General features: G+C 36.3%; 2 protein-coding genes across 2 annotated transcripts; both read right to left on the bottom strand.

The window, feature by feature from the left end:
• Positions 1-2,463: 2,463 nt before the first annotated feature.
• LOC145221708 (putative adhesion G protein-coupled receptor E4P) lies at positions 2,464-7,404 on the bottom strand. The gene is made up of 5 exons (XM_080088051.1): positions 7,350-7,404; positions 4,071-4,792; positions 3,782-4,007; positions 3,177-3,647; positions 2,464-3,080 (listed from the first exon to the last, which is right to left on the bottom strand). Exons 1-5 carry the CDS (start codon positions 7,402-7,404, stop codon positions 2,866-2,868), a joined length of 1,689 nt encoding a protein of 562 aa, XP_079944177.1. The 3' UTR covers positions 2,464-2,865.
• Positions 7,405-22,266: 14,862 nt separating this feature from the next.
• Positions 22,267-24,766, bottom strand: LOC145221548 (adhesion G-protein coupled receptor G6-like). Its single transcript, XM_080088038.1, is given in 7 exon segments — positions 22,267-22,297; positions 22,558-22,651; positions 22,654-22,815; positions 22,894-23,364; positions 23,502-23,727; positions 23,786-24,510; positions 24,634-24,766. Coding segments are annotated over 7 exon segments (1,842 nt in total).
• Positions 24,767-63,025: the final 38,259 nt, after the last annotated feature.

Here is a 63,025-nt window from a genome sequence, read left to right as displayed (position 1 = left end):
AACAACACAATAACTTAGAGGATTTGTTACATGTGACATCATAACCTGCCATCTAGCAACAAAACTATTATTTTGATTTCAATTAGCAGTATTTAAAGCACTATTTATTGGCAACAAGACAGTTCACATCAAAACATCAAAACACAGACCTCTTTACATTACTTTTTTTTCACGGGGTTCGAACCCAGGAACCTCCCGGGGACGAATCCCGATCAGTTTTTTTATCTCTGTATATGGGGCAGGACCTCTTTACATTACGCCGGAATATCGTACTTCGTTGACCGCGTGCGTCACCTGGTGTCAGATTATATGTTGTAATGTTTACCACAATTGAAGCTGTGAGGTAATGTTCGTTAACATTTGTCCTTGTCACTATGTGGTATCGTTATGTTGGTAATCACATAGTTATTTGTTTATTTTAACAAATTTCGATGTATTTCAAAATGCTAACTACGTCTTTTATCGCGAAATCAACTAGCAAATATACGATTTGCAAAAGGGGTTTATAATATCATGTGTTTCATGGTTTATGTGTTTGTCTTCTTAAATTGTAAACAGCGCTTACTGCATACGCCTAAATTAATACAATTTGTCCGCAGCCTAATGCTAAAATAAAATAAAAACTAGTTACGTTCACATTTTTTACAGAAGTGTCCCCAAAACGTGTTCGTTACATATTGCAGTTATTCTATAAACCCGTATGGAAGTACTGTTACCATTTTTCGCAAAAATATAGTTTACCACAAAAAAAGTTTTAGATTGACAACTATCACTTTAAAGTTCCTTGATCCTGTCTAATTAAACTGTACAAAGATGAAATCAATACAGTCACATGTTTATTAGTACATTACATAAACCCTATAGTACATTACATAAACCCTATGATTGTTGTGATATAATGGAACAAGCGTTGGTGGTTGCAAAATATATCTTAACATTTGTTGTAGTATCAGCGTAACGCAGTAACACAATATAATAAGCACAAACGTGCAAATAATGCATGTATGGATACGACGAAAAATCGTAACAAAATACGATGAAACAGCTCACGTGGCAGAAAAACACAAGCATAAGCTTCGCAATAAATTAATATAGTGATATACCAATATCAATAAATTTATAATTATTTTGGTAATTAGGTGTGGGGAAATGTTGCTAAATTTCACTAGTACTGTGAAAATTCCGTAAAGGTAAAATATCACCTGTGAAGGAAGACAACACCTGAGTGCCGCCAAGCATTAGGAACTGTAAGATAAACGACTTCGCGGCTTTCAACCTTCTTCTCTGTTCCGCATCCTTTTCAAATTCAACACCAATTTTGTCAAATTTTGAAGATGAAGTTGACGAGATTCAAAGATTTTTTTTAAATTATTCGTGTTTGTCACTAAGCGTCACGTTTGTAATATCTAACATAGTATAGTTTTCCGTGCGGTGGTATTGGGGCGTGGCTGTCGTGTAGTGGTATTTTTACAATTTTGTCTTAAACTCTGTGCAGAGCTAAATGCACGTCCTATTCGTTCCGTAAGTTGTTAACCATGTGTCTGATATCGTTGGATTTTGATTTGGATTTTTGTGGGATTATTATGTGTACTCGTGTTCTGGCTTTGTTTTTTTGTTTCTTATTGTGATGAATTGTTCAGTTTATCTGAGAAAATGATGACAAACCTAATGTTACTGGTTGCGTCTTTAACCTTTCTGAGGGGCACTTCAAATGCAACTACAGATTGCAGTCTTTCTTCTAAACCAAACTAGTTGGGTTGTGCGACAGGAAGAGCTGTGGTTGGCACGGAACAATGATAAGTTCAGTCAATATTTGCACTCCTAGTTGCAGGGAAGATACACCTATAGTCACACACGTTTAATGCAATATGTAACGTAAAACAATGCAGTATGCCAGTTACTAGCAGCTAGTACAGCTGTTAGCAGATCACAAGAGTTGAAAGACATTTGTCACGATATTAATGTAATGTTTATAGGTAGCCTATCGACACGACACAAACAGCGCATGCAAGGATGATTCCTGTGCTATTGCAAACGAATTCCAAAATTTTTTACGTATACTGAAGCCGTTCAACAGGTGGACAAGAGGAACTAGAAATGTTTTGTCTTTACCTGCGAATCAACTCGTTAACAATTACCATGAAATAGCAGCTCAAAATACATGCAACTGTACACGCCAGAGATAATAGCAAAATAAGAAAATAAAACACAACCGTGGTAAAATGGTGGCATTGTTTGGAAAATTCTATATTTATCCTTTCAAAGATGGAAATAATTTACCCATTTGCTTGTTTATAGCATCACCAGTGGTTAAATACATAATGCTTTAGTAAAAAGAAATGAGTACTGCATAAAGAAGTGAAAGAGTCAACAGAACCACTGCCATCACATGCATATTTTTTCACTCAAGCAAAATATCGCGAGTATTGCGTGTCTGGCCCGTGTATCAAAGTTTCGAGCAGCTTAATGTTATCAAATTGCGACTGGTTTTATCATCTAGCGACATAATTTGCTTGGTTAATGAAAAGTTATGCATGATATGGCAGTGGTGCTGTGGATTTTTTAAGTTCTTTATGAACAGAAAACAATACTTTGCTTTGATTGTTAATATTTGCTCTTGCAAGTATCAAACAAAGATTTTGATTTGTGACCCAAACGAGATAAGCCAACAACTGTGTTACATCATTCTTATGTACTACTCTTATGTTTTAGGAGCTTTTGTCGAACTAAGTGCGAATAGTCTAGAAACAACACTAATGTCAAAATAGTTTAACAAGAAGCATCATTGTTTAAAAAAGTAAAGACAGATTTTTACAAATACAGGAAAATTAAGAATAACCAGAACAATCAAAACATTCAAGAAAACTAGTTATTCAAACTTTCAACCCCTTCTCCGTTTTGTGGATTTGCAGTAACCTGCTGCTCTGACCCGATACCAGCACTGCACATGCGCAAGAGGAATTCCTGTCTGATGTCGTCATCCATGACGCAATACAGCAGAAACACCACGATTCCCTGCGACCCGTTCACCAAGCTGTGGATGTGCATGAACACCTCGTTCGAAATATCGTTCCCGATTCCTGAAAAAAGGCGATATGGGTTTGTTGAATCCAACCACGTGTTTAAAAACTAATCAATCTAACTCCAAAACAGCATTTGTTTAAATACGAACTTACCTGTGAAGAAAGCCAAAGCCCAAGTTCCACCGAGCATCAGAAAAAGTAGAAGAAAGGACTTCGCTGCTCTCAACGCATCTCCTGTGCCTGGATCTTCTCCTCTGTTCCGCATCTTTTTTGAGTTTAGCATCACATGTGTTGTTTTCAAGACTATCACGAAGTTGATGAGAAGGACGAGAGCAAGAGGAGCGACCACAGTTGTGTAGAAGATTGAAGTACCAGGTGCCAACCAGCATCTGTCGTACTTGAGAATCGGAATAAACTCGTTACATTGCTCATACATTGGTTGGTTGTTCATGTAGATATCAAGGGATAATCCCGCAGCCAGAGATAATCCCACTATAAAAGCGGGAACGATCCAACCAATCAGCAAAAAGATTTTTAGACGTTTCGATGATTCCTGAGTTCGGAACTCGACTGGAAACGAAGTCGCCATGAAGAGTCGAATTCCTTCCACCAGGAACCACATTCCTAAAACAAACATTGCGTTGAATACCAAACGGTTATCACAAAATAGCTGCTTCGTCGAGTATGTTCAGTCGACATTTACGCATAGTGCCATTGACAAATTTTTAATGCCTAAAATGACCTAGTTTTCTACTCACCTGAAGACAGCAACAGATATTGATTGACAGCTGTCACCATCACACAAGCAACCTCATTTAAGACAGCAAAATCATGTGATATGTTGATAACATGGAAAAGCAGAAGAGCCAGTGACAAGCTTATTTGAACCGGAACCCGATCTCCGCTGCGTTTCGATTTGTAGAGGATTATTATGGCGGCGACCAGAAACATGATAGATGCTGATTCCGTGGTGTAAGATGTAATCTGAAAACAAATATTTATGGCTTGTGATAGCATGTTTGTTAAACTAGTCGGCTGAATGTTTACCTTGATGCTATTTGGTATTTTGGTGGATTGGACCGCCAGTAGAACGGTGAAAAGAGTGAGATGGCTGCACTTGCAAGTGACGTTGCCTGTTACGTCATCGGTGATTGTGACACAACCACGATTCGAGTACTTCTTTTCAACTCTGTCGAAGAAGAGACAGATTGGTTCCAGTTTGTTGATCATCAGGTTTGGCTCGTGTTTCTTTTGGGCTATGATTTCCGTGCAGAAAACCTTTGGCGACGTTGGGAGTCCAATGAAAGTTACATTTCCGGGAAGTTGATCAGTTACTTGATCGGTAGATGATCGTTTGCGGCGTGAGCTCAGGAAGCTATCTGCGTTCCAACCAACTATAGCGATATAGGTAGTGTTTAAGGTAGCTATGTACTGTGTTGTGGTGAGAGAACCGGATTCGGTGGTTTGAGTCTGTGCAGTTACTGTTGTGTTGATCTTGAAGACAAACACTGCAACCACGAGTCGTCTAACCCCGTTTGTTTGTAACGTGAAGTCGATTTGAGTTGACTCAAGTTGTAGGTTTGAATTGTATTCTGTTTTGTTTTGGTTTACTAGTTCTATGCATAATTGAGAGTTGCCATGATTTTCCTCGGTTTTATTTCCAGGTATAATTTTTCTTGCTCTGTTCAGCAGTAAACTTTCAATCGATTCCAAGTCTTTTGCACTTCCAGGATTCAAGTTTGCTGCTTGTTCGTTTAACTTAGGAATATCTTTAAAATATTGATCTTTGAATGTTGGTTAAAAAGCAAAATGCATAAAGTTGTTTTCAGTTTTACCACTTCCATTATCAGTTATTCAAATTTTTAGCAAGAAGATACAAGCCAAAATCTAAGTGTAAAACGTTACAGAGTTTTAACGGTATCTATTGCTATCGTGAGCAGTGGCGGCTCGTGCCTAAAATTTGTGGGGGTGCTGCCCCCACAAATTTTAGCCTTTACTGAACATATATAAGTTGGCAATATATTGAAAAGCTACATTTCTAGTTTTTCCAGCCACTTGTTTTGTGTAGAAAAACAAGTAATACAACTCCTAACTGGCAACTCCATTGTGACGTAATTTTTGTTACGCAATAATGTACACGAGTGTAAACAGCAGACGGCATCATTTGTGTATTTTGTATACTTGCACAGCGACGGGCCAAACACAATAACGTTCAGTAATAATGTGAAAAACAAAAACAAACGTGGCACAGTTCGAAACGAAGCGGTTGTAAATACGACAAACACAACAGGAATATAGAAAAAATAGATATAAATGAGTCGAAAAAGGTCGACGTATTTCAGTTCGACAACAAAAATTGTCATGTTTCATTTAAGTAAATTTAGTCACAGTCAGCGTTTTCAACATATTCTATGACACTTCACAGATTATTGTCACACAAAAAACTAGCCAAACAGCTTTTTATTGGTATCATAACTAACAAATTTAACAACCACATTACATTGGTTTCAGAACTTGTTCATTTAAACATCTTTCTTAAATTTTTGTGTACAGACTATTAATTGTATTTTAGTTTCTTAACTGCTATAATTGCTGCTTGCTGGCAAATAGCTCATAATTCCTTTTGCAAAACGCCTTCAAGCTTTAAAATTTACAACACTCTCACTTAAATTTAAACCATATTTTTAAATCTTGTGCTTCCTTTTTCCAACCAAAATGAATGAAGTTATAGTTTGGCCATGATAATTGATAGCTTTTTCCTTAATCCCAAATGATAACTAAGAAACTGTTTTTCTATTTAGTACTAGCACTGCAAGTGCAAGTCTTTTGGAAATATTGGTGTTCCTCAGAAAAATTGGCATCTTTTTCAGTGTTAAAAAGAACTGTTTTGCCTTTGAAGGAATCATGGAAAGAGCAAAAAGGATTTTTCATCCTAGTAATTTAACTTGTCAAAACATCATCTCTAGATTAATTATTTTCAAAGTAATCACAAACATCAGATCTACAGAAACATTTTCATTTGAGTAACTAGCTTTTCTTTGTCAACAATAGGATGTGCTTGGTGTCACTACTATCTTGTCTGTAGAATGTTCATTCTTAAGAAACACTTCCTGTGAAGCAATTTAGCAGCTACTGTTTAGACAAACAGTACATGTCCATTATATCAATACACATGATTGCACTTGACTGCAAATACTGTCCACATGGTGTGTTAAGAAATCCACACTTTAAATTGCCTTCACTCTTTTTTTGTCTTCATTTCAAAATTCCTGTTGCTTGCAGTTGTTTGTTCAGCATTTGATATTGCCTGAATTTCAGTGAGGCATTTAACTTCACAGTCAGAAATTTAATTTTTCTTTGGTAGCATTATAGGAACTAAAACTGAGTATTTCTTGTTGTTGCTTATTCCTGCATGACATTGGAGTAGCAGATATTTTGTCCCATACTTTCACAAATCTTTTTAATTCAGTTATTTATTATAAAGCTTAATTGTGACTTTCAAAAGGTGTTAGATGACCATTTTTTTTTTCTTTTTCAAGGTGTTAGATACACTTTTTTAATTCAATGATAACTGTAAAAACTGAAACTCACTTACAGTCATCTTAAAAAGTCACGACTAACAGTCAAACAATAAATTTAATGATAGCAAAATAATTATTTAACTGCACTCACTGTCGAACTTAAAAACACAGTACACGGGTTTGGCTTTGGAGCTCACTGACGCGAAGCAGACCACACAACTAGCGCTACGTCACGGGAGGGGCTGCGCGAGCCACAGCCCCCTCTCGCCTATTTCGCCCGGCATGTAGCTTTTCCAAGTGCGCATGCGCACAACTGAAAACGTCATGAAACGTCACGAAACTGGAGCTGCAGCTCCGCCATAGATAACTTATCATTATTTTGATTTTTTTTTACATTTTTTTAAATAATACAAAATTTTTACTAATTTTATTTTAATAAAATGCCAATTAATGCCATAAAAGTTATTCTTAGTATACACTGATCAAACATAAAAACTATATATAAAGATTGTTTAGTACAACAACTTGGAATAGGAATGTCAAGTAAAAATACTGGGGGTGCTGCAGCTCCGCAGCCCCCTCGCACGAGCCGCCCCTGATCGTGAGGTAAATAGTAAAATCCCCAGCGGGAAAGCAACTTGATGCCTCACAACAAACAGATACAAGCAATTAGTCGGTGATGAAACGCTAGCTGATTGGAGGGAGACGAGTTGATTTACACTCAAATATAGGCTTGTACCGTTTTAGTGGAAATTCGTATCGTTGTATTACAATGTTCAACAGCGATTATTCTGACGATACATACATGCATTGGCATCAGCATTAGCATAGTGGAAACTTAATGCAGGAACGAAACACATAAGTAAGGTTTTGAAAATTTCACATATTTTTTCTCTAAAACCCTGATGAATGAAATGTACCATGCTTTTCGTGCAGTGGAGAATGTCATCTTGTGTCTAAACGAGAGAGTTTAGAGAAATCCGCCTTATTTATGTTTGTATCTGTTTTTTCCATCTCTGTCGTTTACTGGAGTTCGAACAAACAAAATTGTACATGTAGGAAATACGTGATGAACGCATGGATAGGGGGGGATTTTTCTCCATTGTTAATTAATGCAGATTTCAGGCAACAGAATTGAACAGAAAAAAAATGCTTTTAATGTTGATATCGTAGTTTTACCTGATTGAACAGTTGTTGTCACTAGATCTTCTGTCGATGTCTGTATTTCCATTGTTGTTGTTTTGTGTTGGTTATCTGTTGTATCTGCAAAAGTTATAAAATTGTGAAACATGGTTTGAAAAATCATTAAACAATGATGAAAACACATTAATAAAAAAATCCAAACTAAACTTACTGCAATAGTGGGAAAGGTTGAGACATTGTGTTGGATAAGAGTGTAGGTATGCTGCTGCTGGAAACGAAAAATCAGCAGGAATACCTTGGTACATTAATAGGATATTTTCAAGCTGGCAATATTACTCATATGTTTTACTTTCAAAAGAATGCAAACGATACGTAGTTAACTTTGATGGTCATTTTCACACCTACTTACATGCTTCATAGTGTTTGATGAGAATCTCGACTTTTTGTTGAACTGTGAAATATGTATTATATTATATAACTTATGTGTACTTTATGTTTTCAACAAAGATTATTCACAAATGTACATACAATTGTAATGAGCGCGTACGCACGTTGTTATTTTCTTTGTTTTATTCCTGCACCGGTAATAATTAATGTTTCATAAGTTTGTTACTTTATTTTCACAGTTGTTTTCCTAATGATTTTTTACACTCTTTGTTTTAATGTACCTTGTTTTCACAATGTTGTTAATATTTGTTTATAATTTGATAATATTTACCACGCACACTTTTCATATGTTTACCACTCACACTTTTATTTAACGTTATATTTGTTTGTATTTGCGTTTTCACGTTATGTATTCACACGTTTTAATGTACCGCTACATTCGCTTCCTTTATCAATTGTCTCGCACCAATGATTTGGACGTCGACGTGTCGCACCTGTGCGTTGTAATTGGACGCAGAGATCAGGTGACTTTGTGCCTGCCGTGCTTCGTTTTAGATTTGAGGCAGTTCTCGCTTGGGCCTCGTGTGGTACGCAGTGTTGTGACTTGTAAGTGCAGTGGAAAAACGTGGTAGCGCTGGATTTTGTATTGTATCGTATTGTGTTGAAACGTTGAAAGGCGCTCGTTATTTAGTGTTATCGCCTTTTATATATTTTATTAAACTTGTTTTAGTTGAGGCCCTGTTCGGTGTGACCATCTCAACTTTGGTTTTAGCGGTAAGCCGTTAGTGCAGGGTGACCTGGTTTTTACCAAGTTAGGGGCGGTGATCCCGCTATATTTGTGGTCAGGGTTGGGTAAGCTAGTTTTATTCAGTAAAAGATAACTTTCTCGCCTTTCCCCAAAATCTTAGGCCAAATTCGGGATCCGGTTACACAATTTTATACGATTTGTATAACATTGCTGCCAGCTGTTACACCACAGTTGATACGGTGAACCCCTTGTAGTGAAACACACTCGGTAACATTCGAATGTAGTAAGACAATAATTTAGGAGAGCTATTATTAAAACTACTTTAACGTTTAACATACCTGTTGTAGTCTGATAGATAAATTGCATTTTCACTTTCAGTTTTCCTGGAGAATCACTTGAAGAAGGTATTTCTGTCATGCAACACTTTACCCCGACACATCCGGATTCTACGACAAACAAGGTTTACTTTTGCCGGAGAAAATGCTTTGAAAAATACAACTACTAATTATTTTGTTATGTTGCTGTAAGTAAATTCAATGCCTACCTGATGTGTTGAGACGAGTGATACTGGCATCATTCCCTGCAAAACACACAATATGTCATCTACAATATTTTCTGTTTCGAATCACAATAAGCGCAGTATAACAAACATAGAATATTATTTATAGTACGAGAATAATTTTTTGTCAAGTGCTGTTTGCAACTAATACAACAAAATCTTTCGACTTGCAGAGCTACCACCCGCCAACAACATTTTGATTGCATCGAAACATACTTCCCAAATACATAGCGGACATGCACCACATGTAAATTAAGCAAATGCCTTAGGCACCTTTTCGATCAACGTTTTGTACTTACACGAGCCTCTAAACCCATCAAAGACCGGTAGTGTCTCTTGGTAGGGCGCAAACACTGGAAATAATACATTAACTTACGTTACGAAACCAATATTCAGTAATTCTAAAATTGGTTAGTTTTAGACGCTATAGTAGGAACTTTCTTATTTGGTTTCGGATATTTTCCTATATTTGGTAAAAGTGTCTGCTGCAAGTCTTCATGACATAATGTTTAAGACAATACTTTATTTCACAATAGATATTCTCAACACCACCTAATCAATTTCTTCCATTGAACCTCTTTAATACTACCAGCAAGCGAGTAAGACCACTAACCCATATTTAACAGCTTGAAAAGAGTATTGTTCGTGGTTTAAACACAATGTGATTAACAAAAAGAAAAAAAGCAAAGTTACAATGCAAAAGCTGGATTGAGATTTACAACAAGATTATCACTTTAAAACATTTGTATGTTGACAGGAACGGTATAAAAACTAAAATGATACAACAGAAACTACTATTTTTCATGACAAACTTACCGCATGTGCTGTTGTTTTTGGAATAATACTGACAACGAAACACCGTGCAGTTTCGCGGACCTAGATCTGAAAATGAGAACAACAAATTCGGAAATCACTACAGTCTGAATTGGGCGATTGTCACAATATGACAATTGACTTTATACTCCAATACAAACAATAAACAATGCCATCAACTCAGAAAATTTGGTTTCGAAAAAAGGTCCTATTTTAACAAAATGTTTGCTACTAATGCAAAATATTCGTTTGAATCTTGTAAAGGCGTGTGTTTTTACTGTATAACTTACTTAATTTAACTTTGATTATTTCCAATGCCCCTTAATTGTATCAAATAGTTTTACCACTAAAAGCCTATTGCACTTCTATCTGATAAAAACTTGACTTCCATCTAAACAAAATTAAAAACATTTCTGACTTTTCCAAATAACATTTGACTGACCGCAATATTCTTGTGGATATTGTTGATAAGTTTCACGAAGCAACATGCCGACGAACATCAGCAGTTCAACAAGATGAGCTTTTTTGTGAGTCAGCTCCATATTGAACAAAAACCGCATACGCTATACTAAACCCCTGTTACTTTAACTAAAACCTAAACCACACGCAAGTGGTTTCTTGCAACGAAAAACTTTTGGCAAAATCTGTTCTGATCGACTTGAAACAAATGTCAAATTACCATACGTTTATCTGTGTGCATTTCTTGCATGTCACCTTTGTAGATAGCCTTCATATGTTTACTGTTCCGTTTCGTCATGAATTACTGCAAGCTTAGTGACGTGTGGCTATTATGCCTTTTCTGCGTATTTAGCAGAACAAAATACAACCGATTTTTTTTTTGTCTTCGTAACTTGTTATAATTGTTATAATTGACACATCAATATTAAAACACCTTAACGTCAGAAATGCAGGTGCTACATTGTCTATTATCTATCGCAAAAGAATGTGGGTACAAAATGCCAACAAAAGAAACACTTGTTTTCAAAAGCAATGCACATGCGGTTTAATGCCGTGTTTTATGTTTTTGCTTTTTCTTTACGAGTACTAATTTTTTTCTCACCGATGTTATCCGTTTCTGGTGACAACTGACATTTCAATTGACTTTACAAAACCACATCATTCGTATCTTATCGAAAAAAATCTTTTGTTATGTTTTTAAATACTCAATATTTTTGTGACAAAATCGATCCACTGGTGTCCGATTTGCAGAAGGACTTGAGGGTGTCAAATTTGAGTTCTTGGTTTGTTTCTTTACAACACTTAGCCCTACTACTCGGCACGGGAAATTGTCAATTTTGGGACTTGCAATCAAACGAATATCGACCTTGCTTTTGTTATTATACTGTGCAAGCCATTTCTGGTAATTCGGTTTTAGCTAAGTATTGTGATTGAGATTCGGTGCTCGGCTTAGGCACGTTTATTCAAGTTTTATACCCTAGTTTAATGGGCGATGGCAGAAATTTATCCAGGGGGGTCACTATATCATGTATTTATGTACACATGGCATAATATATATGCCGTGGATTCGCGTCAACAATGAAACAACCCCGCAACTGTGAACCATTTTGTCCGTTTAAAAAACAAAAAAACGGCGGAGGCTATGGAAACAACACCAGATACGTAAACAACGCAGACATCGTCAAAGTCGCTTGTTTAGACATTTGATTTGACTTTCTCAACTACCTTTCTTAGAGCATGATCGTTTTTAGTCATCACATTTTTCGAGAAAATGTTGTAATTTTGCGGTACTTTGTAATTCCAGGGGGTCAAGTGCCCCCTCTTACCCCTACGTTGCGTCGCCAATGCCTAGTTTTATATCCTATACTTCTTGCGTTCGCAAGCTAGCTGTTCACAAAAGTACCGCTAAAGTGGGCATTCAAGCAGACTACAGTTGTTCCACAAACCGGGATGAAACACCTGATGCAGGGTTGCCGCCATATAACTGTTGTGACAAGCTATATTGGATTACTATAGGATTACTATGTTGGCGACCAAAAGATGATTCCGTGACGTGATATGCAACAACGCATCAAATAGGAGGATTTGTCACACGCAACAACATAACATGACACTTAACAAAACTGGAATGTTTTGATTTAAATTGATCTGATCATGGAAAATGATGTATAAATGCAATATGCACTCTTCGAATTCTTTAAACTTAAGGGTTTTAATAATTAAAGATGTGGAAAAAAAATAAACCCGAAAGTACTATTTATTGACAACAAGGCAGTTTAAGCATTTACCCACAGATCTTTTTACATAATACCTGAATATTGTTCTTCGTTGACCGCGTTCGTCACTTGGTTTCAGTTTATATGTTTACATTTTTACCACAATTGGGGCTGTAAGGTAAAGTTAGTTAACATTTGTTCTGGCCACTGTCTGCTGTCGTTGTGTTGGGAACCTCGTCTTTTTTTCGTTTTTTAAACGCATTCGGTGCCTCGTATTTCAGAATACTCACTACGTTTTTTAGCAAAATCCATTCGTTGATATACAATTTGCAAAAGGAGTGTATAATGTCATTGGGTTTAGGCATGTTACCCTTGATAGATTGTAAACAGCACTTACTGCATACGCCTAAATGATTAGAATTTGTCCGCAGCCTAATACTCTGCATAGAAATCCAAAAAAAGCGTCCACAACTTCATCACGCGATAAAATGTAACAGCACAAAAATCAGAAACTAAACACAAGCAAGTTTTGCAATAAATGAATACATCAGATACCAACAGGAATAACGTTAATACGATTTTTTGGTAATTAGGTTTGAGTTGAAATGTTGCGAGATTTTCAAATACCCCAAATTTAGTGAAACGTAAAACGCTAAAGGAAAACATTGCGTTCAAAATTTTGTTCCGAATTCCTGCAAAAATATTGGGTTTCAAATTGTAACCATCGCACCGTAGAGATAAAAAGTACAGTAAAATTACTGTAAAGGTAAAATATCACCCGGAAAGGAAGCCAACACCCGAGTGCCGCCGAGAATAGGATAAACGACTTCGCGGCTCTCAACCTTCTCCTCAGTTCCGCATCCTCTTTAAGCAATTATTCGTGTTTGTCACCTTGCGTCAGGTTTGTAATATCTAACTAGCATAGTTCACCGTGTGGTGGATTTAGGGCGTGGTTGTCGTGCGGTGGTATTTGTACTATGCTAGGACTTAAACTCGGTATAGTGTTAAATGCAGACTCTAATCGTTCCGTAAGTTGTTGACCGTCTATATCGTTGGTTTTTGATTTGCACTTGCCTTTTAGTGGGACTGGTATGTATGATTTGGTGCTGGCTCTGTTATTTTGTTCCCCTATATGATGGATTGGTCAGTTTATCGGAGAAATAGACGACAAACCTAATTTTACTAGTTGCGTCTTCAACCTTTCGGGAGGTTACCTCGAATGCCACTATGGATTGCAGTGTTTTTCCTAAACATATCTAGTTGGGTTTTGCCACAGGAAGAGCTGTGGTTGCCACGGAACAAGTTCTGTCAATATTTCCTCTCCAACCTTCCAAGGAACATACAGCTGCAGCCACACGCGTTTATTGTTACATTATGTCAAGTAAAACAATGCAATGTGCTAATACAACTGTCAGTAGATCACAGGAGTTGAATGACATTTGTCATGGTAGCCTTTCGACACGACACAAACAGCGCATGTGAAGATGATTCCTGTGCTATTGCCAACGAATTCCAAAAAATGTTACGTATGCTGAAGCCAAGAGGAACTAGAAATGTTGTGTCATTACCTGCGAATCAACTCGGTAACAACTACCATGTAATAGCAGCTCAAAATACATGTAACTCTACACGTCAGAGATAATAGCAAAATAAGAAAATATAACACAACAGTGGTAAAATGGTGGCATTGTGTGGAAGATTATTATTTATCCTTTTAAAACTTGAAATAGTTTAACCATTTGCTTTTTACCGCATTACCAGTGGCTAAACACACAAATGTAAAAAGAACTATTTCAAAAAAAAAGAAATATTTCAAAAAAATGTCTGCTGAAACATTACCATTACATGCATATTTGTTTTATCCAAGCAAAATGTCGCTTGTAGAGCCGTGTTTAAAAGTTTCGATAGCCCTAATGTGATAATATTGCAACATGGTTTTATCATATAGCCACAACACACGAAATACAATGCTTTAATTGTTACTATTTTCACTTGCAAGGATCAAATGTAAACCAAACAAATATTTTGGTTTGCGACTAGCTCCAAACGAGATTGGCCGGAAACTGTGTTACAACACTCCTATGTACACGTCAAGCATTTAAGATGCAGAACGGTCGTTAAAATGCATAAAATGGCGACTTTATACCTATAGTGTGACCCGCAGCTCATGCACAAAGCTTGGTTAAATAACTTTTTAAGAGAACTAAATGCGAAAAATTGTAGAAAAAACACTAACGTCATTATTGTTTAAAAAGCAACATAATTGTTTAAAGAAACTAAAGACAGATTTCTACAAAAACAGGGAAATTGAGAATAACAAGAACAATCAAAACATTCACGAAAACTAGTTGTTTGAACTTTCACCCCCTTCTCCGTGTAAACTTTGACCTCCGCTAGCTTTTGAACTTTTGACTCTTTGTTGATTTGCAGTAACCTGCTGCTCCGTTCCGATACCAGCATTGCGCAAGCGCAACAGGAATTCCTGTCTGATGTTGTCATCCATGACGCAGTACAGCAGAAACACCACGATTCCCTGAGACCCGTTCACTAAGCTGTGCATGTACATGAACACCTCGTTCGAAATCTCGTTTCTGATTCCTGAAAAATACGATATGGGTTTGTTAAATCCAAACCACGTGGTAAAAAATTAATCAGTCTAACTCTTTAAATGTATGTAAATACAAACTTACCTGTGAAGAAAGCCAAAGCCCAAGTTCCACCGAGCATCAGAAACAGTAGGAAAAAAGATTTCGCTGCTCTCAACGCATCTCCTGTGTCTGGATCTTCTCCTCTGTTGCTCATCCTCTTCGAGTTCAGCATCACATGTGTTGTTTTCAGGACTATCACGAAGTTGATGAGGAGGACGAGACCAAGAGGAGCGACCACCGTTGTAAAGAAGACCGAAGTACCTGGAGCCAACCAGCATCTGTCGTACTTGAGAATCGAAATAAACTCGTTACATTGCTCATACATTGGTTGGTTTTTCATGTAGATACCAAGGGATAATCCCGCAGCCATAGATATTCCCACTATAAAAGCGGGAACGATCCAGCCATACACCAAAAAGGTTTTTAGACGTTTTGATGATTCCTGAGTTCGGAACTCAACTGGAAACGAAGTCGCCATGAAAAGTCGAATTCCTTCCAACAGGAACCACATTCCTGAACCAAGCATTGTGTTAAATACTACAGGGTTATCACAAAATAGCTGCTTTGTCGAGTTTTTTTCAGTCGACATTTACGCGTAGCGCCATTGACAAATTTTTAATGCCTAAAATGACCTAGTTTTCTACTCACCAGAAGACAGCAACAGATATTGATTGGCTGCTGTGTGCACCACGCAAGTAACCTCATTTAAGACAGCAAGATCATGTGATATGTCGATGACGTGGAAAAGCAGAAGAACCAGTGACAAACTGATTTGAACCGGAACTCGATCTCCGCTGTGTTTTGACTTGTAGAGGATTATTATGGTGGCGACCAGAAAAATGATGGATGCTGATTCAGTGGTGTAAGATGTAATCTGAAAACAAACATTGTATTCTTGTTATTGTCTGTTTGTTAAACTAGTCGGTTGAATGTTTACCTTGACGCTCTTCGGTATTTTGGTGGATTGAACCGCCAGTAGAACGGTGAATAGGGTGAGATGGTTGCACTTGCAAGTGACGTTGCCTGTTACTGTATCAGTGATTGTTTCGCAACCACGATTTGAATACTTCTTTTCAACTCTATTGAAGAAGAGACAGATTGGTTCCAGTTTGTTGATCATAAGGTTTGGCTCGTGTTTCCTTTGGGCTATGATTTCTGTGCAGAAAATCTTTGGCGACGTTGGGGGTCCAATGAAAGTTATATTTCCCGGCAGTTGATCGGTTACTTGATCGGTAGATGATCGTTTGCGGCGTGAGCTCAGGAAGCTATCTGCGTTCCAACCAACTATGGTGATGTAAGTTGTGTTCAGCGTAGCTATGTACTGCGTTGTGGCGAGAGAACCGGATTCGGTGGTTTGGGTCTGTGCAGTTGCTGTCGTGTTTATCTTGAAGACAAACACTGCAACTACGAGTCGTCTTGCCCCGTTTGTTTGCAAAGTGAAGTCGATGTGAGTTGATCCAAGTTGTAGGCTTGAATTGTATTCAGTTTTATTTGGTTTACTAGTTCGATGCATAATTGGGAGTTGACATGATTTTCCTCGGTTTTATTTCCAGGTATAATTTTTCTTGCTCTGTTCTGCAGTAAACTTTCAATTGAAGTCTTCTGCACTTGCAGGATTCAAGTTTGTTGCTTTTTGGTTCAACATAGGAATGTCTTAAAAACAGTGTTGTTTAAATGCTGGTTAAAAAACAAACTTCAAAACGTGGGTTTAAGATTAACCACTTCCTGTAGTATGGACATTTTGTGAGAATAATCGTGGTTAAAAATTGTAATACAACGATAAGAATTTTCAGCAAGAAGATCCAAGCCAAAATTTGAATGTTAAACATCAAAACATTTCTGCAGTTTCTATTGTTATTGTGAGGTAAAAGGCCACAGAAGGGACGCAACTTGGTGCCGTAAAAAAGGTGCGACGCGAAGTTATAACAAAGGCAATTGGGCGGTGACAAAACGCATGCAGATTGAAAAGTTTTGGGTCATTATTTAAAACTCGTTTGTTATATCAAATCTTTAAGAAATCCCACGCGGTAATGCCCGGTTGTGCGATGCTTTTGTTGTTGATGTTATGATTTAGATTTGCCTGTTAAAATAGTTGTTATCACTAGAATTGTTGGTGATTGTACACTGTAGGCCTGTTGCTAATTTAGTCGAGTAAATAATTTTTGCCTATATTTACATGATTATATGAGATGGAAAGTTTGTGACACAATTTTATTACATCTTTTTTATTTATGTTTGACGGCAGGTATGGTTCCCTTTGATGTTGTAATTGTAATTTTACCTGATGCCTCGCTTGTTGTCAATGGAATTGTTGTTGGAGTCTGTATTTCCATTGTTGTTGTTTTTTGTCGGTTTTCGGTTGTATCTGCAAAAGTTGTAAATTTAAAAATAATGTTTAAAAAAACTTAAATTAGTAAAATCACATGAGTAATAAAAAAAAATGCAAACAAAACTTACTGCAATAGTGGGAAAGATTAAGACACTGTGTTGGTGCTGAGTTTAGGTATGCATGTATGATGTTTTCATCAACTCCATATTCTGAAAAACCTGAGCACATTATAATGTTTAGCAATTGTCAGTGGATAGAATTTTCTCATATGTTTTTCCTTTTGAAAAAGTGCAAACGATAGGTAGTTAATTCTGCTGGTAATTTGTCACATTAACTTACATGCTTCATAGTGTTTGCTAGAAATCTCGACTTCTTGTTGAACTGCGAAACATGTATTATAATATACAACTTATGTGCACTTTATGTTTTCAATAAATATTATTCACACATGCACACAATTTTATGCGTACCCAAGTATATGTATAACATTTCATATCCTATCACAAAATTTTTGCCAGCTGTTACACTACAGTTAATACAGTTAATCCCTTGTAGTGAAACACACTCGGTATGGTCAAATATAGTTTACATTGGATAAATTTGTGCTAGCTTAAAATCTGACCGACAAATTACCCTCAAATTTCAAAAATAATTACCCAATGATTTTTTTTCGCATTATAAAAGCTTGTTTAATGTTAAACAAACCTGCTGGAGGTTTATTGTTGAATTGGATTTTCACTTCCACTCTGAATGCTGGGTCGAATGCAGTAAGTATTTCTGTCATACAACACATCGCCCCGACACATCTGGATTCTACGTCAAAACAAGGTTTGCTGTTGCATCATAAAATGCATCAAAACCACAACAACTAATTTAAACATGCACTGATGATGACAACAGAGATTGTCGAAACGTCTGAACGATGTATTCTATATACACCACTACCTTGGCAGTAATGTTTGTGATTAAACTAATTTTAGGTTGCTGTTGGAGAAATAACTGCCTATTTGATGTGTTGAGCCGGCGGATACTGGCATCTTCCCCTGCGAAGAAACGCAATTTGTAGTCGCAATATGTAAATCATTTTTCTCTTACAAGTTGCAAAATGTAGATGATGACGTTATAAACAATAAAGACTAGTTGCTAGACCGTTCTGCTCAATCTGTGCATCAAGGTAGAAATTATTTCTGCTTTTCAGGCCCCATTAGATATCACATATAAAAGATAAACCTATTTATTTACATCAGTATTGCATGAAAAAAATAATACACCTTCCGGCATGTGATTAAATAAGCATTTGAGGTCCCACCGTCATAGTGAAAAGGTTGTGCACCCCTGCACCACACCAATTTTATTGTATCGTATACATAATTTTTAAATACATGGCAGACGTATTCCACATATAATCTAAAAATATGTTTAGGCACCTCTTTAACCGAAATTGTGTACTTACACGATCCTCCAATCCCATCGAAGACGGGTAGTGTTACTTGGTAAGGTGCAAACACTGGAAATAATACCGTTACGAAAAAAAGTAATCAGTAATTCTTAACTTGATCATTTCAAGAATTTTAAATTTGGTTTCGTACACTTCTCCTATGTTTGGTATAACTGACCACTACAAGTCTTAATGAATAAATATATTCAACACCGCCTAATTAAATTGAGTTTCCTAAACATTACCTTACCAGCAAGCGATCAAGACGATTTTGTCTTATCTTAGGTTTAAAAGAGTATTGTGAGTAGTTTAAACACGACCTGATTGAAAGATAAGGAAAAACGGGGAAGTTACAATGCAAAACCTGCTGCTAAAAAATTATTGATCAGATTAACATTCAAAACTTTTTTATGTCGATGCAAAAAAAGAAACCACCACATACGTTGAATGTTGTCAGATACGTTAGTCTAGTGTTACATTTTTGATGTAAAACTCACCACATGTGTTGTTTTCATTGGAATAATACTGACAACGAAACACTGTGCAGTTTCGCGGACCGACATCTGAAAAAAAAAACGTTAAATAGAAGTTACAATGTCGGTCCAGATCACTACAAGCTGAATTGGGCGATCTTTGCAGTCTGTCAATTGTCATCACACTGCATAAAGTTTATGCATAAAGTGTATCGACAATGTCATGGACATGGAGATTTCAGTTGTAAATTTTATTAACCGTCGAATTTTTACAATGTATTGATCGCACTTTAATTTGCTTTGAAATTGTTTCCAATACCTATCAATTGTAAGGCATGTAACATTTATAACTAAATCACCCAAAAAATACCCATTTTTAAAACAAAGTTTAATCAATAAAAATAGGTAGACGTTCATTTAACAACTTAACTTATATAAAACTTTTGCAATTAACATTTACTGACCGCAATATTCAGTTGGATATTGTTGATCAGTTTCATGAAGCAACAAGACGACGAACATCAGCAGTTCGACAAAACGAGCTTTCTTGTGGGACAGCTCCATAATAAACCAAAATCGCATGCGCTCTACTAAACCTCTGCTACTGCAAGCAAGACCTAAACTAATCTTATTTGATGCAGCAAAAAGCTTTGTTGCAAAATCGATTGTGGTCGGTTTGAAACAAATGGCAAGCTACCATTCGTTCATCGCTGTATATTTGCTGCATGTCACCTTTATAGATAGCGTTCATATATTTACACTTCCGTTTCATCGTGAATTACTGCAAGCTAAGTGACGTGTGTCTATTATGCATTTTCTGCGTATTAAGTAGCACAAAATTTCGAAGGCACATTTTGATTATAGTCAGTGGTGGGATTCAAATTTTTTGTCAGCCGGTTTTATCACACAAGTCTTTTTTTCAGCCACTTCTGTTACAAAATGTCCATTGACTCTAACTAGTAATGCTAACCGGTTCGCTGGTCTCATAAAATTCCGTAAAACGATTCTATAGAACCCGTGCAAACCGGCTAATCTCACCACTAATTATAGTGCATCCGACATTAACCGAAATGTTTTTTTATTTTGTTTTTTCTTGTTTTGGTCTGTAAGAAAACAGTTTTGACACAACAATATTAAAACTTCTTCATGCCGGAAATACGTGCATCACAATACCATTTTGAACACAAAAAACATACCAAGGTTTTAAACCCTACCAAATAAAACCTGTGTTATCGCATGTGATTGTGTTTCATTATGTGTTTTCTCTCTTGTGCGAATACCTAATCGCTTTTATCTGTATTATGCTTTTCTGATCCTTCGGCAACCTTCGATTATTCTGCTCATATAAACAAAATGAATATTTATACTGTTTCATAAAAAACAGGTAAAAAGCATAATTCCTTTGTTAAATTAACAGCTAAAACAAAATGAGTAGGATTGTAATATGCGCTATTAATGTGTTTCCAAACATGCGTTTCATTTGTGGTTCGTTTTCAATTTTATGGGTTTTTTCATGCACAATGATTACTAAAGATGAAATAACTTGTAAAATACTATTTGGCGACATTTAGTATCCACAACAGACTTATGTATGTGACACCTGAATGTTGTCATTTGTTGACCGCGTGCGTCACCTGGTGTCAGTTTGTAAATTATAATATTTGCCACTATTGGTGCTGTAATACTAACGCTAATATATATCTTTTCCATATGCTACTTAGAGACGGCAAACACATGACTTTTTTCATCCAATTTAGTGCTTTGTGCTAAAAATCGATGCACAGGTTAATGGTTGCGTTCACAGTATTTGAACAAAAGTTTCACTTGCTTCTAAACCAGCGTTTTTAATTATCTTATCCTTACGTAATTCTTAAAAAATTCATGTCTTAAGGAACATCTGCACACAAAATACAGCATATAGCATATCTTTCTGTGTAAGAGCATATGGAGCCAATAAATGATAAGATAACCTATAAGGTCTGATCAGTGCAGCTGGTGACGAGAGATCGACCGTATTGGCTCTTGTAGCCATCCAACGGTACTCCAGTTTGATCGGTGTAACAGGTAAAATCCTATGCCTCGCCTAGTCTCTGCGATGCCACAATTGAGCATACACCACAAGAAACTGGCATATCTTTCGTTTCTACAAAGTCCGTTAATTATCACCGATACGATTGAAAACGAAACAGAAGGATGGTTGATAAACAATTTCCTTTGTTTGTAACATGTGATGGAATGATGGAGATTCGCAAGAACAACTAATCGTACAACTTATCACTTTTGTTCACGTAGAACCCTTATAGTTAACCCGCTGAAACCTTTTTGACCTTTAAAGGGACGATAGGAATAATGAACAACACAGCTCAATACCGACTGCGGACGTTCTACGGTCTGTATGAAGTTACTACCGATATTAACGCCTCAAAAATGTTTTGGTATTACAACAACAAGAGCTGGGATTGACAGGCAACAAAACAAATTTGAATCTCTTTACCCTGCTGTGAAACTAAAGCAAAGAGAATATTTTTATAATCACACACGTTTACTGTTACGTTGCATAAAATAAAATAATGCTTTTCTGTGACGGTACGAACGCGAAATACAAAACAAAAACATTCGTTATGGTATCAGTGCAAGGTAAAACACGATATGATAAACTCAGTGGACAGATAATTCCTGTGCCTTTGCCGACAAATTCCGTGATTTTACCGTTTACTGGCGTCGATAAGCATTCCCATAAGGGGAAGTTGTAAAGTAATGCTGTGACGTGCGATGATGCGGGAGAGGTTACGACGAAAAATCATTACAAACTACAACGTAACAGCACACAAGACTGAAAACCAAACACAAGTAAAGACATTGGAAAGATTTATACAATGTAATACCAACACTGAAAATATATTGCAAAGATTTTTTGGGTAAGTTGGAGTGTATCTTAAGATGTTGCTACATTTCTAACATCTTTAAAATTAGTGAAATTTATCCCCGTATTAACAGCAACAGACATGACTTAGATGAACAAATGTTCTGAGATAAGAGAGCTACAATAAAAATGCAAAATTTAAAGTAGCCAAGAACAAGTTGAAATGACACACAAAGCAAAGAAATCGAAAAAAAGTCCACGCTTAACTTTTCACACAGATCAAACGGTTTGAAAATGTAAATTGTAGCAAATTAATCAAAACATTTCCATATGCAGTATAATTTTCCATATGCAGTATAATGCACTGTTTTAATCAAGTGTTTTTGTTTTCTCAACCCGTCTCTGAAGCCGGGGATTTTGTCACGCCTAAAGACATACAACGCATCCGAACCGAATAACAATGTCAATGTTTTAATTCCAAACGAAAACGAATTGTTTGAACTTTCACCTCCATTCGCGTTTGCCTTGTTTATTGCTGCTTAAACCTAATATCAGTCTAACGCTTACACGGTAGAATTTCCTGCCTGATGTCGTCACCCATAACGCAGTACAGCAGAAACACGACGATTCCCTGCAATCCGTTCACCAAGCTGTGGATGTACATGAACACCTCGTTCGAAATCTCGTTCCCGACTCCTGCAAAACATTAGTTGTCAAATTGTAACCACCGTACAGTGCAAAGATGAAAGTTTACACGCACATGCAATATATCACCTGTGAAGAAAGCCAACACCCAAGTGCCACCGAGCATGAAAAAGAGACAGATGAAAGACTTTGCTGCTCTCAACGCATCTCCTGTCCCAGGATCTTCCCCTCTGTTCTGCATCCTCTTTGAGTGGAGCATCACATGTGTTGTCTTCAGCATGATCATGAAGTTGATGAGAAGGACGAGAGCAAGAGGAGCGACCACCGTTGTGTAGAAGACCAAAGTACCAGGAGCCAACCAGCATCTGTCATACTTGAGAATCGGGATAAATTTGTTACATTGCTCGTACAGCGGTTGGGGTTTCATAAAGAAACCGAGGGGAAACCCAACAGCCATGGACAAGCCCACTATCAAAGCGGGAAGAATCCATCCGATCAGCATGAAAATCTTGAGACGATTAGATGAATCCTGTGTTCGGAATTGGACTGGAAACGAAGTCGCCATGAAGAGTCGAATTCCTTCCACCAGGAACCACATTCCTAAAACAAGCATGGTGCTAAATGAACATATTTGTCACCTCATAACGGTTTTGGCAAGTTATGTTTTTGACGCAAGTTACGTATATAGCTTAATCATTGAAACGTTTGACGGAACACATGATCTAGGTTTTACTCACCTGAACACAGCAACAAATAGTGATTGAATACTGTCACCACCACGCAAGTAACTTCATTTAAGACAGCAAGATCATGTGATATGTTGACAGTGTGGAAAAGTAGGAGAGCCAGTGACAAACTGATTTGAACCGGAACTCGATCTCCGCTGTGTTTCGACTTGAAGAGAATTATTACGGAGGCGACCAGAAACATGATAGATGCTGATTCCGTGGTGTAAGATGTAATCTAAAAAACAAATTTTCTTCTCTTTTTTGTCCGTTAAATTAAACGAATGAAAAATTACCTTAACTCCCTTTGGGATGGTGGTGGATTGTACAGTCAGTAGAACGGTGAAAAGTGTGAGATGGTTACACTTGCAAGTGACGTTGCCTGTTTCGTCATCAGTGATTGTTACGCAGCCTCGATTCGAATACTTCATTTCAACTCTATCGAAGAAGAGACAGATTGGTTCCAGTTTGTTGATCACCAGGTTCGACTCGAGTTTCTTTTTCGCAATAATCTCCTTGCAGAAAAACTCAGGCGACGTTGGGGGTCCAATGAAAGTTACGTTTCCTGCCAGTTGATCGTTTACATGATCGCTAGGTGATCGTTTGCTGCGTGAGCTCAGGAAGCTATCCGCGTCCCAACCAGCTATGGCGATATATGTTGTGTTCAAGGCAGCTATATACCGCGTTATGGCAAGGAAGCCAGATTGGACGGGTTGAGTTTGTGCAATTTCTGTTGTATTTATTCTAACGACAAACACTGCAACCAGGAGGCGTCTAACTCCATTGGTTCGTAAAGTAAAGCCGATGTGAGTTGATCCAAGTTGTAGGTTTGAATTGTATTCACTGTGATTGCTATGTTTGAGAAGTTCGATGCACAAATGTGCGTTGCTTTCGTTCTCCTCGATTTTATTTTCTGCTGTTATTTGTCTTGACACGTTCTGCAGTAAAACTTCGACTTTCTCCAAATCCTCTACACTGGCTGGGTTTAGTTTTAAAGCTTCTTGGTGTAGTTGGGGAAGATCTTGTAAAACAATTTAAAACCGTTCGCAATTACAAAACTTATTTGTTGGATTTACAAAAATGAATAAAATACGCTATCAAACGTTACCAATTTGTTGGTGATGAATGTACTACTAAATCTTACATTGGACAAACACCGGTAAAGGAGTGGACGGTTTTGTTGTTGTTTCTTTTGATATTGCGGTAGTCATATGCTGGGTTGTTGCGCTGGTTGTTTGTGGAGCTTGAGTTGAAGCTGCTATAAATGATTTTGCCATTATTTTTTGATTCTTTTTTTTTGTCTTGCGTCCGCTCTAATTGTTGACACTCAATTAACAAATTTAGCAACATAAATTTCAAGCTCACAGCAAACAGTATTTTCTAGTTATAGCAAGTAATAATGTAGTTTGACATAACATCTAAAGCCAAAAAATCTTTACAAAGTTGCCTAAAATCGTTTCAAGTGCACTCACAGCAGTACAGTGAAAGATCAAGACAGTCTGTTGCTCTAGTCGGTAAAAGTGATTGGGCGATACTTTCTTGTCCGGGAAAACCTGCATATAGATTTTTTATTTATTTTTGCTTTAGGACAAAATCATAATAGTGCGTCATTTTGTTTGATTTCGTAACATACTTTTCAAGAAGTTTTGTACAAATTAGATTTTGTGTCATTTTCTTTTTTCTCGTTTGGGATTTTATTTTGTGTTCGCAATTAGTTTTTGTCACAAGATATGAACTGGCTTATTCTTCCCCTTTGTTTTTCACTTCACAAAATTCAACTTACATTTCTCGTAATGCGCCATGTGGATTGTGTAATTCACACCTCCTATGAAGAAGAAATGTCACGGTTAGATTAACAATAAACCACGCACTGTTTTTACAAATTAAACCAATTGAAACAACTGGCATAAATTTATATTATGCCCGATTTAAAAATTTTGATTGATATTAACTAAATTGCTTTACAATTTGTAGATGTTTAACTGAGATTTGACATGTGGTCCTCACCAAGGATACCGCTTTATTTGTTTTGTTTTTAAGTTTTGCTTTTTTCGCATCCATGTTAGGGCTGTCAAGATTACTCTTAAAACTTCCCTGTCTTCCCTTAAATTTTTTTATTTTTGGTTAAATTTGTGCTATAAACACGGAAACTTTTTTGCGGCTTAAAATGTTTTGAGTAAATGTCTTACATGGGAGTTTGGGTGTTATTACTATTTTTTCGACTTTCTATAAGTTTTATAGTTTACCTAAAAAATTTTAATTAAAAGGCCTACTTGATAGGTTCCCGACTATGAATTGCAAAAGAAGTCGTACAGGAGATGTGATTCTGGTTAAGCAACAATCAGTACCTGTACATCCATAGTCTGTAAAACAAGTAACCTAATAAAATGAAGAAAAAATCGAAAAATTTTCTTACACTTGCGAACTTTAGTTTGGGAACCAGTTTTTAGAACATCAAAAACAATCAACTTGAAAATTTTCAACCTTAACCGCAACCAAAGTCAATTCGAAACATACTTGCTATTTGTTTTGTTACACTTTGGTTGTCTCCCCCTGAAAACGAAAATAATTTTAAACGATTTTTCCCCATAAACTATGTCTTGTCATGTGTTAAGTCATCTAAAACATGTAACTTACACGCTCCTCCACCTAGGTTATAAATGTTTTTCGATGCATCGTATGGTGCGAAGACTGTAAAAAAACATGTCAGTAACAAGTGATTGCAAAACTGTACAAAATTTATTGCCATTAGTCTAAAGAATGAACGCATGTTTGTTAAACCTAGGCTAATCCAAAGAAGCCTTGATAAACTTCGGACAAGTATAACTTGCGTCAGTAAGTGAAATCAAAGGAGCTGTTGCCAGAGAAGATTGAAGATATGTAAACGGCGCTAGGCAGGGCGCTACAGATGTTTTTTTTACAAAGTTACTGAATCTTACTTAGGGTTCCTAATGAAAATAATTGGTTCATAAAATTTCCACAAATACTTACAGCACGTGACGTTTTCCGGTTCATATATCCGGCACAGCACGATTGTGCAATTTAGTGGTCCGCGACCTGAAGAACAAGATAATCAGTTATATGTATATTTAATTTTGCGTCGTGGCACAGTCCCCCGAAATCCATTTAGATTTTTATTTCTGACCCTTCCTTTTCTATGGTTTGGTGATTGGCTAACACTGTTCATATTTCCGAGGTAACCGTTTCATAGCAACTGATTTTTTGAACCCTTTGATTCCAAACCAGCATTATCGATATTTTGAGCGTTTGTTTGATTGGTTTGTGTGCAAATATATAACAACCTGCAGGTATTAGAGCCTACTTATAGCTCATTCCCTGCAACCAAAGACTGTTATACGGATTCGCAAACTTCGTGCACCGTTGTAAGCACGTACAAATTAGAAAATCGAACACAAGCAATTAAAGTGACTTTTTTTCAAATAGAAACAGTTGCTATTAGTACATTTAAGTACCTGATGATGTGGCTAATGTTATTCCAAAAATATACTGTTTACTTACGGCAATGTTCCGTTGGATATTGTTGTACAGATAGGTGAAATAACATGCAGACGAAAACCAGAATCTTCATTTGTTCTGTAGAAATCGCAAAAAACCTTGCACCTCGCTGAAGCACAATAAATTTTATACCTCCCATTATAACAAAACTTAAAATTTCTTCTGTATTTGCTTCAAACCGGAAAATTTATATGAAATGATTTGGCACCGTTAAAAAATTATTAGTAGGCTAAACAAAAATCTTGTACTGCTTTACTTCCAGCTATCAACGATTTTTTGTAAACTATTAGGGTTTTTTGTTGCCATTATTTCTCTGACAATAAAGCTTAAATCGTTTTGCTGTAGCAGCAGCACCTGTGTTGTCTTATATTTCATGTAGGAAGGAACCCATTCATTTTTTCTTACTCACTACAAAACTAATGCATTAAAACTGGTTGGTGAATTTGATACTAAGCACGAGAAACGTGGGCATTACTTTACTTGTTTGGTCGTATGAATTAAAAGTTTTTACCGTATTTCGCGCTGCACATATGACAAAACAAATTAAAAGGCCACTGAAAGAATTACATTCGCTTTTGAAATTTGTAAAAAAATGCTTTTGATATCTACAACCGCTCTAAGTAAAGTAGTTACACCAATAGAATTGCGATAAGTTTACCTAAACCGGTTCTTAGGAACTAACTTGTGTTATACACATGTGTTAAAGTAATCTGGATTACAATTTATATCTGCATGTGGGCACCGTTTTGTTTAGGTTTTGAATCAACTGCGTCCCCGTGCAGATTTTATTTCGTTTGTTTTTAATAGGCCCATTTCGACGTATACTTAAACCTAAGTTTAGCAAGTGTAACTATTTTATCTAGTCGCAGCAATATATGCCTTGCTTAGACATAATTAAATATAGATGAATGAAACTCTTTTGCAATCTTTCGGGCAGCGGTTCAAATAACACACTGGTTTTTGGCATATTAGAGATACTGGAAGAAAGGCCACGTGTTGGTGTTATGGAGTTATAGAATGTGTTATACATACCAACTTAAATTCAAGTAATGTTGATTGCAAATGCTATTCCGTGTGATATACATTCAATGCTTTGATACTTTGCATACAGGTCTGACCCAATTGGGTATTTGCATTGAATACTAAAAGGCTAAAGTTAAAATACCTTTATACGTGAAAAACTTACGAAAAAACAATACACGAAACATCATGTTTTTAAATCGAAAAATAGTCTTAAACGTTTACAATTCTTAGGTTTGAACTCAAAAAACATTAACCTATAAACGTTTATCAAAACAACTGGAAGTTACAAACACAGCAGTTGTTACTTCTATTCAAATATACAAACATGCTTAGGAAACTGATCTGCGTATACTAAACGTAGTTGACTATATATAAGTGAAGCTAAGGTGGTATTTTCGTGTATGCATTGATAAACTTCAGACTACTATTATTTGTTTGAAAACGTTGGGTGGACTTTTGTTTAGTGTTAGTTAGTATTGGTGATAAACGTGCTTTACAAAGATGGACGAAGAATATTATTCAATATTTTTTACAGGCTTCTTTTGTGTAGTAAATTGGAGAACTTTAAACGTCAAGGAAAACATGAAATTGTTGCATTGTTGTAAGATTGTTGCAGTTCTGGGGATTTCCCTTCTCCAATTTTCCGGTAAGATTTTTATGGACACCCAAGTTGACTTGTATACTTTGGTTGCTTAAGAAACTAGCAATGAAGTAAATACAAAAATAAATGTGTACATAAGTACATAATTCAACAGTTTCATGAGTAACATCAAACGATTGTTTATTTGTTTTTTAGTTGCCAAACCATTTAAAAAACATGCGAAACTGACGAAAGAGATAAAAACTGAAGATGGATCAATGCTCGAAGTAAATTTACAGAATATAATCGGAGTGGAATTAAACTTCCCAAAAAGTAAGGAATGCTGCTTGCACAAATTAATGCAAACTTAACTCCTTTAAAGTAATGCAAATCGACGTCTTTTTGTAGTTTCTAATGCTTGCATGCGAATTAATTATACACCAACCCAAGTTAAAAACAAAACACCCTAAAAATACCAACGAAATTCAGATCAGGTCTACGATCACAAACACGAAGAACATCATGGCGATCATGACCATGAACAAAACCACCATCACCAAGAAGGCGAAAGACCAGACGGAATGGGTGGCAGACCAGACGGTGAAGACGTCTATGGACCAGAAGGTAATGAAATCTTCGGACCAGAGGGACCAGAAGGTAATGAAATCTTTGGACCAGAGGGCGAAGAAAGACCAGAGGGTGGAGAAGGACCACGAGGCAATAAAGGACCAGGAGGCAAAAAAGAACCAAACGGCAAAGAAGAACCAAAAGATAAAGAAGAACCAGAAGATAAAGAAGAACCAGAAGATAAAGAAGAACCAGAAGGTGAAGATTTCTTCCGACCCGAGGGGCCTGAAGGTCAAGAAATGTTTGGATCGGGCTTCGGTGGTGAGGACGAAGTCCTCAAAATGTTGATTGGAAACGGTAATGAGACCGACTGATGATCAGGGAAGAAAAAGTTAAACTTATGCAGAAAACCACAATTGTCTTAAACAGTAAAACTATAATCCTGAGTAATAAAAACCTGTGTGCTGTAATACCAAAATAACAAAAACACAACACGATTTGTGAACTTTTCAAAACGTCCGTCATAAGATATGCCATCAAAATTCCGTCCGTGAGACGTAGAAGTAAAATGTTTGTGAAGCTTTTGTAAATTATTTTGAAATTAACGTCATGAGGAATGAGAAACAAATTAAACCACAAAACCAATGGACGATAAAATCCTCGGTAAGACGGAGTCAGTCGGTTTATATAAAGAAATAGATATTTCGCCTATATGGCATCAGTAGTTCCTTGAATTTGAAATACAAATCGATATAAAAATGGGTGCTAAACACGCTATAAAAATTAAAGGCAGTAAAACAGAATACCAACAAAACAAGGGATTGCTGTTACTAACTACCAAAGCTACCCGAACCTACCGCAAAATCCAAACAAAACAAGCGCAACTCTGGACACCGAATCAGGGGAGAAAATATATATGTAACACGCCGTTACAGTTCGGTGCAGACCTGCAGTTGTCAGTTGTTGCAATGTTTGTAAACAGTATAAAAACCGGCCCTTAAAAATCAGACAGGTAAATCACATCTGTTCTTCACGAGAACCAACCACGACTATAGATACACATGCATTCACCTGTCACGTCAAGTGTCGCCGCTTACAAAACAAACACTACGGCGCCACAGAGTATGTGTGATGTAATAATTGCGTAACACATATATTTATTTAGGGTTTTAGTAACAGCAGTCTCTTGTTTTACTGTTATTCTGTTTTACTGCTTTTGTTTATTTTAGCGTGTCTGTTCTAGCACTCATTTCTGTATTGATTTGTATTTTGATTTCCAGGAACTGATGATGCCACATAGGCGAAATATATATTCCTTTATTTGCACCGACTGACTCGGTTTTACCATGGATTTTATCGTCTAATGGTTTTACTGTTTTATAGTTGAAAAGGAAACAGTAATCGTTAGTTTAACTTACAGTATGCGGTTGATGGATTTGATCTGTTACTAAAGTTATCGTTCTAATTAAACCACTAAACGTTTGAAAGCAATCATAATCAACCAGGAGTGCGACATCCAAATAAGTTATTCGAAATTTCACAAATTTCCCACAAATTTACCCAACATGACTTCGTTCAAATTTTATTACGAACTCTCACTCCACCTTCAACTCTCACGCTATCTGATTTTTTGATTTTGAATTATTTTACGACTGAAACTAATTACAGTTTCTTGCTTGATGGATTAAAGAAGAAAAAATAGTTAAAGTTTACGTGGGTTTTAATAAACCATAACACAGGTTTGCATCTTGGTTGCCATTTAATTATTATCGGCTTTCTCAAGCGATCCAAACTACTGCTGGCGCTGTGGTTCGGGTTGGTCTCCTTCAGCAAGAAGCTGCTGCAACTCATCAGGGATCATGTCCATCTGCGGCATCTCTTCCATATCAGGCATGTCTTCCTGCATGTCCGGTTTTGGTCCATCTTGCTCTTCTTCTGTTGTTGGAAAACAAACAAAACATCTCAAAACCCGATTTACTTCGTAGAGTTGCAATTATTGTATGGCACTTTACCAAAAGCAAAATTATTCACCCCAAATAAGGAGACAGTGTGGAAAATAAATTTAACAAAGCAGTGACAATTAGTAAGCTGTAAAAGTATTACTTTGGTCTTTTGCGCAAAAGCCTGATATAACATAATAGACAACAGGAGCTCACGTCATATTGTTTTGTAGCAAACTTTATCTTTTGGCTTTTTGCCTAAAAATAACTACAAGGAAATATAACGTTTTCAGTTGATTAAAAACATAATTATTGAATTGTTGCCTTCGTCTTGGTCGTAATAATAACGTCGTCGTCTGTAGTAGTAGTATCTTCGTCGTCTGTAGTAATAACGTCGACGCCTGGCGTAATAACGGCGTCGTCTGTACCACCAGGCCTCACTCACTGCTGTGGCCAAAAGAAGAAGACCCAGAATCAACAGAAGCTTGTTCATTTTCTATCGCACAAAATTGTAAGGTTAATTACTAACTAACTAAACAAATTGATGTTAAGATAAACATAAATTCATAACCGGGATCAGCCATAAAGCGTCTATGCAAATGCTTGGTGACCGGCTGATTCGGTATGGCGCCTTCAATGGGCCTGGCGTACCGTGATTTAAACAAATTGATGGTTACTATTTAAGCTTACCGAATTTTTGCAGTTAGAACTAAGATATGAAGCTTCAAGATGGGTTGCTTTTATATGCATTTGATTTCATTTCTTGTGGCGTTATTTTTACCATTTAACTCCGGTGAATTTTTGTTGCAATTTTAACTTGGGATTTTTTATGTTAAGATTCCCACTCCACAGCTGTGTGGAAAAAACAGAACGTGAGACTTTAACGTGCGGCTTTGCTAATATTGTTGATTCTGAAACATAATAGACACAGCGGGAACGTGCAGCATATGATGAAAAATCAACAGGAAACTATTAGAGTGGAAATTGAGGCAATTAGCCTGAGTCAATACGATACAACAGAAGTTCTCCGAAAATTCGTGGGATAAAAAACTATTTTGACAGTTTTGTGAAATGTTTCATGTCTTTTTAAATTAACGTTTCACCACACTTAAATTGTTCGTCACTGTACAACCATTTAGGGGTAGTAAAATTGCTTATAAAAATGAAGCAATTATTTTATTTTATTTTTCAATTGATTAAACTTCTACTCTCCAACGATTTTAGAGTGACGGGAATGCCAATAAAAGGTACTTGTATTCAAATAAGTTTGGACTTTCGGGACGTTTACGTAAATAACACGTTAAACGTATAGTTGTGAGTCCGAATCCCGCTTCACATTAACATTTGGTATTGTATTTTGTTGTTTTAATCGTTTAAAGCAGTTATTTTATGTTTTTGCAATTGTTGTTCACAGTTATTCAAATCGTTGTGTTTGTCATTTAGTTGCACAAACAATACTGATAAACTCTAGTTTAGTTGTGCATTGATTGTGGGTGAAATTGTCGCCCATACTGCAAAAAATAATCAGTTTCGTGTTTGTCGTAAGATGCAATAAGTCATCTACACGTCCTATGTTCAAATGTTATTGAAGTAATGCGTACCATTAGCTACTATAAGGCTAATGTAAGTTTTCATATGGATACCAATTGGATAGCTTTGAATAACGGGAAAAAAACTTAATTGAACGTTACCATAAGGCGGCTTTAAGACGGAAGCGTATTGGCCAATTTCCATTGCAACTACTTCCTCAATATGGGCCCTGTAACAGTTGGTGGAGTTTCAATTACGTGGAAGTACGGTTTGTAATTAAACGATGCATAAAGTTTTGATTACAAAACTGTCAATCAAATCGAGAGCAATTAACATCTGGAAACTTTAATTTTAAAGGAGAACCGGAGGCCACAACTTTTAAAGGATATCCACATTTTAGAGCAGTATCTGCATTGAGGTGTGCACAAAAACCAAAATGTTTAGTAAATAATCTTTGAACTACGTTTCATAAGCTATTAGACGTATGTTGAGTTTTATAAGCTTCATGCGTACAACGCTTTGTAAAAGCTTGTTTAACCCAGACTGCAGAGAACGGCAACCCTTTCGTACTGCGGGCAGTCTTTGGAACTGAAGTATTCTCGCGGAGCGGCCTTTAAAAAACAACAAACATTTGGGGATACATTGGCAAAATGTTTTTTAAGCATTTAACACGAAAAAATATACGGCGCAGTAACGACCTCCTCGCGGTCCGGCGGTTGCCGACCACTGACCCAGAGCACGTTTGTACAGATCAGTGTGTGGCTTATTTTTTACAATTTGATTTCGACTTACTGACCTTTTATGAAGAATTTTTGTAACGGGGTGTTTAATGACGAAACTCCCGGATACGAATTTCGTTCAGGTTTTAATATTTGTACAAAATTCAAATGCTTCAGACCATTCATATAAAAAATTAATGGAATTGTGCCGCCCCTGACTTCTTATCATAATTAGTAGGGGTGTCTAACAGAAACATTTTTCGCCAACTTGATATATCATTATCTGGTAATGTGTTTAAGATTAAAATTGAGTCAGCTTCTCATAGGCCAGCGTTTGCCAAGTTGCAGTGACCCCACGGATAAAATAGGCTCTAAATTCAAATTGACAGTATGTAATCTCAACAATACAGTGGCCCATGAGTTTTGTGTCTTGTACAACATCAATACCAAATCATCAAAACACATCCACCGCGACACTCCTGTGTACCTTTTTGTGTATTCTATTGTTTTATTGTACATGGGAACTCTAACACCAGGCTTGACTGGAAATTCCAAGGCAAAATGGAAATAAAGTTCACACGTACTGGGTGAAACAAAAACTAAAAATGAAATTAAACTGGTACTCTTGGGTCTCATCAAATGCAGTTCAATTCGCCTGAAGACTAATACATTCAGTCTAAAATCTTTCGGAGAAAGCAATTACAAATTTCCACCGCCAATCAACAGAAAAAAAAAGCAATGGGAATCCCAAAACAAAGATATATAAATGTGACACAAACTTTGTTGGCCAGCACAGTCAAGGCTTTATTGTTTCTGCATCTCTAACTGAGTTTTAAACTTGTTGTTTTTGTGCAGAATATGAATAAGCTTCTCCTTGTTCTTGTACTTCTTCTTGTGGCCGGTACGGTCAGCGAGGCCTGGTGGTGGGCCAGACGGCGAAGGTATTACGCCAGAAGACGCCGTTATTATGCAAGGAGACGACGATATTATGCAAGACGACGTCGCTACTACTATGACGAGCAAGATGGTATGTAATGGTTCAATAAGAAGCATATTAATTAGAGAACAACCGACAGGATGGCTACACTAGCCAATACGGCCGATCTCTTTTCAAAGTCTACACTGATGAGACCGAAACAGTGAGCCTGGTCTGCAGCTTGTCATTTATTGAATTGATGCTTTTTACAATCGACATGTTGTAGAGACAAACGATATAAAACTTTCAAAACCCTAAATTTTATAGAGAGTTTTGGCTTTTTGGTTTCTGTCTGATAAGTAAAGAGTATCAAATTAAAAAAATGGCTGTTTATTTAATCCCGTCTTCAACAAGCAGGCAGAGTAAAACTTAACGTACCAATCATTATGGCCATATGGACACTTTTTTAAGGTTTTATACTCTAAAATCACTGTATCAGTTTCTTAACTTTTAGTGTTTAAACCTCAAAAACAATGTAAAACGTTTCCGCTTAATGCATTTTGGCCATTGACGCATCTTTGTGATTTTCTGTAAGATTTACTCATAAATTTCATTCCAGATGAAAACGCGGAAGATGGCCCCAGACCCGACGCTGAAGAAATGCCAGAGATGGCTATGATCCCAGATGAGCTTCAACAACTTCTTGCTGAAGGAGACCAGCAACCCGAACCTCAGCGTCAGCAGTAGCTTTGATAAGCTATCGAAAAACCAAATGAAATAAATTGATAACCCAGATGCAAAACATGTGTTGTTGTTTTTATACATATGAAAGACAAAACTTAACAAAGAGCAACGTTATACCGTAGTGACTACTTTTGCACATTGAAAAGTTTAAACCGGGGTTAGACAAACACTTTATTGCAAAGGTTTGAATACTAGTGTTAATTTCAAAGGTATTGGACAGTGTTTTTGGTAGTTAGTGGAGAATAATGCATTTTTCCATTGCTGTCTGCTAAACTGATCTCCTTCCCCCACTTAAGCTTATGTAAAATATTGCAACATCGGCTTTCCACTAATGGCAATCGCAATCATTCTAAATTTATGCACTACTGCTTTTTGGTAAATTTAGCGTTAAGGATACAATCAAGTCTTGCAGCGTTTAAGGATATTTTCAAAATCTTTACTCTTTTGTTCAGTGTCAATAAACTGTGATGGTGTTTGGATAAAATTAAACAAATAATGCAGAAATAAACGTCAACACAATGGTATCGTTTTGGTTTACACTTATATTGAGTCTACGACTCGTGGTGCCGAAGAATTTTGCGATAACATTGCCATAGAATGACAACAATTCATTATTGGGGTCAGCTATGCAATATTCATTTAAACCAGCGGTTCCCAACATTTCTGGTGCCGTGACCCCTTGATAACATTTACCAAGTTGCAGTGATCCCAAGAAAATAATTACTTGGCTATATATGGACATTGACTGTATTTTTTCTCAACAACGAAGTGGTCCTTATCAGTACGTTATATTGGGGCTAGTGGACCATGGCTTAAACGAGTTGGGAACCACTGCCTTAGGTGGCCCCAGCAAATGTTTAGGCGACCCCAGTTGAGTCGCGAACCACATGTTGGGAACCGCTGATTTACACCCAATACATATGGATATTATTCGTGTTATAATTCGATTTACGTACCTCAGATAAAGTTTCACGAAACTACAATGATTGACAAATCAAGATAAATCAAAAGAAAACTAAAAAATATTAAAGTGCTATTACGTTTTTGCAGGCAAACCTTCAATCTTAGCCAGTAAAGTCAAGTACGAAAGAAAGTAGTTCGTATGTTTCGAACGTAACCCTAATAAGTGAAACTACCATCATCGCAAATATGAAAGCGTATGCGTAAATCAATTCCAGGTGGGCAGATAAGCAAGGTTGTAGAATATAGGGCATAAAATATTTCCCTCTAGCACATCATGGTGGGTTTATTTTCCTTATAACAGATAGTATTTAATTGTGAATACAAGGTGTATTTGATTGTAAATAATATATCAAATCCACCTACAAAGGTAGTTAATGTGACATAAAGTCAAATGTTTGGTTTATCGTGTAATAATCCACTAGGAAGCAGAGAAAGCCTGAAAAAATCAATCCGTTAAAAAAATAACCAAACACTAAGAAAGAAAAGTTACAACAGGAAAACTGAGAAAGAAACAATTTACTAAAAATAACCCACTAGGAAGAATCACAGTACGCCAGGCCAATTAAAGGCGCCACTAGGAAGAAAATAGTATTTAACATTGCGACCAAAATGCTTTGACTTTTAGCTGCTTGCTCTGCATCCTGCCGCAAATCAACTTTCTAATTGCGTCCGGAATTGTGCTTTTTTCCCAGAATTCTTTTTGAAAAATTGTCCTTTCACTCGGTTAATTTTAGGAATTTATAGAGTATTTCCTGCAATAAAGTTTCATTTTTTGCTAAGTTAATAAAACCTACCAAAAAGTAAGAACTTCAGTTGAGATAATTCTGACAATTAAATCGACGTGGTTATGGATGTTTGCCTAAAATGTACATAAAAGTGAGTCAGCAACAAACATCCACAGTTTGTAAATAACTTAACAAAGGTAAGCGACTTGTGATTCTGCTGATGGTATGTATTAGTTTGTGATTAACTCATGGTTTTGTGCTGCAGAAAATGAACAAGATTCTTCTTATTGTTGGACTTCTTCTTGTGGCCGGCACGGTCAGCGAGGCCTGGTGGTGGGGCCGACGTAGATATTACAGCAGAAGACGTTACTACGCCAGACGACGACGTTATTACGACCAAGGTACCACGTTAATTGTGAAACTGTCGGATTTTGGTCAGAATCACTGATAAGCGCATGTGACTTATGTTGCCCTAAAAATGTTTGTTTGCTGTTTAAAGTTAGTAATTCTTTAAAAAGAGTATGGTGACAAAATCAACCAATTCCTGTTAAAAACATAAACAAAAGTTGCGTGAATTAAGAGGGCGTTTTAGCAGTACATGGCTTTTTTATACCTTTCCAAAAAGAGATTTGCAGACAGGATTACAACTTTTGCTTTCGATTTTTTTGTTTAATGCTTTGGACTTAATCGCATTTGAATCGTTTGCCAAATAAGATAGGGTTCCAAAATTAGAAGTAAGGCTTCTATATCTGTGGTCGTTGTTCACTTTTGTTTTTTACCCAGCTGTCATTCACCCATTTTGTTGAACCCGCTTGCGTGGCCTTAAGGGACTGTTCCCACCTCAATGGGCCGTTTTTCTTTCAGACAGAGATGCTTGGTCTGCTTTATGCATTTCACCTTTGCAATAACGCATTACCATAGTGCCGCCATATTTATTTCAGCCATGTTTTATGTGTTTAGTGCAACATGTCAAAGTGTTTATCTTCTTTACTTTGTTTATCTTGTTGATGCTAACAAAACGTAATATAGTTGTTTAGCTAAAATATCTTCATGTAATGTTTTTACATACATTGACACAAAAACTTGATTTAAAATTGTTGTGTTGCAGCTGTGAAGGCAGATCAACCAAAACCTGGAATGATTCCCGATGAACTGCAACAACTTCTTGCAGAAGAAGATAAAGCACTATACTAACTTCACGTTGAGTGTCGTTGAAAACCGAAATAAAATATTAACCAAGATATTTGCTTTATTGTTTCTGTCTTGACATATGCAGAAAAGTACAGTATTCAGGGGGCTGAAAAACTTACGGGGCTGAAAAGTTCCACGTTTAAAACTAAACAAAAAAGCAGTCCACTAAATCGGTGGTCCTCAACCGAGAGGGAAACCCTTCCAAGGGAGGAATTTTAAAACTTTAGTTGAGGAATTTGCTTTAATTTATACATGTGATTTATAAAGATTTATAAAGACACCATAGCTTTATGAGAATATAACCAGTAAAGTTGATAAAGACCCAATTTGAAACGATCTTTGTATAGTTTAGCATCTATTATTGTAGTCCATTGGGGAGGAATGAAATTGTTTTGATTGCTAAGTGAGGAATTCGAGGATAAACTTGGGAACCATTGCACTAAATAAACAATCAAGTGACAAAAAATATTATTCAACATTGCAATAAGAAATTTACTACAGCAGCCTACTTAGTATCCGTAAAATTACTGTCGTAAGTGATAAGGCCAATTCACTTCTCAATTGGAGCGGAACTGTGGTATTTTTCCGCGAATGTTCTTGATAAACAGATGTTTGTCCGTTCGTGTGATTTTTGGAATTTGAACACTATATCCTGCACTATGTTTCATTTTTTACAGACACAAACTCTCCAAAAAATAAGGAACAAGGATGCAATTGAGATTATTCTGACAATTAAATCAACGTGGTTATGGATGTTTTGCCTAAAATCTTTATAAAAGTTGGGGTAACAACAAAACCCCAGACAGTTACTTTATAACTTAACAAAGGTAAGCAAATTGTGATTCTGCTGATGTTATGTTTGAGTTTGAGTTTAACTAAGGGTTTTGTGCTGCAGAAAATGAACAAGATTCTTCTCATTGTTGGACTTCTTCTTGTGGCCGGCACGGTCAGCGAGGGCTGGTTGTTTTGGTACAGCAGAAGACGTTACTACGCCAGACGACGACGTTACGACCAAGGTACCACTTTATTTTTAAAACTTTATTCTAAACTGCCAGTCACATGCATTGATGAAGCCTAGGTTACTTGCGTTACATCGAAAACCTTTCCTTAACTTTTTTAATTAGCATTTTGTAGGAATTGAGAGTAAAATGACCAACGCCATTCCTTGTTAAAACAAAAACACATAAATTTTGTGAATAAACCGTTTAAAGCAGGGATGCAAAACCTGCGACCGTACGGCCACATACGGCCACAGAGGCTAGTTTGTGCGGCCGTAAATATAACTCTTTTGCTAAACATTTAGATTTTGAAACTGGTCTAAAACCATTTTGGGGCTGGAAAATGTATTGTCAGCCTACTAGCCATAAGCGCCAGACTTTTGTACACCTATGGTATGCAAACAATGCGAAATAGACAGGCACCACAAGCGTCACAATACAGAGGATGCCATCATTAACAGATCAGCTCGATCTGTACGTCCAGTAAGAAATTAATTTGGGTTTTTTATGCGCCATGGTATATATAATGTAAACCTATTTCTTTACATCAGTAATTTTGAAACAAAAACAAGCAGGCAATTGGCAGCCGTTGGCGAAATAAGGATCTGCTATGTGTCCGTCATAACGAAAAGGTTGTGCACCCTTGGTTTAGAGGTACAATACTTTCAAAACGTAAGATTTTTCTAGGCCCTAAAGAGGGAAACTTTACAGTCAGGAATCGAACTTCTTTTTTCTTTTAGATTTTTCTGCAAAATGTCTTTTGATTCATATAAATTCGCTTTGTATGTCAAAAAGATTAGAGTTCCATAATTGTGAGTCAGGCATTTGTTTTAATGTTTTTTTTTTGCCACATTGTCACAGTGTTTGGAAGTGTTTATCTTTTTGACCTTTTTAAGTAAACAAAACGTAGAGCTGAAAATAATTTAGTTGAAAACGCGTCCATATTATGTTTCCACGTAAATTGCAACACAAACTTGATTTAAAATTGTTGTGTTGCAGCTGTGAAGGCAGATCAACCAAAACCTGGAATGATTCCCGATGAACTGCAACAACTACTTGCAGAAGAAGATATGCCACAACATTAACTTCACGTTGAGTGTCGTTGAAAACCGAAATAAAATAATACCCCAGATATTTGTTGAGTTGAAAAGTACACTATTTTTTTGTTGTTTCGTATAGACAGTGGATAATAAAAAAACCTCTGATGCAAAGGTATATGATTTATACACCAGGCGTGGAGAAAGCTTTTCTAAATCGATTTACATGATATTATTTTAAGTTGAGAACATTGTAAGGTTTAGGGAGCTAGTACAATAGAATTCAATTACCACATTTTTTATTAACTTTCGGAGCCAAAGTTTCTATTTACAAACCACTTGTACAAATAGTAAATTCTTCCAATCAAGTTGAAAAATCCGTTGAGATCCACTAATTTAGTGGATACTGTCTTGTTTAGTTTTAAAAGTGGAATGTTTTAGGCCCCTTAAGTTTGGTTTTATCTGTTCACCTACTTTGACGTATACTATGTTGGCCCATCTGAACGAAGATCTCAAGTTTTTGTTCACGATTGTGCTTCTCTTTAAACTGCTTTTTATTCTGATGACTGGCTATGCTTGAAGTAGAAACCATTTACCATTCCTTTTTCAATACTTGTCTCGAATAGCATAGAACAGTGGTTCTCAACCGGGGCCATTGTTCCGCAGATGGCCACGAGCTGTATTCTGGGGGTCACGACTGTAACCTCACCAGAAACACCAACTAAAATCAGTAAGTCATTTTCTATTATAATGCGCAGAATTGAGTGTGTGTTGCAAATATCTTTATTCCCTAGCAATCATTATCCACATTGAGGTTTGTCACAAATGCGGTTTTTTTTCTCTATCCGACTTGTTTAAAGCCGAAATTAATAACGAATTTCAACACGAGCTAGTTACATAATTTTTTTCAGGGGTGGTCAAAGACCTTACATTGTTATTTAAAGGGGGACACGCGGCTTAAAATATACTTTTAGGGGATCACGGTACATGAAAGATCGAGAAACACTGACATAAAATAACCAGGCCTAATGGAAACATGAAAGCACGAAAATACATCGTGTTATTCCCATTAGGCTATTTGTCGTGTTTTGTTGAATACTGGTGATGTGAAACTCAAAAACAAACCAATATTTAATGACTATTGTTTAAGCGACAAGGCGCAAGCACCCTGGATTTTCAATCAAATCTGATCATTTAACATCTGGGGTAGGGGGTGGTTTTTGGACTACATCGGCTCCTCTTTAGTTTTGTGATCTGTCAATCCATTAAACAAGCAATAACAGTTTTAATAAAGAAATGTTGTAATTTAATTCCTTTATCCTAGCTCCCTAAACCTTATAATGTTTACAACGTAAAATAACATCATGTGAATCGATTTCGAAAAGCTTTTTCCACGCCTGGTATGTAAATCATATACCGTTGCATCAGAGGTTTTCAGATTATCTACTGTCCATACAGAACAACAAAAAATATACGTTTCGTGTACTTTATTAGGGCTACAATTTTATTTCGGTTTTCAACGAGACTCAACGCGAACTTAATGTTGTGCCATATCTTCTTCAGCAAGAAGTTGTTGCAGTTCTTCGGGTTGATCTGTCTTCACATCTACAACACAACAATTTTAAATCAAGTTTGTGTTGCGATTTACGTAGAAACATTAGGTGAACACGTTTAAAGCTAAATTGTGCTGTTGAGTTTTGTTTGCATCAAAAACGGAAAATCAAAAAGAAAAGTAATTCCAAACACTGTGACAATATTGCAAAAAACATTGAAACAAACGCCGGACTCAAAATTATGGAACCCTGATCGTTTTGACAAACAAAGCGAATTTATATGAACCAAAAGACAATTTTACAGCAAAATCAAAAAGAAAAAGAAAAATTCGATTCCTAACTGCATAGTTTCCATCTTTAGAGCCTAGAAAAGTCATACGTGTCGAAAGTATTGTACCTCCAAACGGTTTAATCAAAAAATTAATGTGCTTTTTTAACAAGAAATAGTGTTGGGGGTTTTGCCCTCACATCCTATGAAATACTAATCAAAAAAGGAAATAAAATCTTTTCGATGTAAAGCAAGTCACCTAGCCTACTACATCAATGCATGTGACTGACAGTTTAGAATGAAGTTTTAGAAATAAAATGGTAAGCTTACCTTGGTCGTAATAACGTCGTCGTCTGGCGTAGTAACGTCTTCTGCTGTAATATCGACGTCGGCTCCAAAACAACCAGCCCTCGCTAACCGTGCCGGCCACAAGAAGAAGTCCAACAATAAGAAGAATCTTTAGCACAAAACCTTTAGTTAAACTTAAACTAAATCGTAACATCAGCAGAATCACAAATCGCTTACCTTTATCAAGTTAACTGTCTGGGATTTTGTTGCTACCCCAACTTTTATACACATTTCAGGCAAAACATCCATAAACCACGTCGATTTAGTTGTCAGAATAATCTCTATTGCATCCTTGTTGCTGTTTTTTGTTGGAGTTTTCGTCGGTAAAACATGAAACGTTCTGCAGGATATCATGTTCAAATTCCTAAAATTATCCTAACGACAAAAAATCCGATTTTAAAAAACTTTCTTGGAAAAATCACAAAGTTCCGGCTCAATTGGCAAGTTAATTGTCAGCATCATTTACGACAGTTATTTAATGGATACGAAGCAAACAGTTCAGTAAAATTCGTGTTACAATGTTGAATTTGTTTTCTTTGTCGATGTGTTGTTTATTTAGTGCAGTTGTCCATAACCTTAATCGACGAATTCCGCACTTGATAATTCAAAACTATATTTGTTCTCATGAGACTACACAGTAGAATCTAAACCAGTGATCTTTATTCTTTCTAAAAGAGACCACATTTTGAAATAAAATTAAATCAGCGTTTACATGCGACCCGATAGGGAAAAATCTTTCAATTATTGCCGAAACTGAAACTATTTTCATGTAAATTTGCCCGCTTAATTTTTAAGTAGACTTTAAATATTAGCTTTCAGATACATTATTACTCTCAAATGTTATAACTCAAAAGTTTTGTTTAATTTTGCCAATCTTATTCGCGTTAAAGATCACCGGTTTGCAGAAATCATTAAATTTATGTATTTTTCCCTGTATTTTTCCCCTTGCAGAAATTATTAAATTTATGTATTTTTCCCTGTGCTCTATTGCGTACCATAGGATTGGACAACTTGCGTTTTATACAGATTAGGGTCGCAACTATTCGTTTTTTGATTATTGCATCACAATGATTAGATTGTGACACGAGGTACCTGGCTGTATTACAAAACATGAGCAAAGGTTGCGAACTAGAACAAAAACGTATCATTTGGTGGTAATAAACTTAAACGCCAATAAATTTAATTAATAGCCACCCCCAAAAGTTTAGGCGACCCACAGGTTGAAGACCACTGGTCTAACTCACGAGTGTGCAACCTTTGTCATTGTGCGGCGGAACTCTGTGACTTTTCCAAGAAAGTTTTTTGAAATCGATTTTTTTTCGTTAGGGTAATTTTAGGAATTTGAACACTATCCTATACTACGCTTCATTTTTTACCGACGAAAACTCCCCAAAAAATCAGGAACAAGGATGCAATTGAGATTATTCTGACAATTAATTCAACTTGGTTTAAGGATGTTTTGCCTAAAATGTACATAAAAGTTGGGGCAGCAACAAAACCCCAGACAGCTACTTTATAACTTAACAAAGGTAAGCGATTTGTGATTTTGCTGATGTTATGTTTGAGTTTAACTAATGGTTTTGTGCTGCAGAAAATGAACAAGATTCTTCTCATTGCTGGACTTCTTCTTGTGGCCGGCACGGTCAGCGAGGGCTGGTTGTTTGGGTACAGCAGAAGACGTTACTACGCCAGACGACGACGTTACGACCAAGGTACCATTTTATTTCTAAAACTTCACCAACGCTATTCCGTGTTAAAACAAAAACACATACATTTTCTGATTAAACTGTTTAGAGGTACAATAGTTTCTACACTTATGACTTTTCTAGGCCCTAAAGAAGGAAATTTTACAGTCAGGAATCGAACTTCTTTTTTAGATTTTTCTGTAAAATTGTCTTTTGGTTAATTTAAATTTGCATTGTTTGTCAAAAAGATAAGGGTTTCATAATTTTGAGTCAAGCATTTGTTTCAATGCTTTTTGCCACATTGTCACAGTGTTTGGAAGTATTTATCTTTGATCCTTTTTTGATGCAAACAAACCCTAAACGTGACCAACTAATGTTTCAACGTAAATTGGAACACAAACTTGATTTAAAATTGTTGTGTTGCAGCTGTGAAGGCAGATCAACCAAAACCTGGAATGATTCCCGATGAACTGCAACAACTACTTGCAGAAGAAGATATGCCACAACATTAAGTTCGCGTTGAGTTCCGTTCAAAACCGAAATAAAATATTAACCAAGATATTTGTTGATTGATATGTTCTCTTTTTTTGTTGTTAGGTATATAGACAGTGGATAATGAAAAAACCTCTGGACAAAAGTATAACATTTTTTATTCAACCTGTTATTGCTTTCCTGATTGATTGACAGTTCACAAAACCAAAGAGAAGCCGATTAGTCAAAAATCAGGAAGCTAAAATTCCTATTCTCCAACCACATTTACAAATTAAAGTAAATTCTTTCAAACAAGTTTTGAAAATTCCGTTGAGAACCACTAATTTAGTGGATATAGTGGAATATTTCAGCCTCCTTAAGTTTGGATTCATCTGTTCATCTACTTTGACGTATACTTTCTATGTCCATGTGAACGAAGATCTCAAGTTTTAGATCACGATTGCATTTTTGTTTGAACATGTTTTAATCAGATGACTGTTTTGTTTCATAGGGTTTTTCTTGAGGTAGAAAACATTTACCCTTTTTGTAATATACATCTTCAATGGCATAGAACAGTGGTTCTCAACCGGGTTTTTTTTTTACTCTATTCGACTTTGTTTAAAAAAAATTTTTGCTAGATAATTTTTAAGAGAGCCACAGACCTTACATTGTTATTGTGGGGGACACGTGGCGCAAAATATACTTTTAGTGGGCCACGGCACATGAAAGGTTGAGAACCACTGGCACAGAATAAACAGGCTTAACAGAAACATGGAAGCACGAAAATGCATTGTTTTATTCCCATTAAGCTATTTGTCGCGTTTTGTTGAATACTGGGTATGTGAAACTCCAAGAGGCCTAAAACAAACAAAGGTTTAATGCCAATTATTTAAGCGTCAAGATGCAAGCACCCTGGACTTTCAATCAAATATCAAGAAAGAAACATTAAAGCAAATAACAGCGGTAAAATTTTATTACGTTTTTTTCAACAAAACGCAACGCGAACTTAATGTTGTGGTTGATCTTCATCTGCAAGAAGTTGTTGCAGTTCATCGGGAATCATTCCAGGTTTTGGTTGATCTGCCTTCACATCTGCAACACAACAAATTTTAATCAAGTTTGTATGGGCAATTTACGAAGAAACATTAGGTGGACACGTTTTCAGCTAAATAATGGTGTTAAGTGATGTTTACAGAAAAATGTTAAAAAAGATAAACACTTCCAAACATGGTGACAATGTGGCAAAAAACATTGAAACAAATGCTTGACTCAAAATTATGGAACCTTAATCTTTTTGACAAACAATGCAAATTTATATAAACCAAAAGAAATTTTAGAGAAAAATCTGAAAGAAAAATCAAAGATCGATTCCTGACTGTAAAGTTTCCTTTTTAGGACCCAGAAAAGTCAGACGTTTCGAAAGTATTGTACCTCAAACCGGTTTGATCACAAACTTGTGTTTTTTGTTTTAACAAGAATAGCGTTGGTGATTTTGCCCTCATATCCTATGAAATGCTAATTAAAAAAGTTAAGGAAAGGTTTTGGGTGTAACGTAAATAACCTACGCCAATCCATGTGACTGACAGTTTAGAATTAAATTTTGAGAAATAAAATGGTACCTTGGTCGTAACGTCGTCGTCTGGCGTAGTAACGTCTCCTGCTGTAATACCGACGTCGGCTCCAAAACAACCAGCCCTCGCTAACCGTGCCGGCCACAAGAAGAAGTCCAACAATAAGAAGAATCTTGTTCATTTTCTGCAGCACAAAACGTTTAGTTAAACTTAAATTAATGCATAACATCAGCAGAATCACAAATCGCTTACCTTTGTTAAGTTATCAACTAACTGTCTGGCGGTTTGTTGCTACCTCACTTTTATACACATTTTAGGCAAAACATCCATAACCACGTCGATTTAATTGTCAGAATAATCTCAATTGCATCCTTGTTCCTGTTTTTGGGGGGAGTTTTTGTCGGTAAAACATGAAACGTAGTGCAGGATATAGTGTTCAAGTTCCTAAAAATACCCTGACGAAAATAAAATCGATTTTAAAAACTTTCTTGGAAAGGTGGAAGGGTTCCGTCCCAATTGGGAAGTTAATTGTCATCATCATTTACGACAGTTAGTCAATGGATACTACGCAAACAGCTTCAGCAAAATTCTTGCAATGTTAAAGATGTGTTCTTTGCCAGTGTGTTGTTTATTTAGTGCAGTTTCCCCAACTTTAATCGACGAATTCCTTACTTGACAATTCAAAACGTTATTCCTTCACAATAGACTACAGAGTAGAATCTAAACCAGTGATCTTCAACCTTTTTAAAAGCGACCACAATTTGAAATAAAAACAAATCAGTGTTTACATGCGACCCGATTTGTTACGATTGGAACAAAAATCTTTCAATCAATGCCGGAACTAAAACTATTTTCATGTAAATTTTTCCCTCCAATTTTTAAGTAGACTGTTAAATATTAGCATTTAGAATGCAGCATTACTCTCAATTGTTAGAACTCACAAGTTTTATTTAATTTGCCCAATTTATTTCGCGTTAAAACTCCCCTTTGCAGAAATCAGTAAATTTATGTGTTTTTTCTGTACCCGCTGTATTATTTTGGACACAATATGTCAAATGATGATGACTACTAACTTGCCAAATGGGCCGGAGCTTTGTCATTTTTCCGAGAAGGTTTTTTCAATCAGACTTTTTTTTGTTAGGTTAATTTTAGGAACTTGAACACTATATCCTGCACTACGTTTCATTTTTTACCCACGAAAACTCCCAAAAAAAATTAGGAACAAGGATGCAATTACAATTATTCTGACAATTAAATCAACGTGGTAATGGATGTTTTGCCTAAAATGTGTATAAAAGTAAAGTAACAAAAACCCAGACAGTTACTTTATAGCTTAACAACGGTAAGCGAATTGTGATTCTGCTGATATTGTGTATTAGTTTGAGTTTAACTATATAGAGGTTTTGTGCTGCAGAAAATGAACAAGATTCTTCTTATTGTTGGACTTCTTCTTGTGGCCGGCACGGTCAGCGAGGGTTGGTTGTTTTGGAGCCGACGTCGGTATTACAGCAGGAGACGTTACTACGCCAGACGACGACGTTACGACCAAGGTACCATTTTATTGCTTAAACTTCATTCTAAACTGTCAGTCGCATAGATTGATAGTAGGTGACTTGCGTTACACCAAAACCTTTCCTTAACTTTTTTATGTAGCATTTCATTGGATGCGAGGGCAAAATCACCAACACTGTTCCGTGTTAAAACAAAAACACATAAGTTTGTGATTAACCCGTTTAGAGGTACAATACTTTCGACCCGTCTGGCTTTTCTACAGAGGGAAACTTTACAGCCAAGAATCGAACTTTTCTTCTTCATTGAGATTCTTCTGTAAAATTTTCTTTTGGTTCATATAAATTTGCATTGTTAGGTAAAACGATTAGGGTTCTGTAATTTTGAGTCAAGCATTTGTTTCAATGCTTTTTGCCACATTGTCACAGTGTTTGGAATTTTCTTTGATCCTTTTTTGATGCAAACAAACCCTAAACGTGACCAACTAATGTTTCAACGTAAATTGGAACACAAACTTGATTTAAAATTGTTGTGTTGCAGATGTGAAGGCAGATCAACCAAAACCTGGAATGATTCCCGATGAACTGCAACAACTACTTGCAGAAGAAGATATGCCACAACATTAACTTCACGTTGAGTGTCGTTGAAAACCGAAAGAAAATAATACCCAGATATTTGCTTTAATGTTTTTGTCTTGACGGGTCTTGAAAAGTACACTATGTTTTGTTGATCCGTGGACAGTGGATATTAAAAAACCTCTGTCCTAAAGGTACATGATTTATGTACAAAGTATGGAGAAAGCTTTTCTAAATCGTTGAGAACATTATGAGTTTGACTTGGCTAGTATAAGCAAATTAAATCACAATATTTCTCTAGTAAACTTCTAACACCTGTTATTGCTTTCCTGATTGATTGACAGTTCACAAAACCAAAGAGAAGCCGATTAGTCAAAAATCAGGAAGCTAAAATTCCTATTCTCCAACCACATTTACAAATTAAAGTAAATTCTTTCAAACAAGTTTTGAAAATTCCGTTGAGAACCACTAATTTAGTGGATATAGTGGAATATTTCAGCCTCCTTAAGTTTGGATTCATCTGTTCATCTACTTTGACGTATACTTCTATGTCCATGTGAAGGAAGATCTCAAGTTTTAGTTCACAATTGCATTTTTGTTTGAACAGGTTTTTAATCTGATGACTGTTTTGTTTCATAGGGTTTTTCTTGAAGTAGAAAACATTTACCCTTTTTGTAATATACATCTTCAATGGCATAGAACAGTGGTTCTCAACCGGGTTTTTTTTTTACTCTATTCGACTTTGTTTAAAAAAAATTTTTGCTAGATAATTTTTCAGAGAGCCACAGACCTTACATTGTTATTGTGGGGGACACGTGGCGCAAAATATACTTTTAGTGGGCCACGGCACATGAAAGGTTGAGAACCACTGGCACAGAATAAACAGGCTTAACAGCAACATGAAAGCACGAAAATGCATTGTTTTATTCCCATTAAGCTATTTGTCGCGTTTTGTTGAATACTGGGTATGTGAAACTCCAAGAGGCCTAAAACAAACAAAGGTTTAATGCCAATTATTTAAGCGTCAAGATGCAAGCACCCTGGACTTTCAATCAAATATCAAGAAAGAAACATTAAAGCAAATAACAGCGGTAAAATTTTATTACGTTTTTTTTCAACAAAACGCAACGCGAACTTAATGTTGTGGTTGATCTTCATCTGCAAGAAGTTGTTGCAGTTCATCGGGAATCATTCCAGGTTTTGGTTGATCTGCCTTCACATCTGCAACACAACAAATTTTAATCAAGTTTGTGTGGGCAATTTACGAAGAAACATTAGGTGGACACGTTTTCAGCTAAATAATGGTGTTAAGTGATGTTTACAAAAAAATGTTAAAAAAGATAAATACTTCCAAACACAGTGACAATGTGGCAAAAAACATTGAAACAAATGCTTGACTCAAAATTATGGAACCTTAATCTTTTTGACAAACAATGCAAATTTATATAAACCAAAAGAAATTTTAGAGAAAAATCTAAAAGAAGAAGAAAAGTTCGATTCTTGGCTGTAAAGTTTCCCTCTGTACAAAACCAGACAGGTCGAAAGTATTGTACCTCTAAACGGGTTAATCACAAACTTATGTTTTTTTGTTTTAACAAGGAACAGTGTTGGTGATTATGCCTTCGCATCCTATGAAATGCTAATTAAAAAAGTTAAGGAAAGGTTTTGGTGTAACGTAAGTCACCTACATCAATCTATGTGACTGACAGTTTAGAATGAAGTTTAAGCAATAAAATGGTACCTTGGTCGTAACGTCGTCGTCTGGCGTAGTAACGTCTCCTGCTGTAATACCGACGTCGGCTCCAAAACAACCAACCCTCGCTGACCGTGCCGGCCACAAGAAGAAGTCCAACAATAAGAAGAATCTTGTTCATTTTCTGCAGCACAAAACGTTTAGTTAAACTTAAATTAATGCATAACATCAGCAGAATCACAAATCGCTTACCTTTGTTAAGTTATCAACTAACTGTCTGGCGGTTTGTTGCTACCTCACTTTTATATACATTTTAGGCAAAATATCCATAACCACGTCGATTTAATTGTCAGAATAATCTCAATTGCATCCTTGTTCCTGTTTTTGGGGGGAGTTTTTGTCGGTAAAACATGAAACGTAGATCAGAATAGAGTGTTCAAGTTCCTAAAAATACCCTGACGAAAATAAAATCGATTTTAAAAACTTTCTTGGAAAGGTGGAAGGGTTCCGTCCCAATTGGGAAGTTAATTGTCATCATCATTTACGACAGTTAGTCAATGGATACTACGCAAACAGCTTCAGCAAAATTCTTGCAATGTTAAAGATGTGTTCTTTGCCAGTGTGTTGTTTATTTAGTGCAGTTTCCCCAACTTTAATCGACGAATTCCTTACTTGACAATTCAAAACGTTATTCCTTCACAATAGACTACAGAGTAGAATCTAAACCAGTGATCTTCAACCTTTTTAAAAGCGACCACAATTTGAAATAAAAACAAATCAGCGTTTACATGCGACCCGATTTGTTACGATTGGAACAAAAATCTTTCAATCAATGCCGGAACTAAAACTATTTTCATGTAAATTTTTCCCTCCAATTTTTAAGTAGACTGTTAAATATTATCATTTAGAATGCAGCATTACTCTCAATTGTTAGAACTCACAAGTTTTATTTAATTTGCCCAATTTATTTCGCGTTAAAACTCCCCTTTGCAGAAATTAGTAAATTTATGTGTTTTTTCTGTACCCGCTGTATTATTTTGGACACAATATGTCAAATGATGATGACTACTAACTTGCCAAATGGGCCGGAGCTTTGTCATTTTTCCGAGAAGGTTTTTTCAATCAGACTTTTTTTTGTTAGGTTAATTTTAGGAACTTGAACACTATATCCTGCACTACGTTTCATTTTTTACCCACGAAAACTCCCAAAAAAAATTAGGAACAAGGATGCAATTACAATTATTCTGACAATTAAATCAACGTGGTAATGGATGTTTTGCCTAAAATGTGTATAAAAGTAAAGTAACAAAAACCCAGACAGTTACTTTATAGCTTAACAACGGTAAGCGAATTGTGATTCTGCTGATATTGTGTATTAGTTTGAGTTTAACTATATAGAGGTTTTGTGCTGCAGAAAATGAACAAGATTCTTCTTATTGTTGGACTTCTTCTTGTGGCCGGCACGGTCAGCGAGGGTTGGTTGTTTTGGAGCCGACGTCGGTATTATAGCAGGAGACGTTACTACGCCAGACGACGACGTTACGACCAAGGTACCATTTTATTGCTTAAACTTCATTCTAAACTGTCAGTCGCATAGATTGATAGTAGGTGACTTGCGTTACACCAAAACCTTTCCTTAACTTTTTTATGTAGCATTTCATAGGATGCGAGGGCAAAATCACCAACACTGTTCCTTGTTAAAACAAAAACACATAAGTTTGTGATTAACCCGTTTAGAGGTACAATACTTTCGACCCGTCTGGCTTTTCTACAGAGGGAAACTTTACAGCCAAGAATCGAACTTTTCTTCTTCATTTAGATTCTTCTGTAAAATTTTCTTTTGGTTCATATAAATTTGCATTGTTAGGTAAAACGATTAGGGTTCTGTAATTTTGAGTCAAGCATTTGTTTCAATGCTTTTTGCCACATTGTCACAGTGTTTGGAAGTATTTATCTTTGATCCTTTTTTGATGCAAACAAACCCTAAACGTGACCAACTAATGTTTCAACGTAAATTGGAACACAAACTTGATTTAAAATTGTTGTGTTGCAGATGTGAAGGCAGATCAACCAAAACCTGGAATGATTCCCGATGAACTGCAACAACTACTTGCAGAAGAAGATATGCCACAACATTAACTTCACGCTGAGTGTCGTTTAAAACCGAAATAAAATAATACCCAGATATTTGCTTTAATGTTTTTGTCTTGACGGGTCTTGAAAAGTACACTATGTTTTGTTGATCCGTGGACAGTGGATATTAAAAAACCTCTGTCCTAAAGGTACATGATTTATGTACAAAGTATGGAGAAAGCTTTTCTAAATCGTTGAGAACATTATGAGTTTGACTTGGCTAGTATAAGCAAATTAAATCACAATATTTCTCTAGTAAACTTCTAACACCTGTTATTTGTTTTCCAATTGATTGGCAGTTTAGTGAACTAAAGAGGACCCGCTTTGGTCCGAAATCCCGCTAAAATGTGCAAATATTTAGATTTGGTTGGAAGTCTAGTGTGCTTGCGTCTTGACGCTTAAATAATGGACATTAAACCTTGGTTTGTTTTGATGCCTTTTAAAGTTTCACACACCCAGTATTCAACAAAATGCAACAAATTGGTTAAATGGAATAAAACAATGCATTTTCGTGACTTCATGTTTCCTTAAGCCTCTTTTTTCTATGCTATTGAAGATGTCTATTGAAAGAAAGGTAATAACTGTTCTACTTCAAGCAAAGCCCTATGAAACAACTAGCATCTGATTAACAACCGGTTCCAAAAACATACATTCGTGAACAAAGACTTGACATTTTTTAGGGCGCTGAAATATTCCACTTTTAAAACTAAACAAGAATATATCCACTAAATCATTGGTTTCCAACCAAATCTCTTTCAAAGGAGGAACTTCGGGGGTAGTGTATTGCTCATTTTTTAGACTAATAGGAAGGTTTTCCTAGCTTTGGACAAAGTTTTTTTGCTTTTCTCCGGAGTAACGCAGATACGCTTCAGTACATTATTTACAAAGCAACGTGGCGGGTATCTTGGTTAATATTTTATTCCAGTTTTTATTCACAATTAACGTGAAGTTAATGTAGTGGCATATCTTCTTCTGCAACAAGTTGTTGCAGTTCATCTGGGACCTTTACCGGTTTATTATTGATCTGTCCTCATACCTGAAACACAACAATTTCAATTTACTTGGGCGTGGCAATGAACATAGGAGTATTAGATGACGGTACTATGTTAATACACTAATGCAATAGTGAAGTGTATCAAGCAGACCTATCTTAAAAAGGCTCACCAGTATTAAAACTGAACCTAGGTGCCTAAAGCTTTAGGCAACGCAACCGGGTTCAACAAAATGGACGAATAATAGTCGATTGAAAAACAATGGTGAACAAGGACAAAATTATGCAACTTTAATTTATTTGTCAAAAAAAATTGATTTATCCCTAAACATTATAAAGCAGAAAAATCTGAATCCCAAGGCAAAGATGTAATCCTGGCTTCAAAGTTCTTTTGGAAAGGTCGGAAGCAATGTACCGCTTAAACGCTCTCTTAGTTCACCCAAAGTTTTTGTTTTGCTATTTATTTTTGAAAGAAATTGGGTTGGGTGATTTTGTCACCTTATCCTATGAATGACTAACTTTAGGCGGCAAACATACATTTTCAGGGCAAAATAAGCCAAAAGTCAATTTGACTGACAGTACGTAGTTTTACAAATAAAGTGGTACCTTGGTCGTAATAACGTCTTCTGCTGTAATATCGACGTCGGTCCACCACCATGCCTCGCTGACCGTGCCGGCTACAAGAAGAAGTCCAACAATGAGAAGAATCTTGTTCATTTTCTGTAGCACAAAACCTTGAGTTAAACTTAAACTAAAACATAACATCAGCAGAATCACAATTTGCTTACCTTTGTTAAGTTATAAAGTAACTGTGTAGGTTTTTGTTGCTGCCCCACTTTTATACACATTTAAGGCAAAACATCCATTACCACATGGCTCAAATTTTTAGAATAATCTCAACTGCGTCCTTGTTCCTACTTTTGGGGAGTTTTCATCAGTGAAACTTGAAGCGTAGTGCAGGATATAGTGTTCAAATTCCTATAATTAACCTGACGAGAAAAAAAATCCGATTTTAGAAACAATCTGGAAAAAACAACAGAGTTCCGGCCCAATTGGCAAGTTAATTGTCATCGTCGTTTACGACAGGTATTTTACGCATACCAAGCAAGTAACTGTAGTAAAGTTCTTCAACAAAGAATATGTTTTCTCTGTCAGTGGATTGTTTATTTATTTCTGTAGTTTCCAACCCTAATGGACGAATTCCTAACTTAGCAATTCAAAACATTTTCATACCTCCCCTATAAACTACACAGTAGAAGCTAAACCATAGAAAAATCATTTAAATTTGGGTCTTTTATCAACTTTACAGGTACTAGACAATACAGTCATAAAATACAGCTGTATTTTTACAAATGAATTGTGGAACAAGGCCTTTAAATAAAAATAGTGGATCAAGCAATGTAAAAACTGGGCATTTTACGGAACCACCCAGCGAAACCACCCAGTGATAACCTAAAGATGCAATAGGCAGAGGCTAAAATCACTACAATCAACATAAACTTGCTTTACCTGAACACGCGTTCACTTCTAATGTTTCTACGTAAATTCAAACACAAACTTGAATTAAATTTGTTGTGTTGTAGATGTCAAGGTGATCAACCAAAACCTGGAATGATGTCCAAAAAACTGCAACAATATCTTGCAGAAGAAGAGAAACCACAATATCAACTTCAATTTGAGGAAACGGAAATAAAATATTAAACAAGATATTTGCTGTAATGTTTCTGTCATGACGTGTTTCGAATAGTACCAGTATTTGTTGTTAATTTGTATTAGACAGCAGGTAATGAAGAAACCATCTGTTCCAAACATGCGTGATTTACATGCAAGACGAGAAGAAAGCAATTTTATCTCGATTCACACAATATTACATTTTACGTTGAGAACATTGAAGATTGACTGAGCTAGTAAAAACAAAATAAATCACAATATTTCTCTATTAAACTTCTAACACCTGTTATTGCTTTCCCAATTGATTGACAGTTGGGTAACCTAAAGAGGAGCCGATTTGGTCAATATCCACTAAATAAGTTGTTTTCGACGGACTAGGAAATCCTTCCAAGAATAGAATTTACTTTACTTTGCACATGTGGTTTGTAAATAGAAACTATTCCTGCAAAGTAGACAACAGATCCATTGAAAACATATACCCAACATTGTAACATAAATTTTACAACAGTTGCTTGCTTAGTATCCGTAAAACAACTGTCGCACATAATGTGACAATTAACTTGCCAATTGGGCCGGAACTCTGTTATTTATCCCAGAATGTTTTCAGAATCGTTTTTTTTTCTCGTTTGGTAAATTTTAGGAATTTGAACACTATATCCTGCACTACGCTTCAATTTTTACTGATGAAAACTCCCAAAAATAGGAAGAAGGATGCAGTTGAGATTTTTCCGACAATTTAATGGACGTGATTATGGATGTTTTGCCTAAAATGTGTATAAAAGTGGGGCAGCAACAAAAACCCAGACAGTTCGTAAATAACTTAACAAAGGTAAGCGATTTGAGATTCTGCCGATGTTCTGTTTTATGTTGAGTTTTACTCAAGGTTTTGTGCTACAGAAAATGAACAAGATTCTTCTCATTGTTGGACTTCTTCTTGTGGCCGGCACGGTCAGCGAGGCCTGGTGGTGGGGCCGACGTCGCTATTACAGCAGAAGACGTTACTACGCCAGACGACGACGTTATTACGACCAAGGTACCATTTTATTTTAGAAACTTCATTCTAAACTGTTAGTCACACGGATTGGTAAAGGTGACTTGCATTTCATCGAATACGTTAGCTTAACTTTTTTATTTAGCATTTCATAGGATGTGAAGGCGAAGTCAGCAAGAAAAATAGATAAATTGTGTGATTAACTGTTTAGAGATGCAGTATTTTTGGTCCGTCTGATTTTTTATGCCCAAATAAGTGGGCTGACGTCGATATTGCAACAGAAGTCGTTATTACGACCAAGGTACCAGTTTGTTTGTAAAATGGCGATTTGTTCCTGTCAGCAGTGTTAGGTACATTGACTGAACGTTTGTTTCCCGCTAAAGCTAGCAAGATATGGTGACAAATTCACCCGAATTCCATTCAAAAAAGACAACAATTTTGGGTGAACTAAAACGGCGTTTAAGTGGTACATTACATTCCGATCTTTCCAAGAGAACTTTGTAGCCAGGATTGCATCTTTGCAATTGGCTTTAGATTTTTTTCTTATAGTGTTTTGGGCTCAGGTTAGGGTTCATCTCTTGTTGTCGTTTCTGATAGAGCTGTTTTGTCCGCTTCTTGCACTCTGCTTTGGCATTAGCGTATTATTTTCAGTCACATAGTATAATTTTGCCGCAATGTCACACTGTTTGGAATCTTTTTTAACCTTTTTACGTAAACAAAACTTTTAGCTGAAAATAATTTGGTTGAATACGTGTTCATCTAATGTTTCAACGCAAATTGCCGCACAAACTTGATTTAAAATTGTTGTGTTGCAGATGTGAAGGCAGATCAACCAAAACCTGGAATGATTCCCGATGAACTGCAACAACTACTTGCAGAAGAAGATCAACCACAACATTAAGTTCACGTTGAGTGTCGTTGAAAACTGAAATAAAATATTAAACATATTAAACAGGATAAACTCTAAATTGTGTTGTTAATAATGTACTGAAACCTATCTGTGTTAGTCAGAAGAAAAGCAAAATTCATTGTCAGAAGCGTTGCATAATTTACAACAAAGGTGTGGAAAAGCATTTCTTAAATGATTCACATAATATTAATTTTACATGACATTGCGTATATATAATGTTTCGGGAGAGTGGCAGAGGATTAAACCACAAGGGTTCTTTAAATTTCTAAATCCTGTTTTTGCTTCCCTAGTTGATTGACAGTTCAGTAAACAAAATAGAAGCGGATTTAGTCAAGAGATCCCCGCAATTTGCACATAATGAGAATTGGTTGAACGTTTCATGAAATTTCCAAACTTTAATGAGGAAATTGTTGGTGTGGAAAATTTTCAATATGCTTCCATCTATCAAACGTTAGGTTACAATTGTGGGTCCCCGGGTGATCGATGCTGATTTGAAACGTGGTTATGAACGGTATATCCACTTAAAGGCGTCATTTCTTTTTCAGGTTGAAATGCCCAAACAGATATTTACAAACTAGAAAATCCTTGGTCTTAATAGTCGATAAAATGCGCACACCCATCTCTCCAACAGACAATATAGTCATAAGCCATGGCTGCATTTCTACTAATGAATTGCTAAATGTGGAAAGACGTCTTTAAATATAAAAAACTAAATCAGCCAATGCAAAAACAAGCAAGCAGCAAGGTTATGACAGAAAGACCCATAATGCAAAGGCTAAAGCACGGCAATCAACATTACCTTGCATTAAAAGCAATATGTAGGAATCAGCACTAAGTACTTTAAGGAATTCATATTGACAAAATAGCATTTATTATTTTCTCAATATGGTGGGAAGTTTATCAGAATTTTATGGGAACTTTGCATTCCTGAGTTTAAGCTGAGCTTAATTGCATCGATTCCAATCCAATGGTTTCCTGACGATTTTTACTGTCTGGGTTTTCCAAATTGATTTACAAACCTGATAATAATTACCTGGAAATTGAGTCGCCAAATCTTGTTTTTTTTTTGTTAAGGGACAACACCGCACCATACTTACGATATTGACAACCACGCTTATGTTATTGGCACTCTAGCAGCCCGTAATCCAGTATCATTAGATATTACTGTGTACAGCGATAAAATAATTTGCGAAATAAAAACAGCCTCGGTATAACTCCACCCAAAACATCATCAATAAACATTCAGCCAATTTAAACAACGCTGAAGCATAGTTTAAAGTTAAATGTTTTAACAGTAAAGTTTAATACCAACCAAAATCGAATTGATGCTTTATTTTCTCACGGAGCAAGTTTTTTTGTTTTTTGCACACATGTGAGTTCGAAAAACTAATGATTAATAATTTCCTATCCATCGGTATTGAGAAGTAATTTGGAAATAACCCTCAACAAAAAAAGAACAAAAAGTTGTATATAAGAGGCAACCGTGAAGTGATAAACCATCGTTCTAGCTAAGCAATAGTTGGGTAAGCATCAAGGTAACAAAAGTTATCTTTGTCTTGTTATTTACTCCGATTTTTTGTGACAGAAAATGAACAAGTTTTTGCTGATTTTGGGACTTCTTCTTTTGGCCACCACGGTCAGCGAGGCCTGGTGCTACCGTCGCCGAAGGTATTACTACAGACGCCGACGATATTATTGCTACAGACGACGACGATACTACTACTACCGACGAAGACGCTACGATCAAGGCCAGGGTACGAAATGAAAAAAACGTTTTCTTTTATGCAACGCTTTTTGCATTATATGCACTGCAACTAAATTCTATGTGGGTAAGGCAATAGAAAATCGTTTATGCTTGTAAATTTACAGTACACACATGGAGTTATTCAATATACCCCATTTCGCTTAGTGTCGTAATTAGTTTGGATATCAAACTGCGAAAGGAAGTTTTGTTGTAGGATGTAATGTCATACATTTTCTTTATAATATATTCCTTCATAAAAGGCAAGGGTATGTCAGTCCCCTTTCAAACAGTACCCCTGATGCGTGTCTAAACATTGCACTTGGATACCAGCATATCGAAGAATAACTATTTGCAGCTAAACCTAACCACTGATGACAACTTGTCCAACGATGCTATGTTAAATTCTGGATAGCCCACAGTTTAATCATTTTATTGTTTATGCATCAGCGGAAGAAGAGGAAGATAACGAAAAGCCGGACGAGCAGGAAGATATGCAGGAAGAAATGCCCGACATGGAAATGATGCCGCAGATGGACATGATCCCAGATGAATTGCAGCAGCTTCTTGCCCAAGGAGACCAACCCGAACCAGAGCGTCAGCAGTAGTTTTATTCGACTGACAGAATTAAAATGAAAATAAAATACTAATCCAGATGCAACAACTTTGGTGCTAGTCTTACATTAGCTAGAGATATGCAATGCTTGGAGCAGGAAATTAGTGAAGGGTCTGGCCCAACTGAAATGACGTATCCTGTAAGGGTCAAGCCATGCCCATAGAAATGTTTGCATTTAGATTACTCTATGAATATGTTTCAGATTATAAAGATGGGTTGCAAAATCTAATTTTGAGATGGATATGTCGTGGTCCAAGTGTCAAAGAAACATATTGCTTAATTGTTATCCATAAGCTATCTTTAAGTACGATATTTCTTCTTGATATTACTGCCTGTAAAGGTACCACTTGAAATCAGACGTATTGTGGGGCAATGATCGCTTTTTAAAAGAGACATAATATAACCTGTGAACCAGGGAGTCGAACCGGAACTGAACCCGAACCCGCGAACCGGTTTGAGCGGTTAATTTCATTAAACCCGAACCGAAACCGAACCGGAGTTGAACCCCATATTTTGTTGGCGTCGGACCCGAACCATAACCGAACCAGTAAAAAATGCAGTCTGTTTTTGTTATTTTGTAATTTTTTTACAGCGCACTGAAGAACACACTAAATAACACTTATAGGGCGTGTCAAAAATGACAGTGCACTGGCAAAATTCTTTTGGAGTTTGATGAGGCCAGGTAATAATGGGTAGAATTAAATTGAAACAAAAACAAATTTGAACCGGTTTAAAAACCGCAAACCGGTTCGGACCGGACAATTTCCTTAAACCGGAACCGAACCCGAACCCTTAAAAACAGAACCAAGTGAACCCGAACCGAACCTGAACCCATATGACAAGCGGTTCGACTCCCTGCCGTGAACTAAAGAAGCTGATGGGATCAGCGAGTTTATTAAACCTGTATTGGTTTACTTGTCGGCCAGTCTTATACTAAATCAAGTCGCCCGTCACAGCTCAACTCAAAAAGTCGATTGTAAGTGTATTTCACAGTGGCGAATCAAAGGCAACATTGAATGGAAATAGTCTTAAACACGGCAGAACAGAATAGGTTGAAAACAACTTCATTGGATTTGCAGTGACGTAGCAATGATGGTAGTTCAAGTTGTAACGAAATATTATCACAAAAATTTCTAAAAATATAAAAATGAAACGCAAACGGGTTTCTTCCGAAACACTCAGGAATCAGAAAAACCCTTATAAATCGAAACCTTTGCAGACATTTTTTGTTGTTAGAATTTGCGCTTAATCGATTTTTCGATTTATTTTGCTAAAAACGTAGTTAACTTGGATCTCAGTAAAAGCTAAGAAAAAACATAGTTTTCAGATGTTTTTGTATTATATTCGTCTGCATTTAACACAACCTTGCGACCTATTTAATGTAATTCAATTTTAGACAAAAAAGTGTAAAAAATCAAGAATCGTTGTCAGTAAATGCAGAATTATCAAAGAAACCACTTTCTGTGACGTCACGAGGCGAGGGAATTTCCCCGGGCAGAGCACTGCCGTTGCGCCCAGGCTGCTTGGAGACTATAGTGTGTCCGTTTGTGATTACGTCATCGTTGTGTTCTTTTGCTACGTCAGCTTCCTTTTCATACGCGCTTCCGGTAGATTCCGCATCTTCCACTGCTTTCGGTCTGTACATTAACTTGCCGAACAAGAATATCCCAGAGTTCACAAGCTGCAAAGTGATGCATGTGGGTTAATTTTTAACTCACAAAAGTGATAGGGACATTATTACATTTTTTTAGTATTTTAGAAATTACAAACTATACTTAGACGGCACAATACGGATCAAACATTAATATTTAAAAACATAGAAAATTGTGAAGCTGTCATATCTAAATCAATCATATAAGAAAAAAATCCTTTAGCATACAGTTTTTTCAGAAAGCGGTAGCAGGCCTGCATCCAATCTACACAAACTTAAAAATCCCAAAAAAGGAATGCATTGCATTTTATTCAACCCTCTTTTATACCCTGGAATATTTTTATACGTTCAAGTCATTGTACCAGTCCCTATGCTGGATTTAATTTTACACATGTTTATCGCTATGTGTGTTTGTTATGATTGTCTTTTGTCACTTTTCCGTTTTAGCATAATATTTTGTTTAAACTAGCAAGTCAAAATGTGTAGCAAACAAACGAGTTTACACGAAATCTGTTGTGTTTGAGGCCCCAGAGCTGCTCTTTCGTTGTTTCGAATCCCACCGCTGCCTAAATTTTTCTAGCTTCAATCTTGCCTGATGGTTATGCTTAAAAACTGTTTTAATTCTGTTTATAGCTAAGTACTTTACGGAATTCATATTGACAAAATAGCATTTATTATTTTCTCAATATGGTGGGAAGTTTATCAGAATTTTATGGGAACTTTGCATTCCTGAGTTTAAGCTGAGCTTAATTGCATCAATTCCAATCCAATGGTTTCCTGACGATTTTTACTGTCTGGGTTTTCCAAATTGATTTACAAACCTGATAATAATTACCTGGAAATTGAGTCGCTAAATCTTGTTTTTTGTTAAGGGACAACAACGCACCATACTTACGATATTGACAACCACGCTTATGTTATTGGCACTCTAGCAGCCCGTAATCCAGTATCATTAGATATTACTGTGTACAGCGATAAAATAATTTGCGAAATAAAAACAGCCTCGGTATAACTCCACCCAAAACATCATCAATAAACATTCAGCCAATTTAAACAACGCTGAAGCATAGTTTAAAGTTAAATGTTTTAACAGTAAAGTTTAATACCAACCAAAATCGAATTGATGCTTTATTTTCTCACGGAGCAAGTTTTTTTGTTTTTTGCACACATGTGAGTTCGAAAAACTAATGATTAATAATTTCCTATCCATCGGTATTGAGAAGTAATTTGGAAATAACCCTCAATAAAAAAAGAACAAAAAGTTGTATATAAGAGGCAACCGTGAAGTGATAAACCATCGTTCTAGCTAAGCAATAGTTGGGTAAGCATCAAGGTAACAAAAGTTATCTTTGTCTTGTTATTTACTCCGATTTTTTGTGACAGAAAATGAACAAGTTTTTGCTGATTTTGGGACTTCTTCTTTTGGCCACCACGGTCAGTGAGGCCTGGTGCTACCGTCGCCGAAGGTATTACTACAGACGCCGACGATATTATTGCTACAGACGACGACGATACTACTACTACCGACGAAGACGCTACGATCAAGGCCAGGGTACGAAATGAAAAAAACGTTTTCTTTTATGTAACTCTTTTTTGCATTATATTCACTGCAACTAAATTCTATGTGGGTAAGGCAATAGAAAATCGTTTATGCTTGTAAATTTACAGTACACACATGGAGTTATTCAATATACCCCATTTCGCTTAGTGTCGTAATTAGTTTGGATATCAAACTGCGAAAGGAAGTTTTGTTGTAGGATGTAATGTCATACATTTTCTTTATAATATATTCATTCATAAAAGGCAAGGGTATGTCAGTCCCCTTTCAAACAGTACCCCTGATGCGTGTCTATACATTGCACTTGGATACCAGCATATCGAAGAATAACTATTTGCAGCTAAACCTAACCGCTGATGACAACTTGTCTAACGATGCTATGTTAAATTCTGGATAGCTCACAGTTAATTCATTTTATTGTTTATGCATCAGCGGAAGAAGAGGAAGATAACGAAAAGCCGGACGAGCAGGAAGATATGCAGGAAGAAATGCCCGACATGGAAATGATGCCGCAGATGGACATGATCCCAGATGAATTGCAGCAGCTTCTTGCCCAAGGAGACCAACCCGAACCAGAGCGTCAGCAGTAGTTTTATTCGACTGACAGAATTAAAATGAAAATAAAATACTAATCCAGATGCAACAACTTTGGTGCTAGTCTTACATTAGCTAGAGATATGCAATGCTTGGAGCAGGAAATTAGTCCATTGATTCTGAAGGGTCTGGCCCGACTGAAATGACGTATCCTGTAAGGGTCAAGCCATGCCCATAGAAATGCTTGCATTTAGATTACTCTATGAATATGTTTCAGATTATAAAGATGGGTTGCAAAATCTAATTTTGAGATGGATATGTCGTGGTCCAAGTGTCAAAGAAACATATTGCTTAATTGTTATCCATAAGCTATCTTTAAGTACGATATTTCTTCTTGATATTACTGCCTGTAAAGGTACCACTTGAAATCAGACGTATTGTGGCGCAATGATCGCTTTTCAAAAGAGACATAATGTAACCTGTGAACTAAAGAAGCTGATGGGATCAGCGAGTTTATTAAACCTGTATTGGTTTACTTGTCGGCCAGTCTTATACTAAATCAAGTCGCCCGTCACAGCTCAACTCAAAAAGTCGATTGTAAGTGTATTTCACAGTGGC

This window comes from Phallusia mammillata, chromosome 1 (assembly GCF_965637545.1).
Source record: "Phallusia mammillata chromosome 1, kaPhaMamm4.hap1.1, whole genome shotgun sequence".
Lineage (NCBI taxonomy): Eukaryota > Metazoa > Chordata > Ascidiacea > Phlebobranchia > Ascidiidae > Phallusia > Phallusia mammillata.
This window is presented reverse-complemented; position numbering and strand designations above follow the sequence as displayed.

Bases quoted from the DNA above. Each gene is read 5' to 3' on its own strand.
- LOC145221708 (XM_080088051.1), bottom strand. From the start codon at position 7,404: ATGTGTTTCGTTCCTGCATTAAGTTTCCACTATGCTAATGCTGATGCC. The intron at 4,793-7,349 runs GTATGTATCGTC...AATATTTTAAAG, and splicing joins TAATGCTGATGCCAATGCAT to ATATTCCTAAGTTAAACGAA. The intron at 4,008-4,070 runs GTAAACATTCAG...ATTTGTTTTCAG, and splicing joins AAATACCAAATAGCATCAAG to ATTACATCTTACACCACGGA.